The 72,089-nt window shown below is 36.6% G+C and overlaps 2 non-coding genes across 2 annotated transcripts; one reads left to right on the top strand and one right to left on the bottom strand.

Moving 5' to 3' along the window:
- Positions 1-37,835: 37,835 nt before the first annotated feature.
- LOC147942418 (small nucleolar RNA R71) lies at positions 37,836-37,942 on the top strand. The gene has a single exon (XR_015560500.1). It is a non-coding gene; the product is annotated as a small nucleolar RNA R71 (small nucleolar RNA).
- Positions 37,943-48,843: 10,901 nt separating this feature from the next.
- LOC147942417 (small nucleolar RNA R71) lies at positions 48,844-48,950 on the bottom strand. Its single transcript, XR_015560517.1, has one exon. It is a non-coding gene; the product is annotated as a small nucleolar RNA R71 (small nucleolar RNA).
- Positions 48,951-72,089: the final 23,139 nt, after the last annotated feature.

Below are 72,089 nucleotides of genomic sequence, written 5' to 3'. Positions count from 1 at the left end.
CCTAGAAAGAGTAACATAGTTGTTTACTGCTTCGAATCAATGTTTTCTCTTGATTTTAGCCTGTTGTCTTGGTTTAAGCTTGTTTTGGGATAAAACGTGTTTAAGTGTTGTCTAAACACTCCAAATTAATCTCGAACTCTTACTATTAGTAAAATGCATTTGACTGTCACACATTCTAACCCTAGAAATAGTAACAAAGCTGTTTACTGCTTCGAATCAATGTTTTCTTTGTTTTAGCCTGTTTCGGGACAAAATGGGTATAATTGGTGTCTAAACACTCCAAATTCAACTTGAACTCTTATCATAAGTCAAATGCATTGGATTGTTACATATTTTGACCCTAAAAAGAGTAACATATCTGTTTACTGCTTCGAATCAATGTTTTCTCTCGGTTTTAGCCTGTTTTCTCGGTTTAAGCCTGTTTCGGGATAAAACGGGTTTAAGTGTTGTCTAAACACTCCAAATTCATCTCGAAATCTTACTAATAGTAAAATGCATTTGACTGTCACACATTCTAACCCTAGAAATAGTAACAAAGCTGTTTACTGCTTCGAATCAATGTTTTCTTTGTTTTAGCCTGTTTCGGGACAAAATGGGTATAATTGGTGTCTGAACACTCCAAATTCAACCTGAACTCTTATAATTACTCAAATGCATTAGATTGTTACATATTTTGACCCTAGAAAGAGTAACATAGTTGTTTACTGCTTCGAATCAATGTTTTCTCTTGATTTTAGCCTGTTTTCTTGGTTTAAGCATGTTTTGGGATAAAACGTGTTTAAGTGTTGTCTAAACACTCCAAATTCATCTCGAACTCTTACTATTAGTAAATTGCATTTGACTGTCACACATTCTAACCCTAGAAATAGTAACAAAGCTGTTTACTGCTTTGAATCAATGTTTTCTTTGTTTTAGCCTGTTTCGGGACAAAATGGGTATGATTGGTGTCAAAACACTCCAAATTCAACTTGAACTCTTATCATAAGTCAAATGCATTGGATTGTTACATATTTTGACCCTAAAAAGAGTAACATAGCTGTTTACTGCTTCGAATCAATGTTTTCTCTTGATTTTAGCCTGTTTTCTTGGTTTAAGCCTGTTTTGGGATAAAACGTGTTTATGTGTTGTCTAAACACTCCAAATTCATCTCGAACTCTTACTATTAGTAAAATGCATTTGACTGTCACACATTCTAACCCTAGAAATAATAACAAAGCTGTTTACTGCTTCGAATCAATGTTTTCTTTGTTTTAGCCTGTTTCGGGACAAAATGGGTATAATTGGTGTCTAAACACTCCAAATTCAACTTGAACTCTTATCATAAGTCAAATGCATTGGATTGTTACATATTTTGACCCTAAAAAGAGTAACATATCTGTTTACTGCTTCGAATCAATGTTTTCTCTCGGTTTTAGCCTGTTTTCTCGGTTTAAGCTTGTTTCGGGATAAAACGTGTTTAAGTGTTGTCTAAACACTCCAAATTCATCCCGAACTCTTAAAATTAGTAAAATTCATTAGATTGTCACACATTCTGACCCTAGAAAGAGTAACAAAGCTGTTTACTGCTTTGAATCAATGTTTTCTTGGTGTTAGCCTGTTTTAGGACAAAATGGGTATAAGTGGTGTCTAAACACTCCAAATTAAACTCGAACTCTTATAATTAGTCAAATGCATTGGATTGTTACATATTTTGACCCTAGAAAGAGTAACATATCTGTTTACTGCTTCGAATCAATGTTTTCTCTCGGGTTTAGCCTGTTTTTTCGGTTTAAGCCTGTTTTGGGATAAAACGGGTTTAAGTGTTGTCTAAACACTCCGAATTCATTTCGAAATATTATTATTAGTAAAACGCATTTGACTGTCACACATTCTAACCCTAGAAAGAGTAACAAAGGTGTTTACTGCTTTGAATCAATGTTTTCTCGGTGTTAGCCTGTTTCGGGACAAAATAGGTATAAGTGGTGTCTAAACACTCCAAATTAAACTTGAACTCTTATAATTAGTCAAATGCATTGGATTGTTACATATTTTGACCCTATAAAGAGTAACATAGCTGTTTACTGCTTCGAATCAATGTTTTCTCTCGGTTTTAGCCTCTTTTCCTTGTTTAAGCATGTTTTGGGATAAAACGGGTTTAAGTGTTGTCTAAACACTCCGAATTTATTCCGAACTCTTACAATTAGTCAAATGCATTGGATTGTCACACATTCTGACCCTATAAAGAGTAACATAGCTGTTTACTGCTTCGAATCAGTGTTTTCTCTCGGTTTTAGCCTCTTTTCTTGGTTTAAGCCTGTTTTAGGATAAAACGGGTTTAAGTATTGTCTAAACACTCCAAATTTATTCCGAACTCTTACAATTAGTCAAATGCATTGGATTGTCACACATTCTGAGCCTAGAAACAGTAAAAAAGCTGTTTACTGCTTCGAATCATTGTTTTCTCGGTTTTAGCCTATTTTAGGACAAAATGGGTAAAAGTGGTGTTTAAACACTCCAAATTTTACAGGAACTCTTATAATTACTCAAATGCATTAGATTGTTACATATTTTGACCCTAGAAAGAGTAACATAGCTGTTTACTGCTTCGAATCAATGTTTTCTCTTGATTTTAGCCTGTTTTCTTGGTTTAAGCCTGTTTTGGGATAAAACGTGTTTAAGTGTTGTCTAAACACTCCAAATTCATCTCGAACTCTTACTATTAGTAAAATGCATTTGACTGTCACACATTCTAACCCTAGAAATAGTAACAAAGCTGTTTACTGCTTCAAATCAATGTTTTCTTTGTTTTAGCCTGTTTCGGGACAAAATGGGTATAATTGGTGTCTAAACACTCCAAATTCAACTTCAACTCTTATCATAAGTCAAATGCATTGGATTGTTACATATTTTGACCCTAAAAAGAGTAACATATCTGTTTACTGCTTCGAATCAATGTTTTCTCTCGGTTTTAGCCTGTTTTCTCGATTTAAGCCTGTTTCGGGATAAAACGGGTTTAAGTGTTGTCTAAACGCTCCAAATTCATCCCGAACTCTTAAAATTAGTAAAATTCATTAGATTGTCACACATTCTGACCCTAGAAAGAGTAACAAAGCTGTTTACTGCTTTGAATCAATGTTTTCTTGGTGTTAGCCTGTTTCAGGACAAAATGGGTATACGTGTTGTCTAAACACTCCAAATTCATCTCGAACTCTTATAATTAGTCAAATGCATTGGATTGTCACACATTCTGACCCTATAAACAGTAACAAAGCTGTTTACTGCTTCGAATCATTGTTTTCTCGGTTTTAGCCTATTTCAGGACAAAATGGGTAAAAGTGGTGTCTAAACACTCTAAATTCAACTCGAACTCTGATAATTAGTCAAATACATTGGATTGTTTCATATTTTGACCCTAGAAAGAGTAACATAGCTGTTTACTGCTTCGAATCAATGTTTTCTCTCGATTTTAGCATGTTTTCTTGGTTTAAGCCTGTTTTGGGATAAAACGTGTTTAAGTGTTGTCTAAACACTCCAAATTCATCTCGAACTCTTACTATTAGTAAAATGCATTTGACTGTCACACATTCTGACCCTAGAAAGAGTAACAAAGCTGTTTACTGCTTTTAATCAATGTTTTGTCGGTGTTAGCCTGTTTTGGGACAAAATGGGTATAAGTGGTGTCTAAACACTCCAAATTAAACTCGAACTCTTATAATTAGTCAAATGCATTGGATTGTTACATTTTTGACCCTATAAAGAGTAACATAGCTGTTTACTGCTTCGAATCAGTGTTTTCTCTCGGTTTTAGCCTCTTTTCTTGGTTTAAGCCTGTTTTAGGATAAAACGGGTTTAAGTGTTGTCTAAACACTCCAAATTTATTCCGAACTCTAACAATTAGTCAAATGCATTGGATTGTCACACATTCTGACCCTGTAAACAGTAACAAAGCTGTTTACTGCTTCGAATCATTGTTTTCTCGGTTTTAGCCTATTTCAGGACAAAATGGGTAAAAGTGGTGTTTAAACACTCCAAATTTTACAGGAACTCTTATAATTGCTCAAATGCATTGGATTGTCACACATTCTGACCCTATAAACAGTAACATAGCTGTTTACTGCTACGAATCATTGTTTTCTCGGTTTTAACCTATTTTCTAGATTTAAGCCTGTTTTTGGATAAAACGGGTTTAAGTGTTGTCTAAACACTCCAAATTCATCTCAAAATCCTACTATTAGTAAAATGCATTTGACTGTCACACATTCTAACCCTCGAAATAGTAACAAAGCTGTTTACTGCTTCAAATCAATGTTTTCTTGGTTTTAGCCTTTTTCGGGACAAAATGGGTATAATTGGTGTCTAAACACTCCAAATTCAACCTGAACTCTTACAATGAGTCAAATGCATTGGATTGTTACATATTTTGACCCTAGAAAGAGTAAAATAGCTGTTTACTGCTTCGAATTAATGTTTTCTCTCGGTTTTAGCCTGTTTTCTTGGTTTAAGCCTGTTTCGGGATAAAACGGGTTTAAGTGTTGTCTAAACACTCCAAATTCATCTCAAAATCTTACTATTAGTAAAATGCATTGGATTGTCACACATTCTGACCCTATAAACAGTAAAAAAGCTGTTTACTGCTTCGAATCATTGTTTTCTCGGTTTTAGCCTATTTCAGGACAAAATGGGTAAAAGTGGTGTTTAAACACTCCAAATTTTACAGGAACTCTTATAATTACTCAAATGCATTAGATTGTTACATATTTTGACCCTAGAAAGAGTAACATAGTTGTTTACTGCTTCGAATCAATGTTTTCTCTTGATTTTAGCCTGTTGTCTTGGTTTAAGCTTGTTTTGGGATAAAACGTGTTTAAGTGTTGTCTAAACACTCCAAACTCATCTCGAACTCTTACTGTTAGTAAAATGAATTTGACTGTCACACATTCTAACCCTAGAAATAGTAACAAAGCTGTTTACTGCTTCGAATCAATGTTTTCTTTGTTTTAGCCTGTTTCGGGACAAAATGGGTATAATTGGTGTCTAAACACTCCAAATTCAACTTGAACTCTTATCATAAGTCAAATGCATTGGATTGTTACATATTTTGACCCTAAAAAGAGTAACATATCTGTTTACTGCTTCGAATCAATGTTTTCTCTCGGTTTTAGCCTGTTTTCTCGGTTTAAGCATGTTTCGGGATAAAACGGGTTTAAGTGTTGTCTAAACACTCCAAATTCATATCGAACTCTTACTATTAGTAAAATGCATTTGACTGTCACACATTCTAACCCTAGAAGTAGTAACAAAGCTGTTTACTGCTTCGAATCAATGTTTTCTTTGTTTTAGCCTGTTTCGGGACAAAATGGGTATAATTGGTGTCTAAACACTCCAAATTCAACTTGAACTCTTATCATAAGTCAAATGCATTGGATTGTTACATATTTTGACCCTTAAAAGAGTAACATATCTGTTTACTGCTTCGAATCAATGTTTTCTCTCGGTTTTAGCCTGTTTTCTCGGTTTAAGCATGTTTCGGGATAAAACGGGTTTAAGTGTTGTCTAAACACTCCAAATTCATCTCGAAATCTTACTAATAGTAAAATGCATTTGACTGTCACACATTCTAACCCTAGAAATAGTAACAAAGCTGTTTACTGCTTCGAATCAATGTTTTCTTTGTTTTAGCCTGTTTCGGGACAAAATGGGTATAATTGGTGTCTAAACACTCCAAATTCAACCTGAACTCTTATAATTACTCAAATGCATTAGATTGTTACATATTTTGACCCTAGAAAGAGTAACATAGTTGTTTACTGCTTCGAATCAATGTTTTCTCTTGATTTTAGCCTGTTTTCTTGGTTTAAGCCTGTTTTGGGATAAAACGTGTTTAAGTGTTGTCTAAACACTCCAAATTCATCTCGAACTCTTACTATTAGTAAATTGCATTTGACTGTCACACATTCTAACCCTAGAAATAGTAACAAAGCTGTTTACTGCTTCGAATCAATGTTTTCTTTGTTTTAGCCTGTTTCGGGACAAAATGGGTATAATTGGTGTCTAAACACTCCAAATTCAACTTGAACTCTTATCATAAGTCAAATGCGTTGGATTGTTACATATTTTGACCCTAAAAAGAGTAACATATCTGTTTACTGCTTCGAATCAATGTTTTCTCTCGGTTTTAGCCTGTTTTCTCGGTTTAACCCTGTTTCGGGATAAAACGGGTTGAAGTGTTGTCTAAACACTCCAAATTAATCTCGAAATCTTACTAATAGTAAAATGCATTTGACTGTGACACATTCTAACCCTAGAAATAGTAACAAAGCTGTTTACTGCTTCGAATCAATGTTTTCTTTGTTTTAGCCTGTTTCGGGACAAAATGGGTATAATTGGTGTCTAAACACTCCAAATTCAACCTGAACTCTTATCATAAGTCAAATGCATTGGATTGTTACATATTTTGACCCTAGAAAGAGTAACATAGCTGTTTACTGCTTCGAATCAATGTTTTCTCTTGATTTTAGCCTGTTTTCTTGGTTTAAACCTGTTTTGGGATAAAACGTGTTTAAGTGTTGTCTAAACACTCCAAATTCATATCGAACTCTTACTATAAGTAAAATGCATTTGACTGTCACACATTCTAACCCTAGAAGTAGTAACAAAGCTGTTTACTGCTTCGAATCAATGTTTTCTTTGTTTTAGCCTGTTTCGGGACAAAATGGGTATAATTGGTGTCTAAACACTCCAAATTCAACTTGAACTCTTATCATAAGTCAAATGCATTGGATTGTTACATATTTTGACCCTAAAAAGAGTAACATATCTGTTTACTGCTTCGAATCAATGTTTTCTCTCGGTTTTAGCCTGTTTTCTCAGTTTAAGTCTGTTTCGGGATAAAACTTGTTTAAGTGTTGTCTAAACACTCCAAATTCATCTCGAACTCTTACTACTAGTAAAATGCATTTGAATGTCACACATTCTAACCCTAGAAATAGTAACAAAGCTGTTTACTGCTTCGAATCAATGTTTTCTTTGTTTTAGCCTGTTTCGGGACAAAATGGGTATAATTGGTGTCTAAACACTCCAAATTCAACTTGAACTCTTATCATAAGTCAAATGCATTGGATTGTTACATATTTTGACCCTAAAAAGAGTAACATATCTGTTTACTGCTTCGATCAATGTTTTCTCTCGGTTTTAGCCTGTTTTCTCGGTTTAAGCCTGTTTCGGGATAAAACTTGTTTAAGTGTTGTCTAAAAACTCCAAATTCATCTCGAACTCTTACTATTAGTAAAATGCATTTGACTGTCACCCATTCTAACCCTAGAAATAGTAACAAAGCTATTTACTGCTTCGAATCAATGTTTTCTTTGTTTTAGCCTGTTTCGGGACAAAATGGGTATAATTGGTGTCTAAACACTCCAAATTCAACTTGAACTCTTATCATAAGTCAAATGCATTGGATTGTTACATATTTTGACCCTAAAAAGAGTAACATATCTGTTTACTGCTTCGATCAATGTTTTCTCTCGGTTTTAGCCTGTTTTCTCGGTTTAAGCCTGTTTTGGGATAAAACGTGTTTAAGTGTTGTCTAAACACTCCAAATTCATCTCAAAATCTTACTATTAGTAAAATGCATTTGACTGTCACACATTCTAACCCTAGAAATAGTAACAAAGCTGTTTACTGCTTCAAATCAATGTTTTCTTTGTTTTAGCCTGTTTCGGGACAAAATGGGTATAATTGGTGTCTAAACACTCCAAATTCAACTTCAACTCTTATCATAAGTCAAATGCATTGGATTTTCACACATTCTGACCCTATAAACAGTAACAAAGCTGTTTACTGCTTCGAATCAATGTTTTCTCGGTTTTAGCCTATTTCAGGACAAAATGGGTAAAAGTGGTGTTTAAACAGTCCAAATTTTACAGGAACTCTTATAATTACTCAAATGCATTAGATTGTTACATATTTTGACCCTAGAAAGAGTAACATAGCTGTTTACTGCTTCGAATCAATGTTTTCTCTCGATTTTAGCATGTTTTCTTGGTTTAAGCCTGTTTTGGGATAAAACGTGTTTAAGTGTTGTCTAAACACTCAAAATTCATCTCGAACTCTTACTATTAGTAAAATGCATTTGACTGTCACACATTCTGACCCTAGAAAGAGTAACAAAGCTGTTTACTGCTTTTAATCAATGTTTTCTCGGTGTTAGCCTGTTTTGGGACAAAATGGGTAAAAGTGGTGTTTAAACACTCCAAATTTTACAGGAACTCTTATAATTACTCAAATGCATTAGATTGTTACATATTTTGACCCTAGAAAGAGTAACATAGCTGTTTACTGCTTCGAATCAATGTATTCTCTCGATTTTAGCATGTTTTCTTGGTTTAAGCCTGTTTTGGGATAAAACGTGTTTAAGTGTTGTCTAAACACTCCAAATTCATCTCGAACTCTTACTATTAGTAAAATGCATTTGACTGTCACACATTCTGACCCTAGAAAGAGTAACAAAGCTGTTTACTGCTTTTAATCAATGTTTTCTCGATGTTAGCCTGTTTTGGGACAAAATGGGTATAAGTGGTGTCTAAACACTCCAAATTAAACTCGAACTCTTATAATTAGTCAAATGCATTGGATTGTTACATTTTTGACCCTATAAAGAGCAACATAGCTGTTTACTGCTTCGAATCAGTGTTTTCTCTCGGTTTTAGCCTCTTTTCTTGGTTTAAGCCTGTTTTAGGATAAAACGGGTTTAAGTGTTGTCTAAACACTCCAAATTTATTCCGAACTCTTACAATTAGTCAAATGCATTGGATTGTCACACATTCTGACCCTGTAAACAGTAACAAAGCTGTTTACTGCTTCGAATCATTGTTTTCTCGGTTTTAGCCTATTTCAGGACAAAATGGGTAAAAGTGGTGTTTAAACACTCCAAATTTTACAGGAACTCTGATAATTACTCAAATGCATTGGATTGTCACACATTCTGACCCTATAAACAGTAACATAGCTGTTTACTGCTACGAATCATTGTTTTCTCGGTTTTAACCTATTTTCTAGATTTAAGCCTGTTTTTGGATAAAACGGGTTTAAGTGTTGTCTAAACATTCCAAATTCATCTCAAAATCCTACTATTAGTAAAATGCATTTGACTGTCACACATTCTAACCCTCGAAATAGTAACAAAGCTGTTTACTGCTTCAAATCAATGTTTTCTTGGTTTTAGCCTTTTTCGGGATAAAATGGGTATAATTGGTGTCTAAACACTCCAAATTCAACCTGAACTCTTACAATGAGTCAAATGCATTGGATTGTTACATATTTTGACCCTAGAAAGAGTAAAATAGCTGTTTACTGCTTCGAATTAATGTTTTCTCTCGGTTTTAGCCTGTTTTCTTGGTTTAAGCCTGTTTCGGGATAAAACGAGTTTAAGTGTTGTCTAAACACTCCAAATTCATCTCAAAATCTTACTATTAGTAAAATGCATTGGATTGTCACACATTCTGACCCTATAAACAGTAAAAAAGCTGTTTACTGCTTCGAATCATTGTTTTCTTGGTTTTAGCCTATTTCAGGACAAAATGGGTAAAAGTGGTGTTTAAACACTCCAAATTTTACAGGAACTCTTATAATTACTCAAATGCATTAGATTGTTACATATTTTGACCCTAGAAAGAGTAACATAGTTGTTTACTGCTTCGAATCAATGTTTTCTCTTGATTTTAGCCTGTTGTCTTGGTTTAAGCTTGTTTTGGGATAAAACGTGTTTAAGTGTTGTCTAAACACTCCAAATTCATCTCGAACTCTTACTGTTAGTAAAATGAATTTGACTGTCACACATTCTAACCCTAGAGATAGTAACAAAGCTGTTTACTGCTTCGAATCAATGTTTTCTTTGTTTTAGCCTGTTTCGGGACAAAATGGGTATAATTGGTGTCTAAACACTCCAAATTCAACTTGAACTCTTATCATAAGTCAAATGCATTGGATTGTTACATATTTTGACCCTAAAAAGAGTAACATATCTGTTTACTGCTTCGAATCAATGTTTTCTCTCGGTTTTAGCCTGTTTTCTCGGTTTAAGCATGTTTCGGGATAAAACGGGTTTAAGTGTTGTCTAAACACTCCAAATTCATATCGAACTCTTACTATTAGTAAAATGCATTTGACTGTCACACATTCTAACCCTAGAAGTAGTAACAAAGCTGTTTACTGCTTCGAATCAATGTTTTCTTTGTTTTAGCCTGTTTCGGGACAAAATGGGTATAATTGGTGTCTAAACACTCCAAATTCAACTTGAACTCTTATCATAAGTCAAATGCATTGGATTGTTACATATTTTGACCCTAAAAAGAGTAACATATCTGTTTACTGCTTCGAATCAATGTTTTCTCTCGGTTTTAGCCTGTTTTCTCGGTTTAAGCATGTTTCGGGATAAAACGGGTTTAAGTGTTGTCTAAACACTCCAAATTCATCTCGAAATCTTACTAATAGTAAAATGCATTTGACTGTCACACATTCTAACCCTAGAAATAGTAACAAAGCTGTTTACTGCTTCGAATCAATGTTTTCTTTGTTTTAGCCTGTTTCGGGACAAAATGGGTATAATTGGTGTCTAAACACTCCAAATTCAACCTGAACTCTTATAATTACTCAAATGCATTAGATTGTTACATATTTTAACCCTAGAAAGAGTAACATAGTTGTTTACTGCTTCGAATCAATGTTTTCTCTTGATTTTAGCCTGTTTTCTTGGTTTAAGCCTGTTTTGGGATAAAACGTGTTTAAGTGTTGTCTAAACACTCCAAATTCATCTCGAACTCTTACTATTAGTAAATTGCATTTGACTGTCACACATTCTAACCCTAGAAATAGTAACAAAGCTGTTTACTGCTTCGAATCAATGTTTTCTTTGTTTTAGCCTGTTTCGGGACAAAATGGGTATAATTGGTGTCTAAACACTCCAAATTCAACTTGAACTCTTATCATAAGTCAAATGCGTTGGATTGTTACATATTTTGACCCTAAAAAGAGTAACATATCTGTTTACTGCTTCGAATCAATGTTTTCTCTCGGTTTTAGCCTGTTTTCTCGGTTTAACCCTGTTTCGGGATAAAACGGGTTGAAGTGTTGTCTAAACACTCCAAATTCATCTCGAAATCTTACTAATAGTAAAATGCATTTGACTGTGACACATTCTAACCCTAGAAATAGTAACAAAGCTGTTTACTGCTTCGAATCAATGTTTTTTTTGTTTTAGCCTGTTTCGGGACAAAATGGGTATAATTGGTGTCTAAACACTCCAAATTAAACTCGAACTCTTATAATTAGTCAAATGCATTGGATTGTTACATATTTTGACCCTAGAAAGAGTAACATATCTGTTTACTGCTTCGAATCAATGTTTTCTCTCGGGTTTAGCCTGTTTTTTCGGTTTAAGCCTGTTTTGGGATAAAACGGGTTTAAGTGTTGTCTAAACACTCCGAATTCATCTCGAAATATTATTATTAGTAAAACGCATTTGACTGTCACACATTCTAACCCTAGAAAGAGTAACAAAGGTGTTTACTGCTTTGAATCAATGTTTTCTCGGTGTTAGCCTGTTTCGGGACAAAATAGGTATAAGTGGTGTCTAAACACTCCAAATTAAACTTGAACTCTTATAATTAGTCAAATGCATTGGATTGTTACATATTTTGACCCTATAAAGAGTAACATAGCTGTTTACTGCTTCGAATCAATGTTTTCTCTCGGTTTTAGCCTCTTTTCTTGGTTTAAGCCTGTTTTAGGATAAAACGGGTTTAAGTATTGTCTAAACACTCCAAATTTATTCCGAACTCTTACAATTAGTCAAATGCATTGGATTGTCACACATTCTGAGCCTAGAAACAGTAAAAAAGCTGTTTACTGCTTCGAATCATTGTTTTCTCGGTTTTAGCCTATTTTAGGACAAAATGGGTAAAAGTGGTGTTTAAACACTCCAAATTTTACAGGAACTCTTATAATTACTCAAATGCATTAGATTGTTACATATTTTGACCCTAGAAAGAGTAACATAGCTGTTTACTGCTTCGAATCAATGTTTTCTCTTGATTTTAGCCTGTTTTCTTGGTTTAAGCCTGTTTTGGGATAAAACGTGTTTAAGTGTTGTCTAAACACTCCTAATTTATCTCGAACTCTTACTATTAGTAAAATGCATTTGACTGTCACACATTCTAACCCTAGAAATAGTAACAAAGCTGTTTACTGCTTCAAATCAATGTTTTCTTTGTTTTAGCCTGTTTCGGGACAAAATGGGTATAATTGGTGTCTAAACACTCCAAATTCAACTTCAACTCTTATCATAAGCCAAATACATTGGATTGTTACATATTTTGACCCTAAAAAGAGTAACATATCTGTTTACTGCTTCGAATCAATGTTTTCTCTCGGTTTTAGCCTGTTTTCTCGATTTAAGCCTGTTTCGGGATAAAACGGGTTTAAGTGTTGTCTAAACGCTCCAAATTCATCCCGAACTCTTAAAATTAGTAAAATTCATTAGATTGTCACACATTCTGACCCTAGAAAGAGTAACAAAGCTGTTTACTGCTTTGAATCAATGTTTTCTTGGTGTTAGCCTGTTTCAGGACAAAATGGGTATACGTGTTGTCTAAACACTCCAAATTCATCTCGAACTCTTATAATTAGTCAAATGCATTGGATTGTCACACATTCTGACCCTATAAAAGTAACAAAGCTGTTTACTGCTTCGAATCATTGTTTTCTCGGTTTTAGCCTATTTCAGGACAAAATGGGTAAAAGTGGTGTCTAAACACTCTAAATTCAACTCGAACTCTGATAATTAGTCAAATACATTGGATTGTTTCATATTTTGACCGTATAAAGAGTAACATAGCTGTTTACTGCTTCGAATCAATGTTTTCTCTCGATTTTAGCATGTTTTCTTGGTTTAAGCCTGTTTTGGGATAAAACGTGTTTAAGTGTTGTCTAAACACTCCAAATTCATCTCGAACTCTTACTATTAGTAAAATGCATTTGACTGTCACACATTCTGACCCTAGAAAGAGTAACAAAGCTGTTTACTGCTTTTAATCAATGTTTTGTCGGTGTTAGCCTGTTTTGGGACAAAATGGGTATAAGTGGTGTCTAAACACTCCAAATTAAACTCGAACTCTTATAATTAGTCAAATGCATTGGATTGTTACATTTTTGACCCTATAAAGAGTAACATAGCTGTTTACTGCTTCGAATCAGTGTTTTCTCTCGGTTTTAGCCTCTTTTCTTGGTTTAAGCCTGTTTTAGGATAAAACGAGTTTAAGTGTTGTCTAAACACTCCAAATTTATTCCGAACTCTTACAATTAGTCAAATGCATTGGATTGTCACACATTCTGACCCTGTAAACAGTAACAAAGCTGTTTACTGCTTCGAATCATTGTTTTCTCGGTTTTAGCCTATTTCAGGACAAAATGGGTAAAAGTGGTGTTTAAACACTCCAAATTTTACAGGAACTCTTATAATTACTCAAATGCATTGGATTGTCACACATTCTGACCCTATAAACAGTAACATAGCTGTTTACTGCTACGAATCATTGTTTTCTCGGTTTTAACCTATTTTCTAGATTTAAGCCTGTTTTTGGATAAAACGGGTTTAAGTGTTGTCTAAACACTCCAAATTCATCTCAAAATCCTACTATTAGTAAAATGCATTTGACTGTCACACATTCTAACCCTCGAAATAGTAACAAAGCTGTTTACTGCTTCAAATCAATGTTTTCTTGGTTTTAGCCTTTTTCGGGACAAAATGGGTATAATTGGTGTCTAAACACTCCAAATTCAACCTGAACTCTTACAATGAGTCAAATGCATTGGATTGTTACATATTTTGACCCTAGAAAGAGTAAAATAGCTGTTTACTGCTTCGAATTAATGTTTTCTCTCGGTTTTAGCCTGTTTTCTTGGTTTAAGCCTGTTTCGGGATAAAACGGGTTTAAGTGTTGTCTAAACACTCCAAATTCATCTCAAAATCTTACTATTAGTAAAATGCATTGGATTGTCACACATTCTGACCCTATAAACAGTAAAAAAGCTGTTTACTGCTTCGAATCATTGTTTTCTCGGTTTTAGCCTATTTCAGGACAAAATGGGTAAAAGTGGTGTTTAAACACTCCAAATTTTACAGGAACTCTTATAATTACTCAAATGCATTAGATTGTTACATATTTTGACCCTAGAAAGAGTAACATAGTTGTTTACTGCTTCGAATCAATGTTTTCTCTTGATTTTAGCCTGTTGTCTTGGTTTAAGCTTGTTTTGGGATAAAACGTGTTTAAGTGTTGTCTAAACACTCCAAATTCATCTCGAACTCTTACTGTTAGTAAAATGAATTTGACTGTCACACATTTTAACCCTAGAAATAGTAACAAAGCTGTTTACTGCTTCGAATCAATGTTTTCTTTGTTTTAGCCTGTTTCGGGACAAAATGGGTATAATTGGTGTCTAAACACTCCAAATTCAACTTGAACTCTTATCATAAGTCAAATGCATTGGATTGTTACATATTTTGACCCTAAAAAGAGTAACATATCTGTTTACTGCTTCGAATCAATGTTTTCTCTTGATTTTAGCCTGTTGTCTTGGTTTAAGCTTGTTTTGGGATAAAACGTGTTTAAGTGTTGTCTAAACACTCCAAATTCATCTCGAACTCTTACTGTTAGTAAAATGAATTTGACTGTCACACATTTTAACCCTAGAAATAGTAACAAAGCTGTTTACTGCTTCGAATCAATGTTTTCTTTGTTTTAGCCTGTTTCGGGACAAAATGGGTATAATTGGTGTCTAAACACTCCAAATTCAACTTGAACTCTTATCATAAGTCAAATGCATTGGATTGTTACATATTTTGACCCTAAAAAGAGTAACATATCTGTTTACTGCTTCGAATCAATGTTTTCTCTCGGTTTTAGCCTGTTTTCTCGGTTTAAGCATGTTTCGGGATAAAACGGGTTTAAGTGTTGTCTAAACACTCCAAATTCATATCGAACTCTTACTATTAGTAAAATGCATTTGACTGTCACACATTCTAACCCTAGAAGTAGTAACAAAGCTGTTTACTGCTTCGAATCAATGTTTTCTTTGTTTTAGCCTGTTTCGGGACAAAATGGGTATAATTGGTGTCTAAACACTCCAAATTCAACTTGAACTCTTATCATAAGTCAAGTGCATTGGATTGTTACATATTTTGACCCTAAAAAGAGTAACATATCTGTTTACTGCTTCGAATCAATGTTTTCTCTCCGTTTTAGCCTGTTTTCTCGGTTTAAGCATGTTTCGGGATAAAACGGGTTTAAGTGTTGTCTAAACACTCCAAATTCATCTCGAAATCTTACTAATAGTAAAATGCATTTGACTGTCACACATTCTAACCCTAGAAATAGTAACAAAGCTGTTTACTGCTTCGAATCAATGTTTTCTTTGTTTTAGCCTGTTTCGGGACAAAATGGGTATAATTGGTGTCTAAACACTCCAAATTCAACCTGAACTCTTATAATTACTCAAATGCATTAGATTGTTGCATATTTTGACCCTAGAAAGAGTAACATAGTTGTTTACTGCTTCGAATCAATGTTTTCTCTTGATTTTAGCCTGTTTTCTTGGTTTAAGCCTGTTTTGGGATAAAACGTGTTTAAGTGTTGTCTAAACACTCCAAATTCATCTCGAACTCTTACTATTAGTAAATTGCATTTGACTGTCACACATTCTAACCCTAGAAATAGTAACAAAGCTGTTTACTGCTTCGAATCAATGTTTTCTTTGTTTTAGCCTGTTTCGGGACAAAATGGGTATAATTGGTGTCTAAACACTCCAAATTCAACCTGAACTCTTATCATAAGTCAAATGCATTGGATTGTTACATATTTTGACCCTAGAAAGAGTAACATAGCTGTTTACTGCTTCGAATCAATGTTTTCTCTTGATTTTAGCCTGTTTTCTTGGTTTAAACCTGTTTTGGGATAAAACGTGTTTAAGTGTTGTCTAAACACTCCAAATTCATATCGAACTCTTACTATAAGTAAAATGCATTTGACTGTCACACATTCTAACCCTAGAAGTAGTAACAAAGCTGTTTACTGCTTCGAATCAATGTTTTCTTTGTTTTAGCCTGTTTCGGGACAAAATGGGTATAATTGGTGTCTAAACACTCCAAATTCAACTTGAACTCTTATCATAAGTCAAATGCATTGGATTGTTACATATTTTGACCTTAAAAAGAGTAACATATCTGTTTACTGCTTCGAATCAATGTTTTCTCTCGGTTTTAGCCTGTTTTCTCAGTTTAAGTCTGTTTCGGGATAAAACTTGTTTAAGTGTTGTCTAAACACTCCAAATTCATCTCGAACTCTTACTACTAGTAAAATGCATTTGAATGTCACACATTCTAACCCTAGAAATAGTAACAAAGCTGTTTACTGCTTCGAATCAATGTTTTCTTTGTTTTAGCCTGTTTCGGGACAAAATGGGTATAATTGGTGTCTAAACACTCCAAATTCAACTTGAACTCTTATCATAAGTCAAATGCATTGGATTGTTACATATTTTGACCCTAAAAAGAGTAACATATCTGTTTACTGCTTCGATCAATGTTTTCTCTCGGTTTTAGCCTGTTTTCTCGGTTTAAGCCTGTTTCGGGATAAAACTTGTTTAAGTGTTGTCTAAAAACTCCAAATTCATCTCGAACTCTTACTATTAGTAAAATGCATTTGACTGTCACCCATTCTAACCCTAGAAATAGTAACAAAGCTATTTACTGCTTCGAATCAATGTTTTCTTTGTTTTAGCCTGTTTCGGGACAAAATGGGTATAATTGGTGTCTAAACACTCCAAATTCAACTTGAACTCTTATCATAAGTCAAATGCATTGGATTGTTACATATTTTGACCCTAAAAAGAGTAACATATCTGTTTACTGCTTCGATCAATGTTTTCTCTCGGTTTTAGCCTGTTTTCTCGGTTTAAGCCTGTTTTGGGATAAAACGTGTTTAAGTGTTGTCTAAACACTCCAAATTCATCTCAAAATCTTACTATTAGTAAAATGCATTTGACTGTCACACATTCTAACCCTAGAAATAGTAACAAAGCTGTTTACTGCTTCAAATCAATGTTTTCTTTGTTTTAGCCTGTTTCGGGACAAAATGGGTATAATTGGTGTCTAAACACTCCAAATTCAACTTCAACTCTTATCATAAGTCAAATGCATTGGATTTTCACACATTCTGACCCTATAAACAGTAACAAAGCTGTTTACTGCTTCGAATCAATGTTTTCTCGGTTTTAGCCTATTTCAGGACAAAATGGGTAAAAGTGGTGTTTAAACACTCCAAATTTTACAGGAACTCTTATAATTACTCAAATGCATTAGATTGTTACATATTTTGACCCTAGAAAGAGTAACATAGCTGTTTACTGCTTCGAATCAATGTTTTCTCTCGATTTTAGCATGTTTTCTTGGTTTAAGCCTGTTTTGGGATAAAACGTGTTTAAGTGTTGTCTAAACACTCAAAATTCATCTCGAACTCTTACTATTAGTAAAATGCATTTGACTGTCACACATTCTGACCCTAGAAAGAGTAACAAAGCTGTTTACTGCTTTTAATCAATGTTTTCTCGGTGTTAGCCTGTTTTGGGACAAAATGGGTAAAAGTGGTGTTTAAACACTCCAAATTTTACAGGAACTCTTATAATTACTCAAATGCATTAGATTGTTACATATTTTGACCCTAGAAAGAGTAACATAGCTGTTTACTGCTTCGAATCAATGTTTTCTCTCGATTTTAGCATGTTTTCTTGGTTTAAGCCTGTTTTGGGATAAAACGTGTTTAAGTGTTGTCTAAACACTCCAAATTCATCTCGAACTCTTACTATTAGTAAAATGCATTTGACTGTCACACATTCTGACCCTAGAAAGAGTAACAAAGCTGTTTACTGCTTTTAATCAATGTTTTCTCGATGTTAGCCTGTTTTGGGACAAAATGGGTATAAGTGGTGTCTAAACACTCCAAATTAAACTCGAACTCTTATAATTAGTCAAATGTATTGGATTGTTACATTTTTGACCCTATAAAGAGTAACATAGCTGTTTACTGCTTCGAATCAGTGTTTTCTCTCGGTTTTAGCCTCTTTTCTTGGTTTAAGCCTGTTTTAGGATAAAACGGGTTTAAGTGTTGTCTAAACACTCCAAATTTATTCCGAACTCTTACAATTAGTCAAATGCATTGGATTGTCACACATTCTGACCCTGTAAACAGTAACAAAGCTGTTTACTGCTTCGAATCATTGTTTTCTCGGTTTTAGCCTATTTCAGGACAAAATGGGTAAAAGTGGTGTTTAAACACTCCAAATTTTACAGGAACTCTTAGAATTACTCAAATGCATTGGATTGTCACACATTCTGACCCTATAAACAGTAACATAGCTGTTTACTGCTACGAATCATTGTTTTCTCGGTTTTAGCCTATTTTCTAGATTTAAGCCTATTTTTGGATAAAACGGGTTTAAGTGTTGTCTAAACACTCCAAATTCATCTCAAAATCCTACTATTAGTAAAATGCATTTGACTGTCACACATTCTAACCCTCGAAATAGTAACAAAGCTGTTTACTGCTTCAAATCAATGTTTTCTTGGTTTGAGCCTTTTTCGGGACAAAATGGGTATAATTGGTGTCTAAACACTCCAAATTCAACCTGAACTCTTACAATGAGTCAAATGCATTGGATTATTACATATTTTGACCCTAGAAAGAGTAACATAGCTGTTTACTGCTTCGAATCAATGTTTTCTCTCGGTTTTAGCCTGTTTTCTTGGTTTAAGCCTGTTTCGGGATAAAACGGGTTTAAGTGTTGTCTAAACACTCCAAATTCATCTCAAAATCTTACTATTAGTAAAATGCATTGGATTGTCACACATTCTGACCCTATAAACAGTAAAAAAGCTGTTTACTGCTTCGAATCATTGTTTTCTCGGTTTTAGCCTATTTCAGGACAAAATGGGTAAAAGTGGTGTTTAAACACTCCAAATTTTACAGGAACTCTTATAATTACTCAAATGCATTAGATTGTTACATCTTTTGACCCTAGAAAGAGTAACATAGTTGTTTACTGCTTCGAATCAATGTTTTCTCTTGATTTTAGCCTGTTGTCTTGGTTTAAGCTTGTTTTGGGATAAAACGTGTTTAAGTGTTGTCTAAACACTCCAAATTAATCTCGAACTCTTACTATTAGTAAAATGCATTTGACTGTCACACATTCTAACCCTAGAAGTAGTAACAAAGCTGTTTACTGCTTCGAATCAATGTTTTCTTTGTTTTAGCCTGTTTCGGGACAAAATGGGTATAATTGGTGTCTAAACACTCCAAATTCAACTTGAACTCTTATCATAAGTCAAATGCATTGGATTGTTACATATTTTGACCCTAAAAAGAGTAACGTATCTGTTTACTGCTTCGAATCAATGTTTTCTCTCGGTTTTAGCCTGTTTTCTCGGTTTAAGCCTGTTTCGGGATAAAACGGGTTTAAGTGTTGTCTAAACACTCCAAATTCATCTCGAAATCTTACTAATAGTAAAATGCATTTGACTGTCACACATTCTAACCCTAGAAATAGTAACAAAGCTGTTTACTGCTTCGAATCAATGTTTTCTTTGTTTTAGCCTGTTTCGGGACAAAATGGGTATAATTGGTGTCTAAACACTCCAAATTCAACCTGAACTCTTATCATAAGTCAAATGCATTGGATTGTTACATATTTTGACCATAGAAAGAGTAACATAGCTGTTTACTGCTTCGAGTCAATGTTTTCTCTTGATTTTAGCCTGTTTTCTTGGTTTAAACCTGTTTTGGGATAAAACGTGTTTAAGTGTTGTCTAAACACTCCAAATTCATCTCTAACTCTTACTATTAGTAAAATGCATTTGACTGTCACACATTCTAACCCTAGAAATAGTAACAAAGCTGTTTACTGCTTCGAATCAATGTTTTCTTTGTTATAGCCTGTTTCGGGACAAAATGGGTATAATTGGTGTCTAAACACTCCAAATTCAACTTGAACTCTTATCATAAGTCAAATGCATTGGATTGTTACATATTTTGACCCTAAAAAGAGTAACATATCTGTTTACTGCTTCGAATCAATATTTTCTCTCGGGTTTAGCCTGTTTTCTCAGTTTAAGACTGTTTCGGGATAAAACGTGTTTAAGTGTTGTCTAAACACTCCAAATTCATCTCAAAATCTTACTATTAGTAAAATGCATTTGACTGTCACACATTCTAACCCTAGAAATAGTAACAAAGCTGTTTACTGCTTCAAATCAATGTTTTCTTTGTTTTAGCCTGTTTCGGGACAAAATGGGTATAATTGGTGTCTAAACACTCCAAATTCAACTTGAACTCTTATCATAAGTCAAATGCATTGGATTGTTACATATTTTGACCCTAAAAAGAGTAACATATCTGTTTACTGCTTCGAATCAATGTTTTCTCTCGGGTTTAGCCTGTTTTCTCAGTTTAAGCCTGTTTTGGGATAAAACGTGTTTAAGTGTTGTCTAAACACTCCAAATTCATCTCAAAATCTTACTATTAGTAAAATGCATTTGACTGTCACACATTCTAACCCTAGAAATAGTAACAAAGCTGTTTACTGCTTCAAATCAATGTTTTCTTTGTTTTAGCCTGTTTCGGGACAAAATGGGTATAATTGGTGTCTAAACACTCCAAATTCAACTTCAACTCTTATCATAAGTCAAATGCATTGGATTTTCACACATTCTGACCCTATAAACAGTAACAAAGCTGTTTACTGCTTCGAATCAATGTTTTCTCGGTTTTAGCCTATTTCAGGACAAAATGGGTAAAAGTGGTGTTTAAACACTCCAAATTTAACAGGAACTCTTATAATTACTCAAATGCATTAGATTGTTACATATTTTGACCCTAGAAAGAGTAACATAGCTGTTTACTGCTTCGAATCAATGTTTTCTCTCGATTTTAGCATGTTTTCTTGGTTTAAGCCTGTTTTGGGATAAAACGTGTTTAAGTGTTGTCTAAACACTCAAAATTCATCTCGAACTCTTACTATTAGTAAAATGCATTTGACTGTCACACATTCTGACCCTAGAAAGAGTAACAAAGCTGTTTACTGCTTTTAATCAATGTTTTCTCGGTGTTAGCCTGTTTTGGGACAAAATGGGTAAAAGTGGTGTTTAAACACTCCAAATTTTACAGGAACTCTTATAATTACTCAAATGCATTAGATTGTTACATATTTTGACCCTAGAAAGAGTAACATAGCTGTTTACTGCTTCGAATCAATGTTTTCTCTCGATTTTAGCATGTTTTCTTGGTTTAAGCCTGTTTTGGGATAAAACGTGCTTAAGTGTTGTCTAAACACTCCAAATTCATCTCGAACTCTTACTATTAGTAAAATGCATTTGACTGTCACACATTCTGACCCTAGAAAGAGTAACAAAGCTGTTTACTGCTTTTAATCAATGTTTTCTCGATGTTAGCCTGTTTTGGGACAAAATGGGTATAAGTGGTGTCTAAACACTCCAAATTAAACTCGAACTCTTATAATTAGTCAAATGTATTGGATTGTTACATTTTTGACCCTATAAAGAGTAACATAGCTGTTTACTGCTTCGAATCAATGTTTTCTCTCGGGTTTAGCCTGTTTTCTCAGTTTAAGCCTGTTTTGGGATAAAACGTGTTTAAGTGTTGTCTAAACACTCCAAATTCATCTCAAAATCTTACTATTAGTAAAATGCATTTGACTGTCACACATTCTAACCCTAGAAATAGTAACAAAGCTGTTTACTGCTTCAAATCAATGTTTTCTTTGTTTTAGCCTGTTTCGGGACAAAATGGGTATAATTGGTGTCTAAACACTCCAAATTCAACTTCAACTCTTATCATAAGTCAAATGCATTGGATTTTCACACATTCTGACCCTATAAACAGTAACAAAGCTGTTTACTGCTTCGAATCAATGTTTTCTCGGTTTTAGCCTATTTCAGGACAAAATGGGTAAAAGTGGTGTTTAAACACTCCAAATTTAACAGGAACTCTTATAATTACTCAAATGCATTAGATTGTTACATATTTTGACCCTAGAAAGAGTAACATAGCTGTTTACTGCTTCGAATCAATGTTTTCTCTCGATTTTAGCATGTTTTCTTGGTTTAAGCCTGTTTTGGGATAAAACGTGTTTAAGTGTTGTCTAAACACTCAAAATTCATCTCGAACTCTTACTATTAGTAAAATGCATTTGACTGTCACACATTCTGACCCTAGAAAGAGTAACAAAGCTGTTTACTGCTTTTAATCAATGTTTTCTCGGTGTTAGCCTGTTTTGGGACAAAATGGGTAAAAGTGGTGTTTAAACACTCCAAATTTTACAGGAACTCTTATAATTACTCAAATGCATTAGATTGTTACATATTTTGACCCTAGAAAGAGTAACATAGCTGTTTACTGCTTCGAATCAATGTTTTCTCTCGATTTTAGCATGTTTTCTTGGTTTAAGCCTGTTTTGGGATAAAACGTGTTTAAGTGTTGTCTAAACACTCCAAATTCATCTCGAACTCTTACTATTAGTAAAATGCATTTGACTGTCACACATTCTGACCCTAGAAAGAGTAACAAAGCTGTTTACTGCTTTTAATCAATGTTTTCTCGATGTTAGCCTGTTTTGGGACAAAATGGGTATAAGTGGTGTCTAAACACTCCAAATTAAACTCGAACTCTTATAATTAGTCAAATGTATTGGATTGTTACATTTTTGACCCTATAAAGAGTAACATAGCTGTTTACTGCTTCGAATCAGTGTTTTCTCTCGGTTTTAGCCTCTTTTCTTGGTTTAAGCCTGTTTTAGGATAAAACGGGTTTAAGTGTTGTCTAAACACTCCAAATTTATTCCGAACTCTTTCAATTAGTCAAATGCATTGGATTGTCACACATTCTGACCCTGTAAACAGTAACAAAGCTGTTTACTGCTTCGAATCATTGTTTTCTCGGTTTTAGCCTATTTCAGGACAAAATGGGTAAAAGTGGTGTTTAAACACTCCAAATTTTACAGGAACTCTTATAATTACTCAAATGCATTGGATTGTCACACATTCTGACCCTATAAACAGTAACATAGCTGTTTACTGCTACGAATCATTGTTTTCTCGGTTTTAGCCTATTTTCTAGATTTAAGCCTATTTTTGGATAAAACGGGTTTAAGTGTTGTCTAAACACTCCAAATTCATCTCAAAATCCTACTATTAGTAAAATGCATTTGACTGTCACACATTCTAACCCTCGAAATAGTAACAAAGCTGTTTACTGCTTCAAATCAATGTTTTCTTGGTTTTAGCCTTTTTCGGGACAAAATGGGTATAATTGGTGTCTAAACACTCCAAATTCAACCTGAACTCTTACAATGAGTCAAATGCATTGGATTATTACATATTTTGACCCTAGAAAGAGTAACATAGCTGTTTACTGCTTCGAATCAATGTTTTCTCTCGGTTTTAGCCTGTTTTCTCGGTTTAAGCCTGTTTCGGGATAAAACGGGTTTAAGTGTTGTCTAAACACTCCAAATTCATCTCAAAATCTTACTATTAGTAAAATGCATTGGATTGTCACACATTCTGACCCTATAAACAGTAAAAAAGCTGTTTACTGCTTCGAATCATTGTTTTCTCGGTTTTAGCCTATTTCAGGACAAAATGGGTAAAAGTGGTGTTTAAACACTCCAAATTTTACAGGAACTCTTATAATTACTCAAATGCATTAGATTGTTACATCTTTTGACCCTAGAAAGAGTAACATAGTTGTTTACTGCTTCGAATCAATGTTTTCTCTTGATTTTAGCCTGTTGTCTTGGTTTAAGCTTGTTTTGGGATAAAACGTGTTTAAGTGTTGTCTAAACACTCCAAATTAATCTCGAACTCTTACTATTAGTAAAATGCATTTGACTGTCACACATTCTAACCCTAGAAGTAGTAACAAAGCTGTTTACTGCTTCGAATCAATGTTTTCTTTGTTTTAGCCTGTTTCGGGACAAAATGGGTATAATTGGTGTCTAAACACTCCAAATTCAACTTGAACTCTTATCATAAGTCAAATGCATTGGATTGTTACATATTTTGACCCTAAAAAGAGTAACATATCTGTTTACTGCTTCGAATCAATGTTTTCTCTCGGGTTTAGCCTGTTTTCTCAGTTTAAGCCTGTTTTGGGATAAAACGTGTTTAAGTGTTGTCTAAACACTCCAAATTCATCTCAAAATCTTACTATTAGTAAAATGCATTTGACTGTCACACATTCTAACCCTAGAAATAGTAACAAAGCTGTTTACTGCTTCAAATCAATGTTTTCTTTGTTTTAGCCTGTTTCGGGACAAAATGGGTATAATTGGTGTCTAAACACTCCAAATTCAACTTCAACTCTTATCATAAGTCAAATGCATTGGATTTTCACACATTCTGACCCTATAAACAGTAACAAAGCTGTTTACTGCTTCGAATCAATGTTTTCTCGGTTTTAGCCTATTTCAGGACAAAATGGGTAAAAGTGGTGTTTAAACACTCCAAATTTAACAGGAACTCTTATAATTACTCAAATGCATTAGATTGTTACATATTTTGACCCTAGAAAGAGTAACATAGCTGTTTACTGCTTCGAATCAATGTTTTCTCTCGATTTTAGCATGTTTTCTTGGTTTAAGCCTGTTTTGGGATAAAACGTGTTTAAGTGTTGTCTAAACACTCAAAATTCATCTCGAACTCTTACTATTAGTAAAATGCATTTGACTGTCACACATTCTGACCCTAGAAAGAGTAACAAAGCTGTTTACTGCTTTTAATCAATGTTTTCTCGGTGTTAGCCTGTTTTGGGACAAAATGGGTAAAAGTGGTGTTTAAACACTCCAAATTTTACAGGAACTCTTATAATTACTCAAATGCATTAGATTGTTACATATTTTGACCCTAGAAAGAGTAACATAGCTGTTTACTGCTTCGAATCAATGTTTTCTCTCGATTTTAGCATGTTTTCTTGGTTTAAGCCAGTTTTGGGATAAAACGTGTTTAAGTGTTGTCTAAACACTCCAAATTCATCTCGAACTCTTACTATTAGTAAAATGCATTTGACTGTCACACATTCTGACCCTAGAAAGAGTAACAAAGCTGTTTACTGCTTTTAATCAATGTTTTCTCGATGTTAGCCTGTTTTGGGACAAAATGGGTATAAGTGGTGTCTAAACACTCCAAATTAAACTCGAACTCTTATAATTAGTCAAATGTATTGGATTGTTACATTTTTGACCCTATAAAGAGTAACATAGCTGTTTACTGCTTCGAATCAGTGTTTTCTCTCGGTTTTAGCCTCTTTTCTTGGTTTAAGCCTGTTTTAGGATAAAACGGGTTTAAGTGTTGTCTAAACACTCCAAATTTATTCCGAACTCTTACAATTAGTCAAATGCATTGGATTGTCACACATTCTGACCCTGTAAACAGTAACAAAGCTGTTTACTGCTTCGAATCATTGTTTTCTCGGTTTTAGCCTATTTCAGGACAAAATGGGTAAAAGTGGTGTTTAAACACTCCAAATTTTACAGGAACTCTTATAATTACTCAAATGCATTGGATTGTCACACATTCTGACCCTATAAACAGTAACATAGCTGTTTACTGCTACGAATCATTGTTTTCTCGGTTTTAGCCTATTTTCTAGATTTAAGCCTATTTTTGGATAAAACGGGTTTAAGTGTTGTCTAAACACTCCAAATTCATCTCAAAATCCTACTATTAGTAAAATGCATTTGACTGTCACACATTCTAACCCTCGAAATAGTAACAAAGCTGTTTACTGCTTCAAATCAATGTTTTCTTGGTTTTAGCCTTTTTCGGGACAAAATGGGTATAATTGGTGTCTAAACACTCCAAATTCAACCTGAACTCTTACAATGAGTCAAATGCATTGGATTATTACATATTTTGACCCTAGAAAGAGTAACATAGCTGTTTACTGCTTCGAATCAATGTTTTCTCTCGGTTTTAGCCTGTTTTCTCGGTTTAAGCCTGTTTCGGGATAAAACGGGTTTAAGTGTTGTCTAAACACTCCAAATTCATCTCAAAATCTTACTATTAGTAAAATGCATTGGATTGTCACACATTCTGACCCTATAAACAGTAAAAAAGCTGTTTACTGCTTCGAATCATTGTTTTCTCGGTTTTAGCCTATTTCAGGACAAAATGGGTAAAAGTGGTGTTTAAACACTCCAAATTTTACAGGAACTCTTATAATTACTCAAATGCATTAGATTGTTACATCTTTTGACCCTAGAAAGAGTAACATAGTTGTTTACTGCTTCGAATCAATGTTTTCTCTTGATTTTAGCCTGTTGTCTTGGTTTAAGCTTGTTTTGGGATAAAACGTGTTTAAGTGTTGTCTAAACACTCCAAATTAATCTCGAACTCTTACTATTAGTAAAATGCATTTGACTGTCACACATTCTAACCCTAGAAGTAGTAACAAAGCTGTTTACTGCTTCGAATCAATGTTTTCTTTGTTTTAGCCTATTTCGGGACAAAATGGGTATAATTGGTGTCTAAACACTCCAAATTCAACTTGAACTCTTATCATAAGTCAAATGCATTGGATTGTTACATATTCTGTTCCTAAAAAGAGTAACATATCTGTTTACTGCTTCGAATCAATGTTTTCTCTCGGTTTTAGCCTGTTTTCTCGGTTTAAGCCTGTTTCGGGATAAAACGGGTTTAAGTGTTGTCTAAACACTCCAAATTCATCTCGAAATCTTACTAATAGTAAAATGCATTTGACTGTCACACATTCTAACCCTAGAAATAGTAACAAAGCTGTTTACTGCTTCGAATCAATGTTTTCTTTGTTTTAGCCTGTTTCGGGACAAAATGGGTATAATTGGTGTCTAAACACTCCAAATTCAACCTGAACTCTTATAATTACTCAAATGCATTAGATTGTTACATATTTTGACCCTAGAAAGAGTAACATAGTTGTTTACTGCTTCGAATCAAAGTTTTCTCTTGATTTTAGCCTGTTTTCTTGGTTTAAGCATGTTTTGGGATAAAACGTGTTTAAGTGTTGTCTAAACACTCCAAATTCATCTCGAACTCTTACTATTAGTAAATTGCATTTGACTGTCACACATTCTAACCCTAGAAATAGTAACAAAGCTGTTTACTGCTTTGAATCAATGTTTTCTTTGTTTTAGCCTGTTTCGGGACAAAATGGGTATAATTGGTGTCAAAACACTCCAAATTCAACTTGAACTCTTATCATAAGTCAAATGCATTGGATTGTTACATATTTTGACCCTAAAAAGAGTAACGTATCTGTTTACTGCTTCGAATCAATGTTTTCTCTCGGTTTTAGCCTGTTTTCTCGGTTTAAGCCTGTTTCGGGATAAAACGGGTTTAAGTGTTGTCTAAACACTCCAAATTCATCTCGAAATCTTACTAATAGTAAAATGCATTTGACTGTCACACATTCTAACCCTAGAAATAGTAACAAAGCTGTTTACTGCTTCGAATCAATGTTTTCTTTGTTTTAGCCTGTTTCGGGACAAAATGGGTATAATTGGTGTCTAAACACTCCAAATTCAACCTGAACTCTTATCATAAGTCAAATGCATTGGATTGTTACATATTTTGACCATAGAAAGAGTAACATAGCTGTTTACTGCTTCGAGTCAATGTTTTCTCTTGATTTTAGCCTGTTTTCTTGGTTTAAACCTGTTTTGGGATAAAACGTGTTTAAGTGTTGTCTAAACACTCCAAATTCATCTCGAACTCTTACTATTAGTAAAATGCATTTGACTGTCACACATTCTAACCCTAGAAATAGTAACAAAGCTGTTTACTGCTTCGAATCAATGTTTTCTTTGTTATAGCCTGTTTCGGGACAAAATGGGTATAATTGGTGTCTAAACACTCCAAATTCAACTTGAACTCTTATCATAAGTCAAATGCATTGGATTGTTACATATTTTGACCCTAAAAAGAGTAACATATCTGTTTACTGCTTCGAATCAATGTTTTCTCTCGGGTTTAGCCTGTTTTCTCAGTTTAAGACTGTTTCGGGATAAAACGTGTTTAAGTGTTGTCTAAACACTCCAAATTCATCTCGAAATCTTACTATTAGTAAAATGCATTTGACTGTCACACATTCTAACCCTAGAAATAGTAACAAAGCTGTTTACTGTTTCGACTCAATGTTTTCCTGGTTTTAGCCTGTTTTAGGACAAAATGGGTATAATTGGTGTCTAAACACTCCAAATTCAACATGAACTCTTATCATAAGTCAAATGCATTGGATTGTTACATATTTTGACCCTAAAAAGAGTAACATATCTGTTTACTGCTTCGAATCAATGTTTTCTCTCGGTTTTAGCCTGTTTTCTCGGTTTAAGCCTGTTTCGGGATAAAACGGGTTTAAGTGTTGTCTAAACACTCCAAATTCATCTCGAAATCTTACTAATAGTAAAATGCATTAGACTGTCACACATTCTAACCCTAGAAATAGTAACAAAGCTGTTTACTGCTTCGAATCAATGTTTTCTTTGTTTTAGCTTGTTTCGGGACAAAATGGGTATAATTGGTGTCTAAACACTCCAAATTCAACTTGAACTCTTATCATAAGTCAAATGCATTGGATTGTTACATATTTTGACCCTAGAAAGAGTAACATATCTGTTTACTACTTCGAATCAATGTTTTCTCTCGGTTTTAGCCTGTTTTCTCGGTTTAAGCCTGTTTTGGGATAAAACGGGTTTAAGTGTTGTCTAAACACTCCAAATTCATCTCAAAATCTTACTATTAGTAAAATGCATTTGACTGTCACACATTCTAACCCTAGAAATAGTAACAAAGCTGTTTACTGCTTCGAATCAATGTTTTCTTTGTTTTAGCCTGTTTCGGGACAAAATGGGTATAATTGGTGTCTAAACACTCCAAATTCAACTTCAACTCTTATCATAAGTCAAATGCATTGGATTTTCACACATTCTGACCCTATAAACAGTAACAAAGCTGTTTACTGCTTCGAATCAATGTTTTCTCTCGGTTTTAGCCTGTTTTCTCGGTTTAAGCCTGTTTCGGGATAAAACGGGTTTAAGTGTTGTCTAAACACTCCAAATTCATCTCGAAATCTTACTAATAGTAAAATGCATTTGACTGCCACACATTCTAACCCTAGAAATAGTAACAAAGCTATTTACTGCTTCGAATCAATGTTTTCTTTGTTTTAGCCTGTTTCGGGACAAAATGGGTATAATTGGTGTCTAAACACTCCAAATTCAACCTGAACTCTTATCATAAGTCAAATGCATTGGATTGTTACATATTTTGACCCTAGAAAGAGTAACATATCTGTTTACTGCTTCGAATCAATGTTTTCTCTCGGTTTTAGCCTGTTTTCTCGGTTTAAGCCTGTTTTGGGATAAAACGGGTTTAAGTGTTGTCTAAACACTCCAAATTCATCCCAAACTCTTACAATTAGTAAAATTCATTAGATTGTCACACATTCGGACCCTAGAAAGAGTAACAAAGCTGTTTACTGCTTTGAATCAATGTTTTCTCGGTGTTAGCCTGTTTCGGGACAAAATGGGTATAAGTGGTGTCTAAACACTCCAAATTAAACTCGAACTCTTATAATTAGTCAAATGCATTGGATTGTATAACTGACTTTCCTTTGTGGTGTATGAATGAATGATGTAAGGAATGATGATGTATGGAATGAATAGAAGTCAGGGTGTTTCAATTCCCCTTATGCAGTTGCAGTATAAGAGGTGTCAATCCTATCTGAGTGATTGTGAACAATTAAGATGTGCATATGAGTCTAAGTCAAGCCAATTGTAAAGGTTGTTTGTCACTAACAATCCTAAAATGAGGTATGAAATGCAGAAAGTAAAAACAATTAGAATAAGATACTAAATGCAAACAGAACAGACAAATTAAAGCTATAATGAAACTTGAACAAAGATAGAAACTATGCTAATGGACTAATGCAAGACAAGTAATGAACAGGAAACTACGTGAATGCAATGGAAATGAAACAGGAATGAAACAAGACAATCACAAATCAAAAACACAAGTTCTGGGGATGAACTCGAGCAGCACTCGACCGAGTGTAGGTCGAGTGGGTGGTCAAGCTAGACTTAAACGTGAAAACAGAGCAACACAAGAAAAACAGAGCAAAGCTAAAACCAATCAAACAACAAACAAGCAATGATATTTAGACTAGGATTTCAATAAACAAAGAAGGCCTTGAGGAGGGATTCATGGGCTGAGCTAATCATTGTGGTTATCTAACTTGGTCAACAAATCTCAAGCAAACATTGAGCTGATCTCTAGACATACTATTCTAATACATGTTTAATCCACTCTCATGGCAAGAAACAATCAAACCTATGCAATTCTAGACTTGTTCTCACAAAGAAAAGAATCTACACAAGCAGGCATTAAGCAATACATCTCAAACCAAACAAGACTCCTAATCTCTTAGCAAGCCTAATGGTAAGCTCTAGATCTAGCCTTATCTATGCTCCTTAGACATTGGTGTGATGCTAAGATGCTTTAAATCAAACCCTACCCTCTCAGATATAGGATCAGCATTAAGATCATCTAGCCTAGAAGAGATCTACAACAATCAAGCTTTACCAAATCAAACAAACCACAAGATCAACCCAGCCTAACCCATCCTCAAGGTCCTAAACAAACTACTCACAAGAACACATGGTGAAATATGTCAAAAACCCAGAAAATAATGAAACTTGCATCATTAGAGAGATGAAACAGAGATCTACAATATTAATGAAGGAATAAAACTCGAAATCTTAATACTTTGAAAGTTATGAAACAAACAAAATATAAGAATCTAGTCTTTCTCTCTCAAACAAGTACAAGATCTAAAAATAAAAGTGCAAAAGGAATAATATCTAAAAAAGGTAAAAACTAGGTTTTAGACTCTCTAAAAAGCTGGACTCTTTTGTGGCTGCAAGTACAAGGGCCTTATATAGGAGGTGAGGTGGAAGCCCTAAAAATACAAAAAGTCAAAGTAGTCAACGGCTCGGTCAACTCGACCAGTGCTCGGTCGAGTGGGGGGTCGAGCTGGCTTCTCTCGTGCATTCTCCACTCGGTCGAGTCCTCCTCAGCACACGGTCGAGTGGTGGTCGAGTGATGCGGTCGAGTTGGACTCCGGACCTTGATTCTACAGCCTTAACTCTCTTGTTTTCTCCTCAGGACAGCTTCACTTCTCCTCAGCATTGCTTCCATGCTCCTTAAGCTCCAAAATCACCTGTTTATGCATGAAAAGATGCAAATGCAATGCAACTACACTCTAATGCATGATTAGTCCTAAAGCTACACAATAATGGCCTAAATGGATAGCAAAAGATGCAAAAGTTGTGAATAAACTAAGGGAAAACAAGGTAAAATATATGAACATCAACACCCCCAAACTTAGTCTTTGCTTGCCCTCAAGCAAATAATCAAAGACAAAAGAAGGTAGGTGAGTTTTGAAAGTGGGATCTCAGCTCCTAAAGCTTGCAAATAGACTATCTAGAATCAATGTCCAAGTTACTAGTACTATGATGCAAGTTGAATGAGCTATACTTAGAGACAATGATGGTCTCTTTTTAGAGTAGGGCTTATCAATATCAAGGTTCTCTCATAAAAAATGAATTGAGCTTTAGAAGAATGCTAAAGGTAAGAACACTTAGACACATACAAGAACAAAACCTTGTCTACCCAAAGGTACCCAAAGTGTTTATCCTATCAATCTAAACCCAATTGGTCCTAGTGCTACCCTTTAACTTCTTTTCTTCTTTTTCACCCTTTTCTCTTTTGGTTTTAAAGTCTTAGGAGAGGTTTCTTATTTGATCTTTCTAGTGGAATGGGGGATTCTTACTTATTTGCTATGGTTCTCTTTTCTTCTTATTCTTAAGACATATAAGCATTTTGCTAGACTTCTCTTTCCTTTCTTTCTTTTCTTTAACTAGAACCATCTTTAAACAACCTTATTCTTCCCATTTTTTCACTAGACTTTAAATTTTCTTAAACACATTCCCCTCCTAAAGACTCTAACCTTTTCTTTCTCTTTTTCCTCTTTTCTTTTCATAATAGCCAAGTCCCAAACCCAAAAAGTGAACCACCTAGTCCTATCTAGTTTGAAAAATGCAAACTAGAACTACACAAGGCTTTACTCTTGTCAGTTCAAACCTAACACTTTCTACCAAGCTCAATCCCAAAAATAGGCCTCACACACACAAGAATAAACATGGCTTGAAAGAAGGTTTGGTTTAGGGGTAGGGGAAATGATTCTTAATGAGGAAATCAGCTACTTGGATCAACAAGAGTGGTAAAAAGGAAGAAGATGATCCAAATATGTATGTGGTATCCATGAGTTTAAAGCATTGCACACATTGATAATTGAAAGTCAATATTAGGTTCTTATAAATAGGAAATGGTTTCAAATCTCAACATGCTTCAATTTAGACCAAATGCAATGTAGGAATTCAAGGCCTGGTTCAATCTTATTCTAACCACTCAACTAGCATCAAAGTACTATTAACTTGGGCATTGATCCTAGTCTAGTGAATAAACAAGCTAATAAGGGAATACTCATCATAGATCCCTAATGCAAGTACTATACAATCCTACATGAAACATGCTAAACAAGATCCTAATGTGCAGTGCAAACTACATGAACACTCTTTTTTTTATAAAGATTTTTGCAAAAAATTTCAAATTTTTAGGGTTTTTCTATGCCTTAGATGCTATGCAAGTATTAACATGATTATGCTAAAAATTTGAAATAAGAATCACAAAACACAATGTCAAATGCTATCTCAAACCCTCCCCCAAACTTAAATCATACAGTCCCTGTGTGAAAGAAATTTGATTGAGGATTCAAGATGAAAAACAAAAAACCAAACACAATGTCAAATGCAATGATATCTACAAGAGAAGGTGATAGTGGTACCTTAGGGATTGTGGAAGTAGTTGTCCACATCCATCCGCATGCTGTCATAGGAGTAGTTGGGGTCTTGTTGGTGACTTGGAGGTGGAGATTGGGGCAGCTCGACGATGGGGATCGACCGAGACTCGGTCGAGTACGTGCTCGAGTGAGGGGGTCGAGCTGGACCACGAGTCTTCTTTTCCTCTTCTATCTGGTCTCCCTTGCTTCCCTGATCATGAAAATACCAAAACAAAAATCAAAATACCAAAAACCTTAAACAATATGTACATGGATACCTTAGGGACTTCCTCCCTAGTGAGCTTGTTTAAAGTCACTAAGCTTGACTTTGGTATCCTTTTTAGGCTTGTGGAGCATCATGGAGAAGCATTGTGAACTTCTCAGGTGTTTCCTTTTCTCCTAAATACTTCTTAACTCTCTGACCATTGACTGTGAACTCACTACCATCCTTGTTGAGAAGTGTGACAGCCCATATGGTAGGATCTCCTTTATCTTAAAAGGGCCTCCCCATCTACTTTTCAACTTCCCAGGGAATAACTTGAGTCTTGAATTGTAAAGCAAAGCTTGGTCTCCAGCCTGTAAGTCCTTGATGAGAATCTTCTTATCATGGAAGGCTTTAGTTCTTTCCTTGTAGATTTTGGAGTTTTCATAAGCTTCCAATCTGATTTCCTCAAGCTCATGCAGATCAAGGTTTCTCTTAGCTTGTGCTGTCTCAAGATCCAAGTTCAAAAGTTTGATTGCCCATAGGGCTTTGTACTCAACTTCAACTGGGTGATGGCAAGACTTGCCATAGACCAGTTGGAATGGGGTTCTTCCTATAGGTGTCTTGAAAGCTGTTCTATAGGCCCAAAGTGTTTCATCAAGTTTACTAGACCAATCCTTTCTTGTTGCTCCTACTATTCTTGATAGAATGGCCTTGATTTGTTTCTTTGACACTTCAACTTGTCCACTTGTTTGGGGATGGTAGGCTGTAGACACCTTGTGTTTGACTCCATACTTCCTTAGCATTCCTTCAAAGATCTTGTTAATGAAGTGTGTTCCTCCATCACTAATCACAGCTCTTGGAATTCCATACTTTGGGAAGATTATGGTCTTAAAAAGTTTAAGCACCACTTTGTGATCATTAGTAGGGCTGGCAATAGCCTCTACCCACTTGGAGACATAGTCCACTGCCACTAATATGTAGACATTCCCATTTGAAGGAGGATTAAAAGGTCCCATGAAATCAATTCCCCACACATCAAATATCTCAACTTCCAGAATTGGGTTTTGGGGCATTTCATTCCTTCTTGTGATATTTCCCATTCTTTGGCAAGCATCACACTTTGTGATGAACTTGTGAGTGTCTTTGAATAGTGTAGGCCACCATAGACCAGCTTGTAAGACTTTCTGGGCAGTTTTGAAAGTTGCAAAATGGCCTCCATAAGTGGAACCATGACAATGCCCTAGCACTCCTTCAACTTCATTTTCTGCTATGCACCTTCTAAACAACCCATCTGATCCCTTTTTGTATAAGTAAGGTTCATCCCAATAGTACCCATTGATGTCCTTGAGGAGCTTTTTCTTCTTATAAGGGTCCATATCTGCTGGGACTTCTTCACACACCTTGTAATTGACTATGTCAGCATACCAAGGTAAATCTTCACTTTCAAGTGCCATCCACTCCTCCATCTCATCCTGCTCGATCGTGTGCCCAAACATACTCGATCGAGTGCATGCTCGAGTGGGCGGTCGAGTTGGAGGCCGAGTTGTCGCTATCAGCATCAGCTTCTCCTCAGACATTGAATCATCAATTGGAATCTCCTCCTCTATCCTCATTCTGGACAAATGATCAGCTACTCCATTCTCAATCCCTTTTTTATCAACTATTTCCATGTCAAACTCTTGGAGAAGCAGAATCCATCTTAGCAACCTTGGTTTTGTGTCCTTCTTTGAGTAGATGTGCCTCAAAGCAGCATGATCAGTGTACACAATTACTTTGGACCCTACTAAGTAGCTTCTGAATTTTTCAAAGGCAAAGACCACTGTTAGAAGCTCTTTCTCTGTTGTTGAATATCTTCCTTGAGTTTCATCCAAGGTCCTACTTGCATAGTGAATAACATGCAGCTTCTTATATTTTTTCTGTCCCAGAACTGCCCCCACTGCAAAGTCTGAAGCATCACACATAATCTCAAATGGAAGATCCCAGTTTGGAGCTTGGACTATTGGGGCTGATATTAGAGGAGCCTTGATCTCCTTGAAAGCCTTCAAACAATCTTCATCAAAGTTGAACTCGTCTCCTTGCAAAGCAACCTTGTCAATGGCCTAGCTATCTTTGAGAAATCCTTGATGAACCTTCTATAAAATCCAGCATGACCAAGAAAGCTTCTTATGTCCTTAACTGTTTTTGGTGGTTGAAGTTGAACCATGACTTCAATTTTTGCTTTGTCAACCTCAATACCTTTCTTTGAAATCTTATGACCAAGAACTATCCCTTCTTCAACCATGAAGTGACATTTTTCCCAATTTAGGACTAGATTTGTCTCCTCACATCTCTTTAAAACTCTGCATAGATTAGTAAGACAAGAAGAAAAGGAATCTCCATAGACAGAGAAGTCATCCATAAAAACTTCAACCACATCCTCAATAAGATCAGAGAAGATTGACATCATGCACCTTTGAAAGGTAGCTGGAGCATTACATAATCCAAATGGCATCCTCCTTAGCCCAGAAGGGAGAGGTTTTAGCTCTACTTTTGGTGCGTTCAGTTCAGACCAGTCGTCTGTGTGGGATTCGGAAGTGCACTCGGTCGAGTAGTGTTGGTGCTCGGCCGAGTGTGTGCTCGAGTGGGTGGTCGAGCTATCCGTATCTGCTGTTTGAACTGCCCAAACTTCCTCTCTTAATGCTGGTAACCCCTCAAAGACCTCTGGATGGTGTGATTCTTCACAGGAGTCCAATATATCTTCATAGGCCTTAGCCTCTTCATGGATAAACCCTTCCTCTCCACTTTTGGTCAAAACAGTTCTAAGGTGATCTTGTTCTGCTAGCTCTTCCATCAATTCTCCTGACAAGTTGTCCAACTCTTCAACCCAAAAGATTTGTCCTCCAATTGTTGGTTTCTTCATAGCCTCTACAATGTCAAATGTCATTTTGAGGTCTTCTCCCAAGTTGAGATCAATCTTTCCTTGTCTCACATCAATTATTGCTCCTGCTGTAGCTAGGAAAGGTCTCCCCAAGATCAAAGGATCTTTTGGTTCTTCATCCATTTCCAAGACTACAAAGTCTGTTGGGACTTCCACTGCTCCAACTCTAACTGGTAGATCTTCCAAAACACCATGTGGTAATCTTATTGATCTATCAGCTAGGATTAGGGAGATGTTGCATGTCTTATACCTTGTAAACCCTAGGCGCTTAGCAACTGATAGAGGCATTAGGCTCACTGAGGCTCCCAAATCACAAAGGCATCTATTGAAGGTTAAGGGCCCTATAGAGCAAGGTAGAGTAAAGGAACCAGGATCTCTTAGCTTTTGAGGGTTCACTTGCTTTTGGATTATGGCACTACACTCATGGCTGAGAATCACCATCCCTTGAACTTCCTTGATCCTTTCCATCACAGCATCTTTCAAGAATTTTTGGTAAGGAGGAATCATCACAAAGGCATCTATTAGAGGTATCCTAAGCTCAATCTCTCTAACTTGTTTGTTAAACAATGCCTTGTATTTTTCAACCATCTGTTTCTTAAATCTTCCTGGGAAAGGTAGTGGAGGCTTGTAAGGAGGAGGAATGAACCGGACTTCCTTTTCTTTGGAGGTAACTGGATTGATTTTCCCTTGAGAATCAGCTCGATCGGGTGCTCGACCACCTACTCGGTCGAGTGAGTGGTCGAGTGGTACGTCGAATTCAATGGTGTGTTCATCCTGAGTTTCTTCCTGTTGGAAACCCTCCCCTTCTTGAATTCCACTGTCCTCAGTGTTGGGATGTGCTCCTAGCCGTGTTGGTAAGACTCTCCCACTGTGAAGATTGATAGCATTGGCAAATTCAGTACTTTGTACAATGGCTGTGCCCTTGTTATGGTCATTCTTTGATGCAGAAGCTTGGTTGATCTCCATAGTCACCATCCTGGATGTCAGTGTGTCATACTTGTCATGAAGTTCATTGTAAATATCATCTATCCTCTTGTTCAGCTCAGCAATCCTGTTTGTTGTCTCAATCTTGCCTTTTGTTTGCCCAATCAACAACTGGTGCATCATTGCTCTTAAGTCTTGTTCCTGGCCTTGGTTAGTCTGAAACCCTGGTGGGGGACACAATTGGGGCTGGAACACTTGGTGTTGTTGCTTGGGGATGTAGTTTTGTTGCTGTTGAGGTTGAGGAGGTGGATAGACCTGGTCTTGAGGGTTGGCCACATTGGTGCTCCTGTAAGAGAGATTGTTGTTCTTGAAACCTCCTTGGTTGTAGCCTTTGAATCCTCCCTGGTTCTGCATGTAGCATAACTCAGCAAATTCAGGCTCCCCCTCTTGAACTGGAGCTTCCTCTTCACCAATGAAGTGAATGGACTTGGATTGGCTGAGGAGGATCTTGTCAAGCTTCTCATTGACCATCTTCAAATCCTTCTTATACTTGTCCTCTTGATCAGTTGAGGAGCTCCTTATGGTCCTATCATAGTCCTCATTATAATTGCCATCAGATTGAGCAAGATTCTCAACTAATTCCCATCCTTCTTCCACATTCTTGTTGAGGAAGTTGCCATTAGAGGCTGTGTCAAGAAGCATTCTTATCTTGGGAAGCACTCCTCTATACAAGGTGCTTAGAAGTGACTCATTGCTGAAGCCATGGTGAGGACACTGAGTTTGGAATCCTTTAAACCTCTCCCAAGCTTCACAAAAGCTCTCATTATTCCTTTGAGCAAACCCAGAAATCTCATTCCTCAGCCTAGCAGTCCTTGCATTGGAGAAGAACTTGGCCAAAAAAGCTTTCTTGCATGCATCCCATGTGGTGATAGCTCCAGTAGGAAGAGTCTTCTCCCAAAGGTGAGCTTTGTCTCCAAGAGAAAATGGGAAGAGTCTTAATTTGAATCCATCTTCACTCACTCCATTGATCTTAGTGAGTCCACATATTCTGTCAAACTCATCAAGGTGATCTAGTGGATCCTCCATTGGCAACCCATGAAACTTGTTTGCTTGTATCATTGAGATCAATCCACTCTTGATCTCAAAGTTATTGTTGGCTACTGAAGGTGGCACAATTCCAGCCCTTTGGTTGTGGGTATTGGGTGCATCTCCTGCACCAATGTGCCTTGGTCTTTGCTCATGGATAGCTTGTTGCTCCATGATGTCTTGACCTTGTTGATGTTGAACTACTCTTCCTTGCTTATGTCTCAAACCCTTTTGTAGCCTGTGGATGTTGTCAATAGGCTGTTGAAGACTATTTTTGCCTTTTGACCTTGTGTGCAGCAACAAACTCTACTACGGACTCGAACAGGTACACGGTCGAGTGCAGGCTCTAGTGGGTGGTCGAGTCGACTGGGAAGTAATGGCTAATTTGATCCGGCTTCTGGCTCGATCAAGTGCTCGATCACAGCTCGATTGAGTGGTGGTCGAGTAGGTGGTCGAGTGGGTACCTGAAACACAAAACAGCCAAGCAAAGGAAGATTCGAGTTCAGTAACTTCACAAGTGTTTAAAATGAACTTAATCTTAGACTAATAATGATCCTAAATGTCACAAAACACACTCAAATGGGCAACGGCGCCAAATTGAAACTGACTTTCCTTTGTGGTGTATGAATGAATGATGTAAGGAATGATGATGTATGGAATGAATAGAAGTCAGGGTGTTTCAATTCCCCTTATGCAGTTGCAGTATAAGAGGTGTCAATCCTATCTGAGTGATTGTGAACAATTAAGATGTGCATATGAGTCTAAGTCAAGCCAATTGTAAAGATTGTTTGTCACTAAAAATCCTAAAATGAGATACTAAATGCAAACAGAACAAACAACTTGAAGCTATAATGAAACTAGAACAAAGATAGAAACTATGCTAATGGACTAATGCAAGACAAGTAATGAACAGGAAACTACGTGAATGCAATGGAAATGAAACAGGAATGAAACAAGACAATCACAAATCAAAAACACAAGTTCTGGGGATGAACTCGAGCAGCACTCGACCGAGTGTAGGTCGAGTGGGTGGTCGAGCTAGACTTAAACGTGAAAACAGAGCAACACAAGAAAAACAGAGCAAAGCTAAAACCAATCAAACAACAAACAAGCAATGATATTTAGACTAGGATTTCAATAAACAAAGAAGGCCTTGAGGAGGGATTCATGGGCTGAGCTAATCATTGTGGTTATCTAACTTGGTAAACAAATCTCAAGCAAACATTGAGCTGATCTCTAGACATACTATTCTAATACATGTTTAATCCACTCTCATGGCAAGAAACAATCAAACCTATGCAATTCTAGACTTGTTCTCACAAAGAAAAGAATCTACACAAGCAGGCATTAAGCAATACATCTCAAACCAAACAAGACTCCTAATCTCTTAGCAAGCCTAATGGTAAGCTCTAGATCTAGCCTTATCTATGCTCCTTAGACATTGGTGTGATGCTAAGATGCTTGAAATCAAACCCTACCCTCTCAGATATAGGATCAGCATTAAGATCATCTAGCCTAGAAGAGATCTACAACAGTCAAACTTGACCAAATCAAACAAACCACAAGATCAACCCAGCCTAACCCATCCTCAAGGTCCTAAACAAACTACTCACAAGAACACATGGTGAAATATGTCAAAAACCCAGAAAATAATGAAACTTGCATCATTAGAGAGATGAAACAGAGATCTACAATATTGATGAAGAAATAAAACTCGAAATCTTAATACTTTGAAAGTTATGAAACAAACAAAATATAAGAATCTAGTCTTTCTCTCTCAAACAAGTACAAAATCTAAAAATAAAATAAAAGTGCAAAAGGAATAATATCTAAAAAAGGTAAAAACTAGGTTTTAGACTCTCTAAAAAGCTGGACTCCTTTGTGGCTGCAAGTACAAGGGCCTTATATAGGAGGTGAGGTGGAAGCCCTAAAAATACAAAAAGTCAAAGTGGTCAACGGCTCGGTCAACTCGACCAGTGCTCGGTCAGGTGGCTGGTCGAGCTGGCTTCTCTCGTGCATTCTCCACTCGGTCGAGTCCTCCTCAGCACACGGTCGAGTGGTGGTCGAGTGGTGCGGTCGAGTTGGACTCCGGACCTTGATTCTACAGCCTTAACTCTCTTGTTTTCTCCTCAGGACAGCTTCACTTCTCCTCAGCATTGCTTCCATGCTCCTTAAGCTCCAAAATCACCTGTTTATGCATGAAAAAATGCAAATGCAATGCAACTACACTCTAATGCATGATTAGTCCTAAAGCTACACAATAATGGCCTAAATGGATAGCAAAAGATGCAAAAGTTGTGAATAAACTAAGGGAAAACAAGGTAAAATATATGAACATCAGATTGTTACATTTTTTGACCCTATAAAGAGTAACATAGCTGTTTACTGCTTCTAATCAGTGTTTTCTCTCGGTTTTAGCCTCTTTTCTTGGTTTAAGCCTGTTTTAGGATAAAACGGGTTTAAGTGTTGTCTAAACACTCCAAATTTATTCCGAACTCTTACAATTAGTCAAATGCATTGGATTATAACACATTCTGACCCTATAAACAGTAAAAAAGCTGTTTACTGCTTCGAATCATTGTTTTCTCGATTTTAGCCTATTTCAGGACAAAATGGGTAAAAGTGGTGTTTAAACACTCCAAATTTTATAGGAACTCTTATAATTATTCAAATGCATTAGATTGTTACATATTTTGACCCTAGAAAGAGTAACATAGTTGTTTACTGCTTCGAATCAATGTTTTCTCTTGATTTTAGCCTGTTTTCTTAGTTTAAGCTTGTTTTGGGATAAAACGTGTTTAAGTGTCGTCTAAACACTCCAAATTCATCTCGAACTCTTACTATTAGTATATTGCATTTGACTGTCACACATTCTAACCCTAGAAATAGTAACAAAGCTGTTTACTGCTTCGAATCAATGTTTTTGTTTTAGCCTATTTCGGGACAAAATGGGTATAATTGGTGTCTAAACACTCCAAATTCAACTTGAACTCTTATCATAAGTCAAATGCATTGGATTGTTACATATTTTGACCCTAAAAAGAGTAACATATCTGTTTACTGCTTCGAATCAATGTTTTCTCTCGGTTTTAGCCTGTTTTCTCGATTTTAGCCTGTTTCGGGATAAAACGGGTTTAAGTGTTGTCTAAACACTCCAAATTCATCTCGAAATCTTACTATTAGTAAAATGCATTTGACTGTCACACATTATAATCCTAGAAATAGTAACAAAGCTGGTTACTGCTTCGAATCAATGTTTTCTTTGTTTTAGCCTGTTTCGGGACAAAATGGATATAATTGGTGTCTAAACACTCCAAATTCAACCTGAACTCTTATCATAAGTCAAATACATTGGATTGTTACATATTTTGACCCTAGAAAGAGTAACATATCTGTTTACTGCTTCGAATCAATGTTTTCTCTCGGTTTTAGCCTGTTTTCTCGGTTTAAGCCTGTTTTAGGATAAAACGGGTTTAAGTGTTGTCTAAACACTCCAAATTCATCTCGAAATAAAATTATTAGTAAAATGCATTTGACTGTCACACATTCTAACCCTAGAAAGAGTAACAAAGCTGTTTACTGCTTTGAATCAATGTTTTCTCGGTGTTAGCCTGTTTCGGGACAAAATAGGTATAAGTGGTGTCTAAACACTCCAAATTAAACTTGAACTCTTATAATTAGTCAAATGCATTGGATTGTTACATATTTTGACCCTATAAAGAGAAACATAGCTGTTTACTGCTTCGAAGCAATGTTTTCTCTCGGTTTTAGCCTCTTTTCCTTGTTTAAACATGTTTTGGGATAAAACGGGTTTAAGTGTTGTCTAAACACTCCGAATTTATTCCGAACTCTTACAATTAGTCAAATGCATTGGATTGTCACACATTCTGACCCTATAAACAGTAAAAAAGCTGTTTACTGATTCGAATCATTGTTTTCTCGGTTTTAGCCTATTTCAGGACAAAATGGGTATAACTGGTGTCTAAACACTCCAAATTCAACATGATCTCTTATAATGAGTCAAATGAATTGGATTGTTACATATTTTGACCCTAGAAAGAGTAGCATAGCTGTTTACTGCTTCGAATCAATGTTTTCTCTCAGTTTTAGCCTGTTTTCTCGGTTTAAGCCTGTTTCGGGATAAAACGGGTTTAAGTGTTGTCTAAACACTCCAAATTCATCCCGAACTCTTACTATTAGTAAAATGCATTTGACTGTCACACATTCTAACCCTAGAAATAGTAACAAATCTGTTTACTGCTTCGAATCAATGTTTTCTTTGTTTTAGCCTGTTTCGGGACAAAATGGGTATAATTGGTGTCTAAACACTCCAAATTCAACTTGAACTCTTATCATAAGTCAAATGCATTGGATTGTTACATATTTTGACCCTAAAAAGAGTAACATAGCTGTTTACTGCTTCGAATCAATGTTTTCTCTTGATTTTAGCCTGTTTTCTTGGTTTAAGCCTGTTTTGGGATAAAACGTGTTTAAGTGTTGTCTAAACACTCCAAATTAATCTCGAACTCTTACTATTAGTAAAATGCATTTGACTGTCACACATTCTAACCCTAGAAGTAGTAACAAAGCTGTTTACTGCTTCGAATCAATGTTTTCTTTGTTTTAGCCTGTTTCGGGACAAAATGGGTATAATTGGTGTCTAAACACTCCAAATTCAACTTGAACTCTTATCATAAGTCAAATGCATTGGATTGTTACATATTTTGACCCTAAAAAGAGTAACATATCTGTTTACTGCTTCGAATCAATGTTTTCTCGGTTTAAGCCTGTTTCGGGATAAAACGGGTTTAAGTGTTGTCTAAACACTCCAAATTCATCTCGAAATCTTACTATTAGTAAAACGCATTTGACTGTCACACATTATAACCCTAGAAATAGTAACAAAGCTGGATACTGCTTCGAATCAATGTTTTCTTTGTTTTAGCCTGTTTCGGGACAAAATGGGTATAATTAGTGTCTAAACACTCCAAATTCAACCTGAACTCTTATCATAAGTCAAATACATTGGATTGTTACATATTTTGACCCTAGAAAGAGTAACATATCTGTTTACTGCTTCGAATCAATGTTTTCTCTCGGTTTTAGCCTGTTTTCTCGGTTTAAGCCTGTTTTGGGATAAAACGGGTTTAAGTGTTGTCTAAACACTCCAAATTCATCTCGAAATATTATTATTAGTAAAATGCATTTGACTGTCACACATTCTAACCCTAGAAAGAGTAACAAAGCTGTTTACTGCTTTGAATCAATGTTATCTCGGTGTTAGCCTGTTTCGGGACAAAATAGGTATAAGTGGTGTCTAAACACTTCAAATTAAACTTGAACTCTTATAATTAGTCAAATGCATTGGATTGTTACATATTGTGACCCTATAAAGAGTAACATAGCTGTTTACTGCTTCGAATCAATGTTTTCTCTCGGTCTTAGCCTCTTTTCCTTGTTTAAGCATGTTTTGGGATAAAACGGGTTTAAGTGTTGTCTAAACACTCCGAATTTATTCCGAACTCTTACAATTAGTCAAATGCATTGGATTGTCACACATTCTGAACCTATAAAGAGTAACATAGCTGTTTACTGCTTCGAATCAGTGTTTTCTCGGTTTTAGCCTATTTCAGGACAAAATGGGTAAAAGTGGTGTTTAAACACTCCAAATTTTACAGGAACTCTTATAATTACTCAAATGCATTAGATTGTTACATATTTTGACCCTAGAAAGAGTAACATAGCTGTTTACTGCTTCGAATCAATGTTTTCTCTTGATTTTAGCCTGTTTTCTTGGTTTAAACCTGTTTTGGGATAAAACGTGTTTAAGTGTTGTCTAAACACTCCAAATTCATCTCGAACTCTTACTATTAGTAAAATGCATTTGACTGTCACACATTCTAACCCTAGAAATAGTAACAAAGTTGTTTACTGCTTCGAATCAATGTTTTCTTTGTTTTAGCCTGTTTCGGGACAAAATGGGTATAATTGGTGTCTAAACACTCCAAATTCAACTTGAACTCTTATCATAAGTCAAATGCATTGGATTGTTACATATTTTGACAATAAAAAGAGTAACATATCTGTTTACTGCTTCGAATCAATGTTTTCTCTCGGTTTTAGCCTGTTTTCTCAGTTTAAGTCTGTTTTGGGATAAAACGTGTTTAAGTGTTGTCTAAACACTCCAAATTCATCTCGAAATCTTACTATTAGTAAAATGCATTTGACTGTCACACATTCTAACCCTAGAAATAGTAACAAAGCTGTTTACTGCTTCGAATCAATGTTTTCCTGGTTTTAGCTTGTTTCGGGACAAAATGGGTATAATTGGTGTCTAAACACTCCAAATTCAACATGAACTCTAATAATGAGTCAAATGCATTGGCTTGTTACATATTTTGACCCTAGAAAGAGTAGCATAGCTGTTTACTGCTTCGAATCAATGTTTTCTCTCAGTTTTAGCCTGTTTTCTCGGTTTAAGCCTGTTTCGGGTTAAAACGGGTTTAAGTGTTGTCTAAACACTCCAAATTCATCCCGAACTCTTACTATTAGTAAAATGCATTTGACTGTCACACATTCTAACCCTAGAAATAGTAACAAAGCTGTTTACTGCTTCGAATCAATGTTTTCTTTGTTTTAGACTGTTTCGGGACAAAATGGGTATAATTGGTGTCTAAACACTCCAAATTCAACTTGAACTCTTATCATAAGTCAAATGCATTGGATTGTTACATATTTTGACCCTAAAAAGAGTAACATATCTGTTTACTGCTTCGAATCAATGTTTTCTCTCAGTTTTAGCCTGTTTTCTCGGTTTAAGCTTGTTTCGGGATAAAACGGGTTTAAGTATTGTCTAAACACTCCAAATTCATCTTGAAATCTTACTATTAGTAAAATGCATTTGACTGTCACACATTCTAACCCTAGAAATAGTAACAAAGCTGTTTACTGCTTCGAATCAATGTTTTCTTTGTTTTAGCCTGTCTCGGGACAAAATGGATATAATTGGTGTCTAAACACTCCAAATTCAATCTGAACTCTTATCATAAGTCAAATGCATTGGATTGTTACATATTTTGACCCTAGAAAGAGTAACATATCTGTTTACTGCTTCGAATCAATGTTTTCTCTCGGTTTTAGCCTGTTTTCTCGGTTTAAGCCTGTTTTGGGATAAAACGGGTTTAAGTGTTGTCTAAACACTCCAAATTTATCCCGAACTCTTACAATTAGAAAAACTCATTAGATTGTCACACATTCTGACCCTAGAAAGAGTAACAAAGCTGTTTACTGCTTTGAATCAATGTTTTCTTGGTGTTAGCCTGTTTCAGGACAAAATGGGTATAAGTGGTGTCTAAACACTCCAAATTAAACTCGAACTCTTACAATTTGTCAAATGCATTGGATTGTTACATATTTTGACCCTAGAAAGAGTAACATATCTGTTTACTGCTTCGAATCAATGTTTTCTCTCGGTTTTAGCCTGTTTTCTCGGTTTAAGCCTGTTTTGGGATAAAAAGGGTTTAAGTGTTGTCTAAACACTCCAAATTCATCTCGAAATATTATTATTAGTAAAATGCATTTGACTGTCACACATTCTAACCCTAGAAAGAGTAACAAATCTGTTTACTGCTTTGAATCAATGTTTTCTCGGTGTTAGCCTGTTTCGGGACAAAATAGGTATAAGTGGTGTCTTAACACTCCAAATTAAACTTGAACTCTTATAATTAGTCAAATGCATTGGATTGTTACATATTTTGACCCTATAAAGAGTAACATAGCTGTTTACTGCTTCGAATCAATGTTTTCTCTCGGTTTTAGCCTCTTTTCCTTGTTTAAGCATGTTTTGGGATAAAACAGGTTTAAGTGTTGTCTAAACACTCCGAATTTATTCCAAACTCGTACAATTAGTCAAATGCATTGGATTGTCACACATTCTGACCCTATAAAGAGTAACATAGCTGTTTACTGCTTCGAATCAGTGTTTTCTCTCGGTTTTAGCCTCTTTTCTTGGTTTAAGCCTGTTTTAGGATAAAACGGGTTTAAGTGTTGTCTAAACACTCCAAATTTATTCCGAACTCTTACAATTAGTCAAATGCATTGGATTGTTGATGTTCATATATTTTACCATGTTTGCCCTTAGTTTATTCACATCTTTTGCATCTTTTGCTAGCCATTTTCATCATTATTGTGTAGCTTTAGGACTAATCATGCATTAGAGTTTAGTTGCATTGCATTTGCATCTTTTCATGCATAAACAGGTGATTTTGGAGCTTAAGGAGCATGGAAACAATCCTGAGGAGAAGTGAAGCAATCTTGATGGGAAAGCAAGAGAGTTAAGGATGAAGAACCAAGGTCCAGAGTCCAACTCGACTAAGCACTCGACCGAGTGGGTAGATGGACTCGACCGAGTGGAGTTTGCACGAGAGAAGCCAGCTCGACCATGGACTCGACCGAGCACTGGTCGAGTTGACCGAGCCGTTGACTACTTTGACTTTTTCTATTTTTAGGGCTTCCACCTCCTCACCTATATAAGGCCTTGTACCTGCAGCCACCAAAGTGTGCAACTTTTTAGATATTCCCTAAACCTAGTTTTTACCTTTTTTAGTTTTATTCCTTTTGCATTTTTATTTTTAAGATCTTGTACTTCGTAAAAAAAGAAGACTAGATTCTTATATTTTGTTGGTTCTATAACTTTCAAGATATTGAGAATTTGAGTTTCATCCTTTCATCAATATTGAAGATCTTTGTTTAATCTTTCTAATAATGCAAGTTTCAATATTTTCTGGGTTTTTGACTTTGATCATCATGTATTGTTGTGAGTAGTTTCCTTAGGATCTTGAGGATGGGTTAGGATGGATTGATCTTGTGGTTTGTGTGACTTGGTCAAGCTTGATTGTTGTAGATCTCTTCTAGGGTAGATGATCTTAATGCTGATTCTATATCTGAGAGGGTAGAGTCTGATTTCAAGCTTCTTAGCATCACACCAATGTTTAGGAAGCATAGATAAGGCTAGATCTAGAGCTTACCATTAGGCTTGCTAAGAGATTAGAGGTCTTGTTTGGTTTGAGATGTATTGCTTAATGCCTGCTTGTGTAGATTCTTTACTGTGTGAGAACAAGTCTAGAATTGCATAGGTTTGATTGTTTCTTGACCATGAGAGTGGGAGAAACTTGTCTTAGATTAATATGTCTAGAGGTTAGCTCAAAGTTTGCTTGATATTTGTTGACCAAGTTAGATAACCACAATGATTAGTCCATCCCATGAATCCATCCTCAGGACCTTCTTTGTTTATTGAAATCTTAGTCTTAATCCTGTTGCTTGCTTGTTGTTTGATTGGATTTAGCATTACTCTGTTTTTATTGCATTGCTCTGTTTCTGAGTCTAGTCTAGCTCGACCACCCACTCGACCTACACTCGGTCGAGTGCTGCTCGAGTTCATCCCCAGAACTCTGTGTCTATGATTTGTGTTTGTCTTGTTTCATTCCTGTTTCATTCCAGTTGCATACATTTAGTTTTCAATTCAATACTTATCTTGCATTAGTTCATTAGTAGTAGTTCTGTTTCTGTTCTTGCTTTATCACTGTTTCAATCATTCAGTTTCATTTGCATCTAGTTGTTAGTTCTTGTAGTTTATTTTCTGCATTTTACATTTTCTTCCTAGGATTGTTAGTGACAAACAATCTTTACATTTCTCTTAACTTAGATTCATATGCATATCTTAATTGTTCACAAACACTCATTTAGGATTGATACCTCTTGTACTGCAATAGCATAAGGGGAATTGAAACACCCATCCATCATTCCATTCATATCTCACCATTGCATACATCATCATTCACACCACAAAATAAACTTGTTTCAATTTGGCGCCGTTGCCCATTTGAGTGTGTTTTTGTGACATTTAGGATCCATATTAGTCTAAGATTAAGTTCTTTTATACGCTTGTGAGGTTGCTGTACTCGAATCTTCTGTTTCTGGGTTGAAGTTCCATTTCAGGTACCACTCGACCAGTCACTCGACCACCACTCGACCGAGTCGTGATCGAGCACCTGCTCGAGCCAGAAGCTGGATCTCTATAACCATCATTTTCCAGTCGACTTGACCTCTTACTTGAGCCTGTGCTCAGTCGCTTGCCTAGCAAAAATCGTTTGTGTCTGTTAATGCACACAAGGTCTAAAGGAAAGGACAATCTTCTTAGGCCTATTGACAACATCAACAACAAGACCAAGAGTTTAGGAGCTAAGCAAAGGAGAGTTGTTCAGCAACAACAAGAGGTTATAGTAGCTATGGATCACCAGGATCAGATTCAGAGACCAAGGAACATTGGTGCTGGAGATGCACCCAACACTCACAACCAAAGAGCTGGCATTGTGCCACCAACTGTTGCCAACAACAACTTTGAGATCAAGAGTGGATTGATCTCAATGATTCAGGCCAATAAATTCCATGGATTGCCTATGGAGGATCCACTAGATCATCTTGATGAGTTTGACAGCATCTGTGGTCTTACCAAGATCAATGGAGTAAGTGAAGATGGTTTCAAGCTGAGGTTGTTCCCTTTCTCACTTGGGGACAAGGCTCATTTATGGGAAAAGACTCTCCCTACTGGTGCAATCACTACTTGGGATGCATGCAAGAAGGCTTTCTTGGCCAAGTTTTTCTCCAATGCTAGGACAGCAAGACTAAGGAATGAGATCTGTGGATTTGCTCAAAGGAGTAATGAAAGCTTTTGTGAAGCTTGGGAGAGATTCAAGGGATACCAAACTCAGTGTCATCACCATGGTTTCAGTGTGGAGTCTTTGTTGAGCACATTGTATAGAGGAGTGCTTCCCAAGTTCAGAATGCTTCTTGACACAGCCTCCAATGGAAACTTCCTCAACAAGAATGTGGAAGAAGGCTGGGAGTTAGTAGAGAACCTTGCACAGTCTGATGGGAACTACAATGAGGACTATGACAGAACCATAAGGTCATCCTCAACTGATCAAGAAGACAAGTACAAGTAGGATCTGAAAATGGTGAATGAAAAGCTTGATAGGATCTTGCTAAGTCAGCAAAAGTCTATTCACTTTGTTAGTGAAGAGGAGCCTCCAGCTCAAGAGGGAGAGAATGAGTTTACTGAGTTATGATATATGCAAAACCAAGGAGGTTTCAAGGGTTATAACCAAGGAGGGTTTAGGAACAATAATCTGTCCTATAGGAGCACAAATGTGGCCAACCCACAAGATCAAGTCTACCCTCCTCAACAGCCTCAACAGCCTCAACAGCACCAAAACTATGTCCCCAAACAACAACAACAGGTGTTCCAGCCCCAGTTGTGTCCCCCATCAGGGTTTCAGCCTAACCAAGGCCAGGAACAAGACCTTAGAGCCATGGTACAACAGCTGTTGATTGGTCAAACACAAGGCAAGATTGAGGAAGTCAATAAATTTGCTGAGCTGAACAGGAGGATAACAGATCTTTACAGTGACCTAAATAGAAAGTTTGACACACTTACTTCAAGGATTACAACACTAGAGGGTCAACAAACTTCTGCCTCTAAGCAAGAGAACTACAAAGGCAAAGCTATTATGCAATCTATAGAAAGTGCTCATGCCATTAATTTGCGCAGTGGAAGAGTTTTACAAGACAAAAAGGGAGCTTCACCAAACACTGAGGACAGTGTGGAACAAGATGGGGAGGGTTTTCAACAAGAAGGAGCTCAGGATAAAACTAGTGTTCAGCTCGACCGTCCACTCGAGCAGGCACTCGACCGTGTGCATGATCGAGTGCCTGATCGAGCAGCTGCTCAGGAAACATCTAAGCCAACTACCTCCAAGGAAAAGGAAGCTAGGTCAATTCCCCCTCCCTACAAGCCTCCACTACCTTTCCCAGGATGTTTCAAAGCACAAAAGATTAAGGAGCTTAGGGAAATCATTGAGAGAAAGGAGATGATGGCTAGGCAACAAGAAGAAGAGAGGGTTTTAAAGGAAGAAGCTGTGGTTGAGGAAGTGTTGGCCATACAAGAGATCACCATTGCTTACCAAGAAGAAGAGAGAGGACCTGCCTTGGAACAGTATGATCCATATCCTCTTTACAAAGACTTTTTGCTTGACTTGTCAAAGAAGAAGGCTGAAGCTCAAGATGAGAAGGATCTTGAGGACCTTGGAGGAGTTATCATTCCAATCAAGCTTAAGGATCCAGGTCCATTTTATCTGCCTTGCACACTTAGCTATCTTCACTACAACCAATGCCTTTGTGATTTGGGAGCTTCAACAAGTGTCATGCCATATTCCATAGCTCAAAAGATTGGGAGAACTGACTTCAAATCTACTAGACTCCATGTGTGCCTAGCTGATGGGACAAATAGAGAGGTAGTTGGGAGGTTAGAGAATGTCCCAATCAAGATAGGAAGAGCAAGGATCCACACTGACTTTGTGGTGATAGAGATGGACAAGGAGCCTGAAGATCCAATCTTACTAGGGAGGCCATTCTTAGCTACTGTTGGAGCAGTTATTGATGTCAAGGAAGGTCTTGTGACCTTGAACATTGCTAAAGATGTTGTTATGAAGTTCAATATCTACAATCCAACCAACCTTCCCACCATTGATGACCAGCCTTTTACTATCAAGGACAAAGGTGGTCAAGAAGGGTTAAGTGATAAGGCAACTCCAAAAGCTGAGCTCCCACTTCAAGAGGATTCTGTGGAAAAGCTTAAGAGGTCAGTTCAAGAGTTGACTATTATGGTTGAGGATCTTCAAGTAAAGCTGAACAAGAGGTCTTTGAGGAAAGCAAGACCAAGGCTCAAAATCAAGAAGAAATATGGTTTGTGTGCTAAGGGTGAGGTGATCAAGGATCAACTTCACAGTGACCAAGAGGTTCTAGGGAGGATTTCATCACCTCCTTGGTATCTAGATCAAGTCTAAGAAGGAAATCAAAGTCAAGCTTAGTGACTTTAAACAAGCTCACTAGGGAGGAAATCCCTAAGGTATCTCTGTACATATTGCCTTGGAATTTTAGTATTTTGATTTTTGCTTTCGTATTTTCATGGTTAGGCAAGCTAAGGAGTCTGAATCGAACAGGAAGGGACAGCTAACGGAGACTCGCGGTCCAGCTCGACCCCCCCACTCGGACATGCACTCGACCGAGTCACGGTCGATTGGCATTGTCGAGCTGCCCGAATCACCTTCCTCCAGTCACCAGCAGGACCCCAGATACAACTTTGATAGTATGCAGGAGGATGTGGACAGCTTCTTCTCCAATCCTTGAGGTAACATTATCACCTTACCATTGTACATACCATAGCATTTCATATGTTGTGTTTTGTTTTAACTCTTGAATCCTCAAGCAAATTTCTTTCACACAAGGGACTGTGTGATTTAAGTTTGGGGGAGGGTTTGAGATAGCATTTGATGTTGTGTTTTGTTTTCTTATTTCAAATTTTTATCGTCATCATGTTAGCACTTGCATAATCATCTAAGGCATAGGAAAACCATAAAAATTTGAAAATTTTTTGCAAAAATCTTTATAAAAAAAAAAGAATGTTCATGTAGTTTGCACTGCACATTAGGATCTTGTTTAGCATGTTTCATGTAGGATTTTATAGTACTTGCATTAGGGATCTATGATGAGTATTCCCTTATTAGCTTGTTTATTCACTAGACTAGGATCAATGCCCAAGTTAATAGTACTTTGATGCTAGTTGAGTGGTTAGAATAAGATTGAACCAGGCCTTGAATTCCTACATTGCATTTGGTCTAAATTGAAGCATGTTGAGATTTGAAACCATTTCCTATTTATTAGAACCCAATATTGACTTTCAATTATCAATGTGTGCAATGCTTTAAACTCATGGATACCATATACATATTTGGATCATCTTTTTCCTTTTTACCACTCTTGTTGATCCAAGTAGCTGATTTCCTCATTAAGAATCAGTTCCCCTACCCCTAAACCAAACCTTCTTTCAAGCCATGTTTACTCTTGTGAGTGTGAGGCCTATTTTTGGGATTGAGCTTGGTAGAAAGTGTTAGGTTTGAACTGACAAGAGTAAAGCCTTGTGTAGTTCTAGTTTGCATTTTTCAAACTAGATAGGACTAGGTGGTTCACTTGTTGGGTTTGGGACTTGGCTATTATGAAAAGAAAAGAGGAAAAAGAGAAAGAAAAGGTTAGAGTCTTTAGGAGGGGAATGTGTTTAAGAAAATTTAAAAGTCTAGTGAAAGAATGGGAAGAATAAGGTTGTTTAAAGATGGTTCTAGTTAAAGAAAAGAAAGAAAGAAAAGAGAAGTCTAGCAAAATGCTTATATGTCCTAAGAATAAGAAGAAAAGAGAACCATAGCAAATAAGTAAGAATCCCCCATTCCACTAGAAAGATCAATTAAGAAACCTCTCCTAAGACTTGAAAACCAAAAGAGAAAAGGGTGAAAGAGAAAAGAAGAAGTTAAAGGGTAGCACTAGGATCATTTGGGTTTAGATTGATAGGATAAACACTTTGGGTACCTTTAGGTAGACAAGGCTTTATTCTTGTATGTGTCTAAGTGTTCTTACCTTTAGCATTCTTCTAAAGCTCAATCCATTTTTTTTTTATGAGAAAACCTTGATATTGATATGCCCTACTCTAAAAAGAGACCATCATTGTCTCTAAACCTTTTACTGCCAAGCCAAATGAGTTTAAGCATTGCATAGAATTGATTCATGTTCTTGATTAATGAATGTTAAAGGAAATGGTTGATTTGAATGCATGTGGATGTCTAAGGCTCAAATCAGTGAAGGTTGTGATATGCTTGTCTAAAGTCTTTAGGTATAGCTCATTCAACTTGCATCATAGTACTAGTAACTTGGACATTGATTCTAGATAGTCTATTTGCAAGCTTTAGGAGCTGATATCCCACTTTCAAACCTCATCTACCTTCTTATGTCTTGTTTATTTGCTTGAGGGCAAGCAAAGACTAAGTTTGGGGGTGTTGATGTTCATATATTTTACCATGTTTTCCCTTAGTTTATTCACATCTTTTGCATCTTTTGCTAGCCATTTTCATCATTATTGTGTAGCTTTAGGACTAATCATGCATTAGAATTTAGTTGCATTGCATTTGCATCTTTTCATGCATAAACAGGTGATTTTGGAGCTTAAGGAGCATGGAAACAATCCTGAGGAGAAGTGAAGCAATCTTGAAGGGAAAGCAAGAGAGTTAAGGCTGAAGAACCAAGGTCCAGAGTCCAACTCGACCAAGCACTCGACCGAGTGGGTAGATGGACTCGACCGAGTGGGTAAATGGACTCGACCGAGTGGAGTGTGCACGAGAGAAGCCAGCTCGACCATGGACTCGACCGAGCACTGGTCGAGTTGACCGAGCCGTTGACTACTTTGACTTTTTCTATTTTTAGGGCTTCCACCTCCTCACCTATATAAGGCCTTGTACCTGCAGCCACCAAAGTGTGCAACTTTTTAGATATTCCCTAAACCTAGTTTTTACCTTTTTTAGTTTTATTCCTTTTGCATTTTTATTTTTAAGATCTTGTACTTCGTAAAAAAAGAAGACTAGATTCTTATATTTTGTTGGTTCTATAACTTTCAAGATATTGAGAATTTGAGTTTCATCCTTTCATCAATATTGAAGATCTTTGTTTAATCTTTCTAATAATGCAAGTTTCAATATTTTCTGGGTTTTTGACTTTGATCATCATGTATTGTTGTGAGTAGTTTCCTTAGGATCTTGAGGATGGGTTAGGATGGCTTGATCTTGTGGTTTGTGTGACTTGGTCAAGCTTGATTGTTGTAGATCTCTTCTAGGGTAGATGATCTTAATGCTGATTCTATATCTGAGAGGGTAGAGTCTGATTTCAAGCTTCTTAGCATCACACCAATGTTTAGGAAGCATGGATAAGGCTAGATCTAGAGCTTACCATTAGGCTTGCTAAGAGATTAGAGGTCTTGTTTGGTTTGAGATGTATTGCTTAATGCCTGCTTGTGTAGATTCTTTACTGTGTGAGAACAAGTCTAGAATTGCATAGGTTTGATTGTTTCTTGACCATGAGAGTGGGAGAAACTTGTCTTAGATTAATATGTCTAGAGGTTAGCTCAAAGTTTGCTTGAGATTTGTTGACCAAGTTAGATAACCACAATGATTAGTCCATCCCATGAATCCATCCTTAGGACCTTCTTTGTTTATTGAAATCTTAGTCTTAATTCTGTTGCTTGCTTGTTGTTTGATTGGATTTAGCATTACTCTGTTTTTATTGCATTGCTCTGTTTCTGCGTCTAGTCTAGCTCGACCACCCACTCGACCTACACTCGGTCGAGTGCTGCTCGAGTTCATCCCCAGAACTCTGTGTCTATGATTTGTGTTTGTCTTGTTTCATTCCTGTTTCATTCCAGTTGCATACATTTAGTTTTCAGTTCAATACTTATCTTGCATTAGTTCATTAGTAGTAGTCTCTGTTCCTGTTCTTGCTTTATCACTGTTTCAATCATTCAGTTTCATTTGCATCTAGTTGTTAGTTCTTGTAGTTTATTTTCTGCATTTTACATTTTCTTCCTAGGATTGTTAGTGACAAACAATCTTTACATTTGTCTTAACTTAGATTCATATGCATATCTTAATTGTTCACAAACACTCATTTAGGATTGATACCTCTTGTACTGCAATAGCATAAGGGGAATTGAAACACCCATCCATCATTCCATTCATATCTCACCATTGCATACATCATCATTCACACCACAACATAAATCTTGTTTCAATTGTCACACATTCTGACCCTATAAACAGTAATAAAGCTGTTTACTGCTTCGAATCATTGTTTTCTCGGTTTTAGCCTATTTCAGGAAAAAATGGGTAAAAGTGGTGTTTAAACACTCCAAATTTTACAGGAACTCTTATAATTACTCAAATGCATTAGATTGTTACATATTTTGACCCTAGAAAGAGTAACATAGCTGTTTACTGCTTCGAATCAATGTTTTCTCTTGATTTTAGCCTGTTTTCTTGGTTTAAGCCTGTTTTGGGATAAAACGTGTTTAAGTGTTGTCTAAACACTCCAAATTCATCTCGAACTCTTACTGTTAGTAAAATGCATTTGACTGTCACACATTATAACCCTAGGAATAGTAACAAAGCTGTTTACTGCTTCGAATCAATATTTTCTTTGTTTTAGCCTGTTTCGGGACAAAATGGGTATAATTGGTGTCTAAACACTCCAAATTCAACTTGAACTCTTATCATAAGTCAAATGCATTGGATTGTTACATATTTTGACCCTAAAAAGAGTAACATATCTGTTTACTGCTTCGAATCAATGTTTTCTCTCGGTTTTAGCCTGTTTTCTCGGTTTAAGCCTGTTTCGGGATAAAACGGGTTTAAGTGTTGTCTAAACACTCCAAATTCATCTCGAAATCTTACTATTAGTAAAATGCATTTGACTGTCACACATTCTAACCCTAGAAATAGTAACAAAGCTGTTTACTGCTTCGAATCAATGTTTTCTTTGTTTTAGCCTGTTTCGGGACAAAATGGGTATAATTGGTGTCTAAACACTCCAAATTCAACCTGAACTCTTATCATAAGTCAAATGCATTGGATTGTTACATATTTTGACCCTAGAAAGAGTAACATATCTGTTTACTGCTTCGAATCAATGTTTTCTCTCGGTTTTAGCCGGTTTTCTCGGTTTAAGCCTGTTTTGGGATAAAACGGGTTTAAGTGTTGTCTAAACACTCTAAATTTATCCCGAACTCTTACAATTAGTAAAATTCATTAGATTGTCACACATTCTGACCCTAGAAAGAGTAACAAAGCTGTTTACTGCTTTGAATCAATGTTTTCTTGGTGTTAGCTTGTTTTAGGACAAAATGGGTATAAGTGGTGTCTAAACACTCCAAATTAAACTCGAACTCTGATAATTAGTCAAATGCATTGGATTGTTACATATTTTGACCCTAGAAAGAGTAACATATCTGTTTACTGCTTCGAATCAATGTTTTCTCTCGGTTTTAGCCTGTTTTCTCGGTTTAAGCCTGTTTTGGGATAAAACGGGTTTAAGTGTTGTCTAAACACTCCAAATTCATCTCGAAATATTATTATTAGTAAAATGCATTTGACTGTCACACATTCTAACCCTAGAAAGAGTAACAAAGCTGTTTACTGCTTTGAATCAATGTTTTCTCGGTGTTAGCCTGTTTCGGGACAAAATAGGTATAAGTGGTGTCTTAACACACCAAATTAAACTTGAACTCTTATAATTAGTCAAATGCATTGGATTGTTACATATTTTGACCCTATAAAGAGTAACATAGCTGTTTACTGCTTCGAATCAATGTTTTCTCTCGGTTTTAGCCTCTTTTCCTTGTTTAAGCATGTTTTGGGATAAAACGGGTTTAAGTGTTGTCTAAACACTCCGAATTTATTCCGAACTCTTACAATTAGTCAAATGCATTGGATTGTCACACATTCTGACCCTATAAAGAGGAACATAGCTGTTTACTGCTTCGAATCAGTGTTTTCTCTCGGTTTTAGCCTCTTTTCTTGGTTTAAGCCTGTTTTAGGATAAAACGGGTTTAAGTGTTGTCTAAACACTCCAAATTTATTCCGAACTCTTACAATTAGTCAAATGCATTGGATTGTCACACATTCTGACCCTATAAACAGTAATAAAGCTGTTTACTGCTTCGAATCATTGTTTTCTCGGTTTTAGCCTATTTCAGGACAAAATGGGTAAAAGTGGTGTTTAAACACTCCAAATTTTACAGGAACTCTTATAATTGCTCAAATGCATTAGATTGTTACATATTTTGACCCTAGAAAGAGTAACATAGCTGTTTACTGCTTCGAATCAATGTTTTCTCTTGATTTTAGCCTGTTTTCTTGGTTTAAGCCTGTTTTGGGATAAAACGTGTTTAAGTGTTGTCTAAACACTCCAAATTCATCTCGAACTCTTACTGTTAGTAAAATGCATTTGACTGTCACACATTATAACCCTAGAAATAGTAACAAAGCTGTTTACTGCTTCGAATCAATGTTTTCTTTGTTTTAGCCTGTTTCGGGACAAAATGGGTATAATTGGTGTCTAAACACTCCAAATTCAACTTGAACTCTTATCATAAGTCAAATGCATTGGATTGTTACATATTTTGACCCTAAAAAGAGTAACATATCTGTTTACTGCTTCGAATCAATGTTTTCTCTCGGTTTTAGCCTGTTTTCTCGGTTTAAGCCTGTTTCGGGATAAAACGGGTTTAAGTGTTGTCTAAACACTCCAAATTCATCCCGAAATCTTACAATTAGTAAAATTCATTAGATTGTCACACATTCTGACCCTAGAAAGAGTAACAAAGCTGTTTACTGCTTTGAATCAATGTTTTCTTGGTGTTAGCCTGTTTCAGGACAAAATGGGTATAAGTGGTGTCTAAACACTCCAAATTAAACTCGAACTCTTATAATTAGTCAAATGCATTGGATTGTTACATATTTTGACCCTAGAAAGAGTAACATAGCTGTTTACTGCTTCGAATCAATGTTTTCTCTCGGTTTTAGCCTGTTTTCTTGGTTTAAGCCTATTTTGGGATAAAACGGGTTTAAGTGTTGTCTAAACACTCCAAATTCATCCCGAAATCTTACAATTAGTAAAATTCATTAGATTGTCACACATTCTGACCCTAGAAAGAGTAACAAAGCTGTTTACTGCTTTGAATCAATGTTTTCTTGGTGTTAGCCTGTTTCAGGACAAAATGGGTATAAGTGGTGTCTAAACACTCCAAATTAAACTCGAACTCTTATAATTAGTCAAATGCATTGGATTGTTACATATTTTGACCCTAGAAAGAGTAACATATCTGTTTACTGCTTCGAATCAATGTTTTCTCTCGGTTTTAGCCTGTTTTCTTGGTTTAAGCCTGTTTTGGGATAAAACGGGTTTAAGTGTTGTCTAAACACTCCAAAATTCATCTCAAAATATTACTATTAGTAAAATGCATTTGACTGTCACACATTCTAACCCTAGAAAGAGTAACAAAGCTGTTTACTGCTTTGAATCAATGTTTTCTCGGTGTTAGCCTGTTTCGGGACAAAATAGGTATAAGTGGTGTCTAAACACTCCAAATTAAACTTGAACTCTTATAATTAGTCAAATGCATTGGATTGTTACATATTTTGACCCTATAAAGAGTAACATAGCTGTTTACTGCTTCGAATCAATGTTTTCTCTCGGTTTTAGCCTGTTTTCTCGGTTTAAGCCTATTTTGGGATAAAATGGGTTTAAGTGTTGTCTAAACACTCCAAGTTCATCCCGAAATCTTACAATTAGTAAAATTCATTAGATTGTCACACATTCTGACCCTAGAAAGAGTAACAAAGCTGTTTACTGCTTTGAATCAATGTTTTCTTGGTGTTAGCCTGTTTCAGGACAAAATGGGTATAAGTGGTGTCTAAACACTCCAAATTAAACTCGAACTCTTATAATTAGTCAAATGCATTGGATTGTTACATATTTTGACCCTAGAAAGAGTAACATATCTGTTTACTGCTTCGAATCAATGTTTTCTCTCGGTTTTAGCCTGTTTTCTTGGTTTAAGCCTGTTTTGGGATAAAACGGGTTTAAGTGTTGTCTAAACACTCCAAAATTCATCTCAAAATATTACTATTAGTAAAATGCATTTGACTGTCACACATTCTAACCCTAGAAAGAGTAACAAAGCTGTTTACTGCTTTGAATCAATGTTTTCTCGGTGTTAGCCTGTTTCGGGACAAAATAGGTATAAGTGGTGTCTAAACACTCCAAATTAAACTTGAACTCTTATAATTAGTCAAATGCATTGGATTGTTACATAATTTTGACCCTATAAAGAGTAACATAGCTGTTTACTGCTTCGAAGCAATGTTTTCTCTCGGTTTTAGCCTCTTTTCCTTGTTTAAACATGTTTTGGGATAAAACGGGTTTAAGTGTTGTCTAAACACTCCGAATTTATTCCGAACTCTTACAATTAGTCAAATGCATTGGATTGTCGCACATTCTGACCCTATAAACAGTAACAAACCTGTTTATTGCTCGAATCAATGTTTTCTCTCGGTTTTAGCCTCTTTTCTTGGTTTAAGCCTGTTTTGGGATAAAACGGGTTGAAGTGTTGTCTAAACACTCCAAATTTATTCCGAACTCTTAGAATTAGTCAAATGCATTGGATTGTCACATGTTCTGACCCTATAAACAGTAACAAAGCTGTTTACTGCTTCGAATCATTGTTTTCTCGGTTTAGCCTATTTCAAGACAAAATGGGTAAAAGTGGTTTTTATGTTAGAATTTGGAGAGAGTGAGCTGCAAGATACACTCTACTCCAATATAAACTCACAAGAACACTTAAAGCGGAATTTGTGTGTTCATGTGTAAAGCCTTTAAGATACAACTCAATAAGAGTGTTCTTAAGGTAAAGAAGGAGTTATACACGCCAATATAAGCTGTGTATACTCAAGAATAAGTATGAGAGGCAACAGCTCTCTCACACCAAAGATAACCCAAATATCCCTTTAGAATAGTTTAGAGAATAGTGAAGAGTATAGAATGAAAGAGAGGTAGAGACCAAGCATTGCCAAAGCTTGGTCTCTCCATGAGAGTGTAGAGACTAGAATCTACCCATTTAAATGTATAAGAAACGATTTTGGTAAGGGGAAAACCCCCCATTGGAGAGCTTGATTTTATTAGTGATATGTGTTACATATTTATACAAGGAGAGAATGGGTTATGTGTCTCCCTTCTAAACCTAATTACAACGGCCACATATACATACACATATACACATTTGGGTGTGTAGAAAGTGACATGAAGAGAGAAGAGAGCTGGTCCCAAGCATGTAGATAGTGACAGCTCCACAGTGACCTCTTAAGCCAACATGTGACTCTTCCACTTGTTCCTTCTTTCTCTAATAGCAACTTGTGATATTTGAATGTTGTTGGACGCCCAAGAGTGATAGGGACACCTTATAAACGAATCTTTAGGTCACATGTTACTCCTTGCAACTTGCACTGAATCCAAACTCACATGGGACCACCTTTTGCCGCCCAAACTCTATTTGAATCCTAGGGCCTTCTTCACTCCATTCATTGGCCCTAGGTTTGTACATATTTATCAACATATCTTGACCCTACATTTGCACATTTGTTTCTTGATGGAGAGTGGCGAGTGAACTCCTGGGTGTGTGACTTCTTCATCTGGTTCAATAGTTTAAACACTCCAAATTGTACATGAACTCTTATAATTACTCAAATGCATTAGATTGTTACATATTTTTACCCTAGAAAGAGTAACATAGCTGTTTACTGCTTCGAATCAATGTTTTCTCTCGGTATTAGCCTGTTTTCTAGATTTATGCCTGTTTTTGGATAAAACGGGTTTAAGTGTTGTCTAAACACTCAAAATTCATCTCGAAATCTTCGTATTAGTAAAATGCATTTGACTATCACACATTCTAACCCTAGAAATAATAACAAAGCTGTTTACTGCTTTGAATCAATGTTTTCTTTGTTTTAGCCTGTTTCGGGACAAAATGGGTATAATTGGTGTCTAAACACTCCAAATTCAACCTGAACTCTTATCATAAGTCAAATGCATTAGATTGTTACATATTTTGACCCTAGAAAGAGTAACATATCTGTTTACTGCTTCGAATCAATGTTTTCTCTCGGTTTTAGCCTGTTTTCTCGTTTTAAGCCTGTTTTGGGATAAAACGGGTTTAAGTGTTGTCTAAACACTCCAAATTCATCCCGAACTCTTACAATTCGTAAAATTCATTAGATTGTCACACATTCTGACCCTAGAAAGAGTAACAAAGCTGTTTACTGCTTTGAATCAATGTTTTCTTGGTGTTAGCCTGTTTCAGGACAAAATGGGTATAAGTGGTGTCTAAACACTCCAAATTAAACTCGAACTCTGATTATTAGTCAAATGCATTGGATTGTTACATATTTCGACCCTAGAAAGAGTAACATATCTGTTTACTGCTTCGAATCAATGTTTTCTCTCGGTTTTAGCCTGTTTTCTCGGTTTAAGCCTGTTTTGGGATAAAACGGGTTTAAGTGTTGTCTAAACACTCCAAAATAATCTCGAAATATTATTATTAGTAAAATGCATTTGACTGTCACACATTCTAATCCTAGAAAGAGTAACAAAGCTGTTTACTGCTTTGAATCAATGTTTTCTCGGTGTTAGCCTGTTTCGGGACAAAATAGGTATAAGTGGTGTCTAAACACTCCAAATTAAACTTGAACTCTTATAATTAGTCAAATGCATTGGATTGTTACATATTTTGACCCTATAAAGAGTAACATAGCTGTTTACTGCTTCAAATCAATGTTTTCTCTCGGTTTTAGCCTCTTTTCCTTGTTTAAGCATGTTTTGGGATAAAATGGGTTTAAGTGTTGTCTAAACACTCCGAATTTATTCCGAACTCTTACTATTAATCAAATGCATTGGATTGTCACACATTCTGACCCTATAAAGTGTAAGATTTAGTGTATGAAAGTTTAGTGATCAAGTGTGTAGAATAAGGGAGAGGGAGAGAGAGTATGCGAGTGTAAAGAGAGTTGGTAGCTAAAGTGTAGAAGAAGAATTCTCACTTCTTACTCAATATGGATCCTAGATACGAACTAATTATAGGCTATACAAGTAGAATATTCTCTACAGATTCTATGCACAAATTACATGACTGAAAGTGACATGTCTCCTTAAACATACATGTGACTCTTGTTTGACTTCTCTTTGCTTCCCACTTGTGTAATCTCGACAACGGCTAAATGGAGGAAGGTTCTAGTGGCTTTGTGACCGTTGGAGACTTCAACTAGTGGACTGGACTCGCTAATCCTCTAACATGTACGGACGGCCCATCTTACCTTGGTTGTACGGACGGCCCATCTCGCATTGGCCGTACGGACAGTGCTTGTACGGACGGTGTGGTGCGGATGCTGTGTGTGTGAGTTCTCATACTCCCCCTCAAGCTTTAAGCAACTTATTGTCGATAAAGATTGAAGATCACGAACACCTACCTCATTAAAAACCTTAGTATAGAAAACCACTTGGGAAAAACTATACTTAAGGGAAAAAGAGTGTAGGTGCCATGTGAGGGTACTCATGGCCGAGTGAGGTCTATAAGACCAAGTTTAGAATGGATATACTCACACACTTGTGGACTAGCTGCCTTGGTGAGAATGTCAGCGAGTTGTTCAGAGCTTTTGGTGTGGCAAGGGAGAGTGACCCCAAGTTGAATTTGTTCGCGGACCTTATGACAATCGACCTCGATGTGTTTTGTCCGTTCATGAAACACAGAGTTAGTGGCTATTTGTATGGCCGCCTCATTATCACAATGCATAGTGATAGGTTTTGGTGATTCAACTCCAAGATCCTTCAGTAGAGCCTTAAGCCACATCAGTTTGGTAGTCAGTTTCCTCATGGCCCTATACTCTGCTTCAGCACTTGAAAGTGATACAACCTTTTGTTTCTTGCTTTTCCATGTGACAAGATTGCCTCCTAGGAATGTGCAATATCCGGTTGTTGATCGACGGTCTTCGCGGTCACCGGCGTAATCAGCATCACAATATCGTACCAGTTCCGTGTTCTCATTGCGTCCCATCCAGATGCCTTGTCCGGGCGCACCTTTGATGTATTTGAGGATCCGGTTCACCATGTTCCAATGATGGACAGTTGGGTTTTGCATATGCTGGCTAGCCTGGTTCACAGCAAAACAAATGTCAGGTCGAGTAATAGTAAGGTATATAAGCTTACCTACTAGTCGTCGGTATCTTGTGATATCTTCTAATGGAGGCTCCCCCTTTCCGGCTGTCTTGTAGTTTTCCTCAAGTGGTGTGGTTACAGCCTTCGATCCAAGCTTTCCTGCTTCACTTAAGAGATCAAGTGCATATTTCCTTTGAGACAAGAATAATCCTTCATCGGATCGATACACCTCTATCCCAAGGAAATACTTAAGTTGTCCAAGATCTTTAATATCAAAAACAGACTTAAGAAATTCTTTAGTCTCTCGAATGCCTACCTTGTCACTTCCAGATATGATGATATCATCAACATATACTAGAATGACTACTATACCTTTATCACTTGGTAGTGTGAAGAGTGTATGATCTGATTCTGACTTTCGAAAGCCTTTCCCAAGCAAGGTTGTACTAAGTTTGTGGTACCATGCTCTAGGTGACTGCTTAAGACCATATATCGCCTTGTTGAGCTTCAAAACTTTTCCTGGACCAATAGTATCTTCCAAGCCGGGTGGTGGCCTCATATACACCTCATCTTCAAGCTCGCCTTGTAAGAATGCATTCTTGACATCCATTTGCCAGAGTTCCCAATCTAAGTTCACAGCCAAAGAGAGGACAACTCGTACCGTATGGAGCTTGGCCACCGGAGCAAACGTATCTTGGTAGTCCTCCCCATACGTTTGTGTGAACCCGCGTGCAACTAGGCGAGCCTTGTGGCGTTCAATCTCCCCGTTACTCTTATACTTGATGGTGAAGATCCAACGTGAGGTGACAGCCTTTTTCCCTTCTGGTAAGTCAGATTCATCCCATGTATGGTTCTTCTCCATAGCCGTTCTCTCTGCTTGAACCGCATCACGCCATACCTTTTGGTCCTTGGCCTCGTCATATGTTTGTGGAACCCAATGCTCATCAATGTGGCTAAGAAAAGCTTGGTGTGCTGGTGGAAAGTGAGCAAGAGTACACACTGCTTGAATAGGATGCGCTACGGCCACATTGTTGTAGTACACACGTGTGTTCTTCCAGTTTGATGGGGCAAATTTGAGGCTTTGGCTATGTCTGAGTGGTATGATCTCCTCATGATCATTTTCTGTGGCTCCAGTTTCAGTTGGTGTGCTCTCTTCCTCATCCCGCACCTCATTGTCAACATGGTGCACCGTTTCTTCATCAGCGTGTGTGGCGTCTATCGGATCGGAGCCCGGGTTAGGATCAGACACTCGGCTTGGTTCAGCGTCAGTCGGTAGAGGAGGCTCTCTTGGTGAGTTTGACTCAGCTGGTTGTTGGTTGACCCGATCGTTTTCCACACCTAGCCGTTCGAGAATGATCCGGAGGTTTCTGGCCTTATCGGATGCCGAGGTAGACAAGTCTTGAAGTTCTCCCCAGTTTCTTGCATCATAGAATCCTTGATTTTCAACAAACTTCACGTCCCGGGAGACTAGAACTCTCCTTGCTGTTGGATCATAACACTTGTAGCCTTTTTGTGTTGCAGAGTAGCCGATGAACATTGCTTTTGTACTCTTGGCATCAAGCTTATCCCGTAATTCGCCTGGTCTTAACACAAAGCAAACACAACCAAATACTCTAAGATGATCAAAGGTGGGTTTCTCTTTGTCTAATACCTCAAATGGAGAGACATCTCGCAAAATCTTTGTAGGCGTCCGGTTAATGAGGTAACAGGCGGCTAGGACAGCATCACCCCAAAAACGCTTTGGTACATGAGTATGGAACATCATAGACCGAGCCACCTCCATAAGATGTCGATTCTTCCTTTCGGCTACACCATTTTGTTGTGGGGTATAAGGGCAGCTGGTTTGATGAATGATCCCATGTTTGTTGAGGTGTTGTTTGAAGGTATGACTTGTATATTCTCCACCATTATCTGATCTCAAAATTTTAATCTTGGCATTATAGTGGTTAGTCACATTACTTTGAAAATTACTAAATGCTTCAAGAACCCTATCCTTAGAAGGAAGTAAGGTTAGCCAAGTATACTTTGATTTTTCATCAATAAAAGTCACAAAATATTTTTGGTATTCTCTAGATAAACATGGAGAGGTCCAAACATCAGAATGAACAAGATCAAAGCAATTATCATAAATAGTCAATGACTTGGGAAAAACAGATTTGCAATGCTTACCAAGAATACAAGCCTCACATTCATCATTTTTAAAAGAAATATTTGGAAACATAAGTTCAAGAGCTCTAGAATGAGGATGTCCTAGTCTAGCATGCCAAATAACATTGTTCACAATACTAGAAGTTGAATTAAAACAAGAAGAGTTTGGAGAAGATAAATTTAAGTCTTTGAGCAAGTAGAGATCATCTTGAGTAGAGCCTTGACCAAGCACTTTACTTGTCTCAATATCCTGAAAATAAACCTCATTAGGACCGAATATTGCATAGCAATTTAAATCAGTTGTAGCCCTTTTAACGGATAAGAGGTTAGAAGTAAAACTAGGCATGTAAAATGCTTTAGATTGTCTATCAAACAACTTCAAATTTCCTATTCCTTTAATAGGTATTTGTTCACCATTACCTATACTCACATTTCCTAAGGCAGGTTTAATGTCACTAATCAAATTCGAATCACTAATCATGTGATGAGATGCACCGGAATCAACTATAAGGGGTTTATTTGGTTTTAAAGCAAGAAAGGAGTTACCGGAGGCCTCCTTGAGTGCTTTGATGAGTGCATCAAGGTCAGACTTCCTCACAAGGTCAGTATTAGCAGCCAGGGCAGTTCCATTCACGTCCGAGACTTGATGGTTTGGATCTTCACTCGACGACTCCATGATCGCTTGATGTGCTCTCGGTGCGCCACGGTTATTCATCGACCGGTTGGCTCGAAGATGTGGGTGAAGAAGCCAACACTGATTCTTGAAATGGCCTGGCTTCTTACAGTGGTTGCACACTGGAGGATTCTTGTCTTCACCTCGATAGTAGCCTTTGTTGGCGGTCGCTACTCAGCCTTGTTAGCGGCTACAAGCTCCCCCTTGTTACCAAACAGCCCCATGGAGCCATGCTCCTTTTGAATCTAGCTACATACGTCCTCTAGGCTAGGGAGCTTGTCTGACCTCAAGATATGTTTGATGAGGTCATTGTAGGACGGATTCAGTGTAAGGAGAAGGCCGAACACCTTGTCCTGCTCGCGCCTCTCGTTCAAGATGGCCGGATCAAGTGTAGCCGGCCTAAGCATCTCAAGCTCTGCCCAAAGAGACCGAAACTTCCCAAAGTGTTTGGTGAACTCCATGTCTTCTTGGCTTAGGTTGTTGATAGCCCTCTTGATCTCAAATACTCGATTTAGGTTGGTAGTGTTACCAAAAACATTTTGCAAGGTATCCCATAGATCCTTGGCCGTTTCACAATACGAGTAGGCCTCAAGTATTGGAGCATCGAGAGAGTTTTGTATGATGGCTAGAACACTTTGGTCTTCTTGAAACCATTTTTCTTCACCACTTGCGGCTACAGCTTTGCCTTCTTCGGTTGGCTCTCCTTTTGGAGCTTCACTTGATGTGATATGGGTCCAAAGCCCTCGGCCGCATAGAGCCGTCTTTGTGGTTCTTGCCCACAACAAATAGTTCTCTCCTTTGAGAGTAACTGGAACAATCAAGGTCTTGGTGCCTTCCATGGAGTTTTGTCCGCTGGTTAATGCTATTATCCAACGGTTAAAGAGGGATGACTTTCAAGTCGAAAATAGAGAATGAAAGGGATATGAAGCGGAAGTATAAGGTGGGTGAGAGATTCAGAATTAGGAGCGAAATTGCTCTGATACCATGTAAGATTTAGTGTATGAAAGTGTAGTGATCAAGTGTGTAGAATAAGGGAGAGGGAGAGAGAGTATGCGAGTGTAAAGAGAGTTGGTAGCTAAAGTGTAGAAGAAGAATTCTCACTTCTTACTCAATATGGATCCTAGATACAAACTAATTATAGGCTATACAAGTAGAATATTCTCTACAGATTCTATGCACAAGTTACATGACTGAAAGTGACATGTCTCCTTAAAGATACATGTGACTCTTGTTTGACTTCTCTTTGCTTCCCACTTGTGTAATCTCGACAACGACTAAATGGAGGAAGGTTCTAGTGGCTTTGTGACCGTTGGAGACTTCAACTAGTGGACTGGACTCGCTAATCCTCTAACATGTACGGACGGCCCATCTTACCTTGGTTGTACGGACGGCCCATCTCGCATTGGCCGTACGGACAGTGCTTGTACGGACGGTGTGGTGCGGATGGTGTGTGTGTGAGTTCTCATATAAAGAGTAACATAGCTGTTTACTGCTTCGAATCAGTGTTTTCTCTCGGTTTTAGCCTCTTTTCTTGGTTTAAGCCTGTTTTAGGATAAAACGGGTTTAAGTGTTGTCTAAACAATCCAAATTTATTCCGAACTCTTATAATTAGTCAAATGCATTGGATTGTCACACATTCTGACCCTATAAACAGTAAAAAAGCTGTTTACTGCTTCGAATCATTGTTTTCTCGGTTTTAGCCTATTTCAGGACAAACTGGGTAAAAGTGGTGTTTAAACACTCCAAATTTTACAGGAACTCTAATAATTACTCAAATGCATTAGATTGTTACATATTTTGACCCTAGAAAGAGTAACATAGCTGTTTACTGCTTCGAATCAATGTTTTCTCTCGATTTTAGCCTGTTTTCTTGGTTTAAGCCTGTTTTGGGATAAAACGTGTTTAAGTGTTGTCTAAACACTCCAAATTCATCTCAAACTCTTACTATTAGTAAAATGCATTTGACTGTCACACATTCTAACCCTAGAAATAGTAACGAAGCTGTTTACTGCTTCGAATCAATGTTTTCTTTGTTTAAGCCTGTTTCGGGACAAAATGGGTATAATTGGTGTCTAAACACTCCAAATTCAACTTGAACTCTTATCATAAGTAAAATGCATTGGATTGTTACATATTTTAACCCTAGAAAGAGTAACATATCTGTTTACTGCTTCGAATCTATGTTTTCTCTCGGTTTTAGCTTGTTTTCTCGGTTTAAGCCTGTTTCGGGATAAAACGGGTTTAAGTGTTGTCTAAACACTCCAAATTCATCTCGAAATCTTACTATTAGTAAAATGCATTTGACTGTCACACATTCTAACCCTAGAAATAGTAACAAAGCTGTTTACTGCTTTGAATCAATGTTTTCTTTGTTTTAGCCTGTTTCGGGACAAAATGGGTATAATTGGTGTCTAAAAACTCCAAATTCAACTTGAACTCTTATCATAAGTCAAATGCATTAGAATGTTACATATTTTGACCCTAAAAAGAGTAACATATCTGTTTACTGCTTCGAATCAATTTTTTCTCTCAGTTTTAGCCTGTTTTCTCGGTTTAAGCCTGTTTCGGGATAAAACGGGTTTAAGTGTTGTCTAAACACTCCAAATTCATCTCGAAATCTTACTATTAGCAAAATGCATTTGACTGTCACACATTCTAACCCTAGAAATAGTAACAAAGCTGTTTACTGCTTCGAATCTATGTTTTCTTTGTTTTAGCCTGTTTCGGGACAAAATGGGTATAATTGGTGTCTAAACACTCCAAATTCAACCTGAACTCTTATCATAAATCAAATGCATTGGATTGTTACATATTTTGACCCTAGAAAGAGTAACATATCTGTTTACTGCTTCGAATAAATATTTTCTCTCGGTTTTAGCCTGTTCTCTCAGTTTAAGCCTGTTTTGGGATAAAACGGGTTTAAGTGTTGTCTAAACACTCCAAATTCATCCCGAAATCTTACAATTAGTAAAATTCATTAGATTCTCACACATTCTGACCCTAGAAAGAGTAACAAATCTGTTTACTGCTTTGAATCAATGTTTTCTTGGTGTTAGCCTGTTTCAGGACAAAATGGGTATAAGTGGTGTCTAAACACTCCAAATTAAACTCGAACTCTTATAATTAGTCAAATGCATTAGATTGTTACATATTTTGACCCTAGAAAGAGTAACATATCTGTTTACTGCTTCGAATCAATGTTTTCTCTCGGTTTTAGCCTGTTTTCTCGGTTTATGCCTGTTTTGTGATAAAACGGGTTTAAGTGTTGTCTAAACACTCCAAATTCATCTCGAAATATTACTATTAGTAAAATGCGTTTGACTGTCACACATTCTAACCCTAGAAAGAGTAACAAAGCTGTTTACTGCTTTGAATCAATGTTTTCTCGGTGTTAGCCTGTTTCGGGACAAAGTGGTGTCTAAACACTCCAAATTAAACTTGAACTCTTATAATTAGTCAAATGCATTGGATTGTTACATAATTTTGACCTTATAAAGAGTAACATAGCTGTTTACTGCTTCGAAGCAATGTTTTCTCTCGGTTTTAGCCTCTTTTCCTTGTTTAAGCATGTTTTGGGATAAAACGGGTTTAAGTGTTGTCTAAACACTCCGAATTTATTCCGAACTCTTACAATTAGTCAAATGCATTGGATTGTCGCACATTCTGACCCTATAAACAGTAACAAACCTGTTTATTGCTTCGAATCAATGTTTTCTCTCGGTTTTAGCCTCTTTTCTTGGTTTAAGCCTGTTTTGGGATAAAACGGGTTTAAGTGTTGTCTAAACACTCCAAATTTATTCCGAACTCTTAGAATTAGTCAAATGCATTGGATTGTCACATGTTCTGACCCTATAAACAGTAACAAAGCTGTTTACTGCTTCGAATCATTGTTTTCTCGGTTTAGCCTATTTCAGGACAAAATGGGTAAAAGTGGTTTTTATGTTAGAATTTGGAGAGAGTGAGCTGCAAGATACACTCTACTCCAGTATAAACTCACAAGAACACTTAAAGCGGAATTTGTGTGTTCATGTGTAAAGCCTTTAAGATACAACTCAATAAGAGTGTTCTTAAGGTAAAGAAGGAGTTATACACGCCAATATAAGCTGTGTATACTCAAGAATAAGTATGAGAGGCAACAGCTCTCTCACACCAAAGATAACCCAAATAACCCTTTAGAATAGTTTAGAGAATAGTGAAGAGTATAGAATGAAAAAGAGGTAGAGACCAAGCATTGCCAAAGCTTGGTCTCTCCATGAGAGTGTAGAGCCTAGAATCTACCCATTTAAATGTATAAGAAACGATTTTGGTAAGGGGAAAACCCCCCATTGGAGAGCTTGATTTTATTAGTGATATGTGTTACATATTTATACAAGGAGAGAATGGGTTATGTGTCTCCCTTCTAAACCTAATTACAACGGCCACATATACATACACATATACACATTTGGGCGTGTAGAAAGTGACATGAAGAGAGAGGAGAGCTGGTCCCAAGCATGTAGATAGTGACAGCTCCACAATGACCTCTTAAGCCAACATGTGACTCTCCCACTTGTTCCTTCTTTCTCTAATAGCAACTTGTGATATTTGAATGTTGTTGGACGCCCAAGAGTGATAGGGACACCTTATAAACGGATCTTTAGGTCACATGTGACTCCTTGCAACTTGCATTGACTCCAAACTCACATGGGACCACCTTTTGCCGCCCAAACTCTATTTGAATCCTAGGGCCTTCTTCACTCCATTCATTGGCCCTAGGTTTGTACATATTTATCAACATATCTTGACCCTACATTTGCACATTTGTTTCTTGATGGAGAGTGGCGAGTGAACTCCTGGGTGTGTGGCTTCTTCATCTGGTTCAATAGTTTAAACACTCCAAATTGTACAGGAACTCTTATAATTACTCAAATGCATTAGATTGTTACATATTTTTACCCTAGAAAGAGTAACATAGCTGTTTACTGCTTCGAATCATTGTTTTCTCTTGGTATTAGCCTGTTTTCTAGATTTATGCCTGTTTTTGGATAAAACGGGTTTAAGTGTTGTCTAAACACTCCAAATTCATCTCGAAATCTTCGTATTAGTAAAATGCATTTGACTGTCACACATTCTAACCCTAGAAATAATAACAAAGCTGTTTACTGCTTTGAATCAATGTTTTCTAGGTGTTAGCCTTTTTCGGGACAAAATGGGTATCAGTGGTGTCTAAACACTCCAAATTAAACTCGAACTCTTATAATTAGTCAAATGCGTTGGATTGTTACATATTTTGACCCTAGAAAGAGTAACATAGCATTTTACTGCTTCGAATCAATGTTTTCTCTCGGTTTTAGCCTCTTTTCTTGGTTTAAGCCTGTTTTGGGATAAAACGGGTTTAAGTGTTGTCTAAACACTCCAAATTTATTCCGAACTCTTAGAATTAGTCAAATGCATTGGATTGTCACATGTTCTGACCCTATAAACAGTAACAAAGCTGTTTACTACTTCGAATCATTGTTTTCTCGGTTTAGCCTATTTCAGGACAAAATGGGTAAAAGTGGTTTTTATGTTAGAATTTGGAGAGAGTGAGCTGCAAGATACACTCTACTCCAATATAAACTCACAAGAACACTTAAAGCGGAATTTGTGTGTTCATGTGTAAAGCCTTTAAGATACAACTCAATAAGAGTGTTCTTAAGGTAAAGAAGGAGTTATACACACCAATATAAGCTGTGTATACTCAAGAATAAGTATGAGAGGCAACAGCTCTCTCACACCAAAGATAACCCAAATAACCCTTTAGAATAGTTTAGACAATAGTGAAGAGTATAGAATGAAAAAGAGGTAGAGACCAAGCATTGCCAAAGCTTGGTCTCTCCATGAGAGTGTAGAGACTAGAATCTACCCATTTAAATGTATAAGAAACGATTTTGGTAAGGGGAAAACCCCCCATTGGAGAGCTTGATTTTATTAGTGATATGTGTTACATATTTATACAAGTAGAGAATGGGTTATGTGTCTCCCTTCTAAACCTAGTTACAACGGCCACATATACATACACATATACACATTTGGGCGTGTAGAAAGTGACATGAAGAGAGAGGAGAGCTGGTCCCAAGCATGTAGATAGTGACAGCTCCACAGTGACCTCTTAAGCCAACATGTGACTCTCCCACTTGTTCCTTCTTTCTCTAATAGAACTTGTGATATTTGAATGTTGTTGGACGCCCAAGAGTGATAGGGACACCTTATAAACGGATCTTTAGGTCACATGTGACTCCTTGCAACTTGCATTGACTCCAAACTCACATGGGACCACCTTTTGCCACCCAAACTCTATTTGAATCCTAGGGCCTTCTTCACTCCATTCATTGGCCCTAGGTTTGTACATATTTATCAACATATCTTGACCCTACATTTGCACATTTGTTTCTTGAT

The sequence above is a fragment of the Camelina sativa genome, chromosome 6 (assembly GCF_030686135.1).
Source record: "Camelina sativa cultivar CO46 ecotype springtype chromosome 6, ASM3068613v1".
NCBI classification, from domain to species: domain Eukaryota; kingdom Viridiplantae; phylum Streptophyta; class Magnoliopsida; order Brassicales; family Brassicaceae; genus Camelina; species Camelina sativa.
This window is presented reverse-complemented; position numbering and strand designations above follow the sequence as displayed.